Here is a 65,497-nt window from a genome sequence, read left to right on the forward strand (position 1 = left end):
AGATTCTCTAATCTGTTAGGTGTGCTATACAATGGCCAAGTTTCTATGACCACATTCCAGTGAACATCTGGTGTTTTCCAAGCCTGGCTTCAGCCTGTTCCTTTAAGGCCCCCCACATTAACTTTGAACTTTGACCTCTTGCTTCCTGGCACTGACCATCTCCACCTGGTCTTACTGAACTCAGATGACCTCAACTGCAGACGACATGAGATTTTGACTTCGAGTCCTTTGTTCCTGAACCCAGAACTTGCTTTTGATTGCATTTCATTTCTGACTAGTAAATATTTATCTAGATGCAACTATTTCTTTTTGGTGAAGTTCTGCCACTCTCTGGAATAGAGACTCTTCCAGAATTCTAAGCACTCCCTTGGCCCCATGACCTGTTGACTCCCACTCTAGGGGCCCAGAGGCTGAGATTCCTGTAGTCTGTGGACACGCCCAACTCCTCTCTGCCAGTGCCTGTCTTACACACGAAGTATCCTGCCTGGGGACTTGTGTGCCCTGTCGCACACACTCACATCTCACACTGGCAGCGTTCTGAGCTCTACTTTACCCCTGAAGCTCTGGGCTCAGAGATGAGGGAGTGAGCAAGAGCTGGTGCGCACTTGAGACAGCGAGCTCAGAGTTCCAGGTTCTTCCTGTGCAGTTAGGAACTCTAGCAGCAGGAGACACCTAGCCGGTTGAGTTGATGCACGCACGGCAAAGCTAATCCTGCGTCACACTGGCTATTCTTTTACTTTGATTTTGTGATACAGGAAGATGAACTTAAAGCCTCATACTGCTCTATCACTAGGCTGTGTCCCCAGCCCTCTATTTCAACCTTAGCTTATTATTAGTGTGCGTGTGTGTGTGTGTGTGTGTGTGTATGTGTGTGTGTGTGTGTGTGTGTGTGTGTGTGTGTGTGTGTGTAGGTGCCTTTCTGCATTAGCATTGGAACCTCTGGAGCTAGAAATACAGGCAGTAGTTACTACCTTATATGGATACTGGAAAACAAACCCCAGATCTCTAAAAGAGCACCTAACCTCTGGACTGTTTCTTCAGCCTCCATCTTAAGTATCTTGAAAAGACAAGGCTTTACCATGTGACCTTGGCCAGCTGGGAACTCCGTGTGTAGCTCAGGTTAGCCATGGAATTACCTTTCCTGCTCCACCTGACAAGTACTAGGATTATAGGCATGGGGCACCATTTTTCATTTTATTGTGAAATGGGGTCTTGCTGATTTGCCCAGGCTAGACTACACTTAGCTTGGCATCCATCTCAGTACCCCAGGTAGCTTGGATTACAGCTTGTGCCACTAGAATGGCTCAGTCTGACCCTTCTGCTTCCTATGTTATGAAAGGCTACCTACACTGTGGGACACAGCATCACACAGAGCTACACTAAGCTGCAGATGCTGGACCATGGCCCGCTGAACAGGGCTATATAATAATAATAATAAAAAAGGGATTTTTCTGCTTCCTGCTTCCTCCTCGATACCTGGCTCCCTGACTTTGCTAACATAGGCAGGTCCATTTGCTTCATGACTTTTTTCCTAATATTAATTTATTATGGGCAAAATTATATTATATTAAAATTCTAGTATATTTTAAAAGACTATTAATTTTCAACACTTTCTCAAATCTAATGCATATTATTTTATGTTCCTTACAATATTTGTGTGCATATGTTCTTGTATTCATATAATTGGACAGAGCAGTTACACATACTGGTTCTTTTCATTAAAAGCTCATTAAAATATTACATTACCCTTTTCCCTGAATTTCCATGACAGCATAAAATTAATGCACAGAAGTGACAAAAAAGACAAAATACACAGAGATATTCATAAGCACACACACACTTGCACATAACATCTAACTAAACGACCCTAAGAAAAACAGTTCATTGTTACTCAAGGGAATGTATATTAGTATAATTTTTCCCCAGTGTCTACAGTCTTATCAGATTAAAGGTTGCTGTGTAGGAAACATGGCTGCAAATAGGGGTTCCATGATTAACACTCAGTTCCTGACCACTTTAGTTCCCACAATAACCTTATAAAATGCATGTTACCATCTTCCCTCTCCACGGATAGGAAACCCATACCAGCAAGACAGCACAGAGCCAAACGCCAGTGCCGTGATCTCAGTTCAAGCAGTCTAAATGCAAAGGCACAGCTTATAAATAGTACACCCAGAAGGAGCTGTCGCCTGTCCCAGGTCTGTGTATGTCAGGAGAAACTTCCAGCGGGCAGTGACAAGTTCCCCGAGCATGAGTTAACCAGAAGCCGGAAGTGTTGCAAGAGAGAGCCAACACTACAGGGTTTTCATGCCTCTCAGAGGAGGGCGGGTGGGCAGAGGCTCTGATGGAGATCTGTCTAGAAGGAAGAGTGGCTGAGATGAGGAAGGCTTCGAATGACCGCTGGCCCACGCAGGCTTCACAAACAGCTGGGATTCACCCTGAAGGCAATAATGGCTCCCTGGAAGGTTTAATGGCACAGAGTTACAGAGCCTCTAAGGTAGAGTTCTGGATGCAGGATGCTGGCAAAATCTGTAGTACAAGAGGGCAGGCTGTGAGTAAAGCAACTGGCCAGAGAGCCCGAGGACAAAGCGGGGAGGTCTGTAAGGAGACTGGGTACTTTAACCATGGCAAGTTTCCAGCCTGGACATCAGCAGGCACCAAAACCATGGATCGTGTGTCTCTGAGACTGAAAACTTGATCTTGGCTTAAGATGTGGGTCACTGAGGAGGTGTCAGGTAGCACACCCAGAAAGCAGACGGACAGGGTCCAAGTATCCAGAACAAAAGTCTGATGTGTCTCAGAACCTGCTAAGTTGCTGAAATCACCAGCTCTTGTGGTCTGAGGGAGTTGGTGTGCTGCACTATTGGTGAGTTTTTTTCGAGACAGAGTTTCTCTGTGTAACCCTGGCTGTCCTGGTATTCCCTCTGTAGACCAGGCTGGCCTTGAACTCTCAAAGATCTACCTCCTCACCCTCACTAACTCCTTGACCTCAAAGATCCACACATACACACCCAACTCCAAAATTCACACCAGAAGAGGGAGTCAGATCTCGTTACATATGGTTGTGAGCCACCATGTGGTTGCTGGGATTTGAACTCTGGACCTTCAGAAGAGCAGTCGGGTGCTCTTACCCACTGAGCCATCTCACCAGCCCCCAAATGAAGTTCTTTATGAACTTAGGGGTGAAAATTCTGTGACCTTGGTGCAAAGTTACTGAAGCGCAAAAACATGCTGTCCTTGTGAGAGAATAGGAGGTCGTGAGGAAGCACACAGGTAAATTTAGAAAGGGGAAAAGGCCAGAAATCAATGACATTGCATGCCATAAAGAATAGGGCAGGCCAAACCAAATGGCTGGGAACACCACTGTGGTGAAAAGCGAGACACAGGGTTCTCTAAAGACACAACTCTTTGTGACCCTAGCTTATTGGACCTTGGTAAAATGTGTAACAGGAAATGGTGATTAATAAAAAGCAAACATGGGCTGGCAAGATGGCTCAGCAGGTAAAAGCACTGACTGCTCTTCCAAAGGTCCTGAGTTAAAATCCCAGCAACCACATGGTGGCTCACAACCACCTTTAATGAGATCTGACGCATCTGAAGACAGCTACAGTGTACTTATGTATAATAATAAATAAATCTTTGGGCTGGAGCAAGTAGAGGTCCTTAAAATTCAGTTCCCCACAACCACATGAAGGCTCACAACCATCTGTACAGCTACAGTGTACCCATATACATAATAAATAAATAAATAAATAAATCTTTAAAAAAATCTATAAACAAAAAGCAAACGGGTGCCAAAGTGGAAGACAAAGCTAACACCCAACATTATTGCAAACAAATACTTAACCCTCCATAAGGAGTTAGGGCAGACCAGAAGCCACTTCAAAACCCTCAGGAAGCAACATTCTAAACAGAGAATGGACAGTTTACAACAAAATAAACAAAACAACAACAATACTTGACAGACACCTCATTAGTCTGTTGCTCTAAGCACTAATAACAATCATATGTTTCTATGCCTACTGGGAGTGAAGACATGCATTTACACATATCAAGCTAGGTTTGTCACCCATTAGAGATAGGGTTGCATTAATAATTGATGAAATAGGTTAGATTTAAAAGCTAATATCAGTATGAACTTATCATTTTAAATCACTCAGGTACAAATAAATTAAGAGATGCAGGGAGAACTGCACACGTGTGTCTTAGTTACTCTTCTGTTGCTGTGATAAGACATCTTGACCAAGGCAACTTAAGACAAGTTTATTGAGGGCTTTCAGGTTCAAGCAGTAAGTTCATGAATGTCACAGTGACGAACAAGGCACTAGGGCTGGTAGGCATGGTGCTGGAACAGTAAGCTAAGAGCTCGCATCTGAATCAACAAACACACGGTAGAGAGCTAACTATGAATAGTGTGGACTTTTAAAACCTAAACCTACCCCCCAACACACACCCATGATGTACCTTCTCTAATAAGGTCACACCTCCTAATCCTTCCCAGACAGTTCTAAAATTGGGGACCATTTATTCAAGCATACGAGCCAATGGGAACCATTCTCACTCAAACCACCACAGCATGGTGGGTTAAGTACACCCTATACCATTGCCTGTAGATGTGCATGTATAGGTGGGTAAATCACACACACTAGGATCACTGCACATAGAACTGCATGTATATATGAGTAAAGCACACATGCTAGGATCATGTGTAAGTGGGTTAAATACATATTTGGTACATAGAATTATATATATATATATATATATATATATATATATATATATATGGCAAATCATACAGTCTAGGATCATTGCATATAGAACTTGGATGTAGGTGGGTTAGACACACTCCTTAGTATAGTACATGTGTATCTCATACACTTGTATGTATGAGTGGGTTAAACACACATGCTAGGATCATGGTACATAGAATAGTGTGTATGGTACAGATAAACACATACAATAGGGTTATTGCACATGTATCTGTATGTCTGGGTGGCTTAAACATACATATTAGGACCATGAGGGCCTCAGAAGCAATAAGTACACACAGAGACCAGTTCCTCATTTTGAATACTATTTCCAACAAATAACGCATGGCGAAATGGCTGGGTTCAGTGGAGCAGGAAGTGCTGACTAATAAAAAGCAAAGAGGGGACCAAGGTAGACAAGAGAAGATGATGATATCCCTATAGTCTACAGAGACTCACACCCTATGTAATGAACATGACAGTGTATGGAAGTCACACACAGAAAAGAGCATCAAGTATGTGATATTTTGCACAAAAATATCTAATACCCCTCAACATATCCAACTCATGAGGGAAGACAAAGAATGACATAGAGAAAGGTGACAACACAGAGGTGGCATCTAGAAAACAGTCACACACTTCTAGATGAACTGTCACACACTTCTAGATTAACAGGTACACAGAGATAGATTAATAGGCACATAGAGATAAACTGTCACATGCGTCTAGATTAACTGACTCCAACCTTCGAGCTTTTCCATGATAGGGCTCTGCCCCAGGCTCCTGGGAGCATGGCAGAGCAGGCTATACCACCAAGCTGCACTCTCAGTCCCGTGAAACTTTTCTGAAGCCCAAGTAATTTTAAAGAACACATTTGAAGGACACATCAAGTTTTTATTGCAGATGAAAGTTCAGGAGTTGCACCAAAGAGCTTGGACATTTGTTAGTCTGGTGGAGTAGCACATGACAAATCATCCAACTGTCCTTTGTACACCTGCACACAGGGACACATCTCCAACACTCAAGGGAAGTTGGTCACATGTCCATCGTGGCCTCTCTCTGTACACACACCTGGCCAGCCATGGGAACTTGGAACCAAGCCCTCTAGAATTCTTCACTCAGGGCTTCACTTCATCTAGAAAGGGACCTGGTGGAGGCAGTGCAGCCCAGAGGATGGAGAGGATGCAGAGGAAAAGGATGGAGAGGATGCAGAGAAGGAGGGCCAGCTGAAGAAACATGAGTGTGGAGTCTGGACTTCAGAGAAAGGCTAAAGTGCAGGCAGGCTTGAAGAACAGGGCCTCCACATGACCACAGGCAAATGGCACAGAACAGGCAGGCAGCTGAGTGCTTCCTTTCCAGGGAGGGACAATGCACTCAGCTCTAAGGCAAAGGCAGTCCTCAGCAGTACTCCTGAATCAGCCCTTGCTGTGCACTGTAGATCTCCCAGTTGTCTCTGCTGGGTCTTGGCATTGCTCTCCTGGGACATCTCCTTTCACCACGGGTTTCCTTCCCTCCTCTGCCATAGGCTCTCAGGCGGTGACAGGAACTTTCATGAGCAGTGTTCAAACACAACTCATCCCTGTGGCTGAGGCCCTGTGCTGGTGCCATGTGTGTACCATGAAATGCAAAATGGCTAGGTTGTCATCTGTTTTTAGCAAAGTGAAGGGCCCTTGAAGAACGAAATTCTATAGCTGAAGAGAAATTAGCAGTGGACATCAAGATAAAAAGAGGCCAGCCCTCCTCTCTGGTAGGGTATACAGCCTTAGGCATGTGACAGGCATCCCGGAGGCCAGCCAGATCATCAGGTAATGATTAATAACCAAGACCCATGAACCAAGGATTAACTAAAATCATGAATCAGCTTGTGGGTGTGTGAGTGAAGTCAGCGAGAATGACCTTGTTGTGGATAAGAGCCATGTCTGAACTTGGCAGGAAGGATCAGTAATTCTCATTAGCTTGGAAATGACATTGCTAATGGTGACAAAGCAACTTTCCCACAGGAGTAACTGCAGGGACTCACAGGCTGCACTGAGACCTAGAGCAGGCTGGACAGAATGTGTCTGGTCATCCAGATAAAGTTAAGTGTGAGCTGTGTCCCTCCTTTCTGCCCTCTGGCTCTTGAGTTTTTTAATCAAAGCAGGACAAAGATTAAGATAGATATCATGCTATGGCAGGATTTTAATATTAACATGCTTCACCAGAGAAAACAAGGAGGGAGCAGTGTGACCTGTTGTGTTTAACTTAGCCTTGAATTTGAGACAATGCATTAATTCTGCAATTTAGGGCTACTTAACAAGCCATCCCTGAAATCCAATAGTTCAATGTCACATTGTTACATAGCAGAGGGTTCTCAGGGTTGACTCTGTGGTATTATTTCTGCTCCTAGTGCAGTTTTCCCTCCTTCCTTTCTTCCCTTCTTAGCCAAGATGTCTCTTTCAGGTTACTCACAGGATCATGGAGAGGAGAGGTGACTTAGAGGCCCATAAGCATGACACCAAGAACTTCATGAATGGAGCCAGATCTTCAGGGAAAGGTGGTGGCTTGTCAGCCCCTCCCGATGATTTGGCACCTTTCTAGTCTATCATGAAACTCTGGAATCTTGGACTCTGTGTGTGTCTGTGGGAGGGGCTGTTCCCTATTTGTCCCCACACCCTGGGTAAGAATTGTCACCTTACTAAAGGAGCGTGCACACTCCTCTGGAGCTGGACTGTGAGCTGAGTGGAGAAGAAGCCAGGACTCTCACTAGGTCAGTGTTCTCTCTTATAACCTGTGGAACCTCTTCCCAGGTCTGCAGCACTGCAAACTAGTTTTTCAGCGTTTTATTTAGTTAGCATGCACTGATTGCATAAGATAATTAGATTTATTATGTAATCCTCACCCATGTATATAATAGGCTCTGCTCATATTCAATGTCCATTACGATTGATTTACCTGCATTTGGTTCTGGTTCATATGCATTTCTTTGAGACTGAACATCCAGTACCCACCTATTGCTCCCCCTCTATTCCTTCTTTCGGTTCTCCCTCCCTCCTCATCCCTTTTCCCTCCATCTTTCCCTCCTCCAGTCTCCCGTCCTCCTTTTCTATCCTTTCTTCTTTCCTTCTGTTCCTTCCTCCTCTCCTTCTCCTCTTTTTTCCCCTTCTACTTCTGTCTGTCCCCTCCTTCCTGCCCCTCCTTCAGTGTCACTGAGCCAAAGGGTGGGGTTTAACAGATTTGCAGGGGAATCTAAGGGCATGGGGTTTAGGATAGTGAGGTCTGGGCCTGGCCTGTCCTCTCAGGCAAAATGAAGATCAACAATGTTCTTCTGCATCCCCAAACCCACAGAGAACTTGCAGATTCCTCTCACTTAAGAAGTGAAATTCATGCTGGGCAGTGGTGGCTCACACTTGTAATCCCAGCACTTGGGAGGCAGAGGCAGGCGAATTTGAGAGTTCAAGGCCAGCCTGGTCTACAGAGTGAGTTCCAGGACAGCCAGGGCTAACCCTGTCTCAAAACAAACAAACAAACAAACAAACAGACAGACAGACAGACAGACAGACAAAGCGAAATTCACCACAGACCCTCCCGGGTCCCTCTCCCAAATCAAATTCCCAGCTCGGTTTTCTAGATCATTTGTGTCTGATATGCGGATTCCCATTGCTTTGATAATTCTGTTGAAAGAACGGGGTACTTAGATTTGTTACGTTATTGCTAGTTTATTATTTAAAAACTCAATACAACCTGTTTGTTTAAATGGTGAGCCTGAGAAAGCAAGAGGGAAAAGAGTGTGAATCTTGAACTATGGAGCCTTGGGATATCTGAGGACTGTGGCCTGAACTTGCCACCGTGTACCGTATTTTCTACATGACCATAGAGGTGCATACAAGGGTAGGAAACAGAACTGCAGAGAGAAGTGTGCAATGGCAGAGGCAGGGTGACATAAGGCCAATGGAAACTTTTGAACAGAGTAGACCAGGAATCAAAGAACCAGGGAGGATCTGTGCCTCATTCCCCTCCAGGATGGCTCTTCACCCCCAGGCTCAGCAGGCTCCCAGGTTTTTAGTAACTATAGGCTCTAGGCAACTCTGCTTCTGTCCTCAAGGGCAGCTGAATCTGGTTTGGTGCAACTGCAGGTGGGTGGCCACCCCCTGCAAGCCAGCCATGGAGGAGGCAGACTGCCCTCTCCAGTGTGTGTTACTAAACACATCCACCCCACAGGCTCCTGGGCTGACCTCTCTGCCTTTTCACCCCTAGACCGTGAACCACAGTTGCTGCAATGGCCGGGAAGCCCGTGCTTCACTACTTCAATGCCCGGGGCAGAATGGAGTGCATCAGGTGGCTCCTGGCTGCAGCAGGGGTGGAGGTAGGTTGTGCAGGGTTCCGCAGCTGGACCTCAGAGCCAGTTTAAAATACTTCTCTAAGCTGAGAGAGTCCATGCCAGGAGAAGCTCGTGAAGTTTGCCTTTAATGGTTAACTGTCTAGTACTAAAAAGGGGATGGATCGACTGGACATAGTGAAATTTTACTGTGCTTTCTAGGAAAAAATCATCCACAATTAAAATCAAATAATTAATCGCTTACTTGAGATTAATCAAATTACATAATGAAACATGGAAACAGAAACTTGAATACTGGTTACTAGGTGACACTAATTGATTATTACAGATTTATGGTATGATCTTGTGACGTTAGGAAAGCCACTATTCATTCAAAATGACTCCATATGTTTGGAGTATATAAGTTATGTGAGGTGTTTGTGCTGCGGACCTGTGACAGCACAGGACTGTGTGACATTACAGTCAGTCTCAGAGAAGATGGGCACAGAGATGAGCAGGGTGGCCTGCAGCTGGGGTATTGGAGCTGGGGACTGACATATGGAGATACTTGTAGTTTTATAGCAGAGAAACTGAAGTTTCTATGATAAAGATGGTTTAAAGGGGCAGGGACTGAAGTGATGGCTGAGCGGTTAAAATCCCACACTGTTCTTGCAGAGGACGGGTACAGGCTGCTCAGAAACACCTGTCACTCTAACCCCAGAGGGTTCCATGCCTTTGACCATCATGGGCAATTGAGCAGACATGTGCATGCTCACACACACAAACACACACACAAACACACACACACACCTTTCCACATATAGTATAAAAACATTAAAAGAGATAAACTATACCAGAAAACTAAGTAGAGTTAAATTTAAATCACCCACAACAAATGAGAGGCCTGACACAAAAGGTAACAAACAACCTGTTGAAACGGAACAACACTCAGTAATCAGTTTCCCACGACTATTAAACGGCAGGCACAGGGCTGTCGGGTGGGTATACGTGGTGAATAAGAGAGAGCTCACATCCTCAGGCAGCCTCCATGTCTCTGAGCTTCAGCTTTCAGTGTGAGTGGCCCAGGTGAGGAGAGGGCAGCAGCATTCAGCAGCTAAATGCTTTCCTTTCAAGCTTTTGAGCAAAAAATGCAGGTAGGCTTTAGTGCTGCCCTCTAGCGGCATCACTGGGGAAAACACCTCCCAGGTCACACCAGGGGTGCTCAGCAGTTAGGGATGCCTGGGGATGAAGTAGTAGACACTGCTAGTTGGAGATTAGGTCCTCAGATAGCAGCAGAATTGGAGGCTTAAAGGATGAAGTGGCATCCCAGGAGGACCGCTGGTGTCCTCCCGCAGTGTCATGGCCACGTTTTTAACCTAAGCTGTGCAATCGCCCCTTCTCCATTCCTAAAGGCTTCCACTGGATCCTTTCTGAATGAGGGAGAGCATAAGAACTCCAGAGCCGTCCCCGGGGAGAATGCTTTAAATAAACACATAATGGGCTCCAGAGTCCATATGACAGCGTTGTGGCTGGGGGATAAGTGCTAAGCCACTGGGGTGCTGAGTTCAGCACAAGAGCAAGGCAGGGATGGGGCCATCTGCACAGAAGCCTTCCTCTTCTGAGTCCCATAGTGACTGGGAAGGCAGTGGGTGGGGCTGTTAGAGAGCCAGACTCAAACCTTGCAGATGCCATGTGCCTGAAGGATGGCCATTGGCATCACTCTCACCATCGAACTCACCCCCACCAGCCCATCACAATTCAGCTCCCATCTGTGATGACTGCTGTGTGATCCCTGTACCTCTCTGAAGGCTGTGCAAGTTGCTGATGCTTCTATTTATGTTGCCTATCAACCTGATCCTGTCAGGTTGTGGAACCATCAGCAAACAATCTCACTAGGCAAGGTGGAAGCCAATTTTCAATCTTGTAAAACTAAAAGTTTCTTTACAATCTGAAGGGAAAAGAGTGGTTTAGATTACTTTAGAGGGCTGGAGAGATGGCTGGGCCTAAAGATTAAATATGGGTTCAGATCCCAGTAACATATGTAACTGCCATGGTGGGTTGTCACTGGGTATGTGCACACAAAAACATTTAATACTCATACATAAATGACATAAATATATGAAAACCACAACAATGGCCCTGACATGTAAGCAACTTTACCAAGGGGCTGGTGTAATGGTGTAGCTGTTTAGAGTTCTTACTGAACATGCAGGCAATCTTCTGTGGTTTGCAGCACTCAGATAAGACAGGTAATAACTGCCTGTTACTCCAGCCCCAAGGGCATTTCTACACCTGGCCTCCTTGATCTTGACCTCCAAGAGGAATGTATTCATATGGAGAAAACACACACATATGTTTGCACGCATGTACAACTAAAATTAGTAAAACTAAATCCTGAAGAAACAAAAGCCAAGTGGTCATAGGTCTATGCCATGCGCCAGGATGGAGATCTGGAAAGTTCTATCCTGTTCTCACTGGAATTAGCAGGCTTTCCTGAGAGCACAAAACCTCAACAAAGTCTCAGTGCTTGCCTGCCAGGGAGATCACGCTCTTCTTAGGACCTAAGCATGGCCATCATGTGTTCTAGAGGAGGAATGAGCCAAGAATGAGCAGCTTGGTTGTGCTCAATGCCCATTTGCTGAACAATCTATTCTGAATTTCCAAGTGGCCATGAATAGACTCCTTTGTATCTCCTGGAAGTTTTCAGTACTGCAGATGAAGTACCCAACAGGGACCACTGAAGTTCAAAGGTCTACAGTAACACAGAAGGAGCTAATGAGCATGCTTTTATTTTCCTGCTTTCAGTTTGAAGAGAAGTTTATACAGAGTCCGGAAGATTTGGAAAAGCTAAAAAAAGGTAACACAGAGTATCTGTGTGACATCAGTGAGGAACCGCGGGGAAGGCCTGTCTGAAGGTGATGTTGGTGGGCGGTGGGTGGGAATAGTCCGAAAGGCAGAGTGGTCTGATGTAGGTGGTGGGGCTCCCTGAGTGGCCTGAAATGGGAATAGTGGGAATGGGGGCGTGGTCAGAGGTCTCCAAGGATTTGTCTGGTGACTTGGGAAGGTTTTCTCATTAATTCTGCATCAGAGTGAGCTAGTTCTCTCAGGCTTCCTCGCTTCCTCTGTGTTTTACCCACGCTGCCCATCAACCACAAACGTGTCCAGGGATTAAATCATGGGTGGAGAAACAACTGGGATGTTTTCTCAAGCATTTTTATTATACCCTCTGATGAGTTACTATCCCTTGACAGATACAGGCTGGAGGATAACAAGGAGGCTCACTATATAAGAAACACCCTAATGCCATGAACATAATGAGACTTTCAGACTCTCTACTTAGCTCTGTTTGCATGGTGGTCATTGGCTGTCCCTCCTCACCTCCTTAATTCACCCAAGGATGGGAACATACAATCATACATGAGAGATATAATATATACGTGGATAGGAAATTAAGGTGAATGAGAGATGCTCAAAAGAGGATGAGATGGGTGAGACAGAGAGGAAACAGCCTAAAATAAACGAGATTCCACTTGAAAGACAGACAGCCGCTCCTTACAATTCCTCTGCATGTTGAGAAACTTCAATAGTTTTCTGTTCCCGAGAAGTGAGTCTGGGACACTCGGCAGATCTTTTCCCTTTTTCTTTTCACAGATGGGAATTTGATGTTTGACCAAGTGCCCATGGTGGAGATTGATGGGATGAAGCTGGCGCAGACCAGAGCCATTCTCAACTACATCGCCACCAAATATGACCTCTATGGGAAGGACATGAAGGAGAGAGCCCTGTATGATATATTTCTTGTTATTACCCCATGGGAAACAAGGGAAGCATTTGGGTCCTTCCTTAAGTGAGCAAGAGAGTGACAGGGTTTATGTCTATGGTGGTTCTGGGTATAAACACTTAGGCCAAGGATGGCAGAGGGTGGAGGGGAGGGAAGAGCAGATGGGGTGGGATCAGCAGAGTGAGACTACAGCAGGGGATGATGCTCAAAGCACAGCCCAGGGACTCAGCTGCAAACATGAGGGGCCACAGATCCTGAGCTTGGTGGAATCATGACTCAGGCACTCAAGCTTCAGGGACTGCACCTCAGCCAACAGCTCAGGACAAAGGACCTGGGAATGGAGATTAGAGGAGGGTCCTAGGGAAGGAGGGGCAGAAGGAACTGCTACCTACATCCAGGAAGGAATACTGCAGAGCAAGAACCTGAATGCCAGCCAGTTCTGCGGATTGGTCAACTCACTGAGCCTTAGAGAGGCTGGTTCCTGAAAACCAGGGTCACCTGAAGCTTTAACTCAGGGCTAAAGCAGCCAGGCTGGTGGCAGCATCCACACTGGAACCCACTCTACTGTGGCAGAATCCTTCACTCATAAACCACGTGTGGGAGTGTCACAGTTGCTCCCAGAACTAAAAGTGATATTAGCCAGCAACACTAATGGGGAAGACATGTCCACGGGAAATAGAGACTTGGCTTTAACAGTGCATGTATAGAAATATTCATATATAATTTTCTACTTGTGAATCAGTCAACATATTCAGTAATGGATGAAAGAGGAGGTTCCAATTTAGCCATGAAAATAGATGGTGCAGTGAGGGAAGCAGGAAAGGATAAAGAACAAGCATTGTATTCTGTAAAGGAAGCAGATACTAGGGCCACATGTTCTATGGTTTATTTCATGGGAAGTGTTCCTGTACTCAGCATGGATAAGAAGGAAGTGGAGGGGAGAGGGGATCAACCTCTTCTAACATTGCAGTATGCTGACGTTGTTAGACTGCCACAGACGTACTGAAATGCAGAATACCATCTTTCAAGGAGCCAAAAATGCTATAGTGTGAAAATGTGATGCCTCACCTCTCCATAAAGAACTGTACAACATACAGTTTAGAACAAGGGAAAACATATGTCTGGTGATATGCTCTGGATTGACAGAATAAAGAAATAGACAAATTGCCACGTGGCCGTGGAGTGCCCACTTTAATCCAAGCCAAGCACTCAGGAGGTAGAGGCAGGCAGAGCTCTATGAGTTCAAGGCCAGCTAAATCTCTAGAGTGATTTCCAGTACAGCCAGGGCTACAGAGTAAAACCCTGCCAAAATCAAAAACAAAAAACAAACAAACAAACAAAAAACCAAACGAAAACTTTTATAAGGATATTTATTTGGGGTTGGCTTATAGCTTCAGAGGTTAGTCCTTTATCATCAAGGCAGGAACATGGAGGCATCCAGGCAGGCAAGGTGCAGGAGGAGCTAAGAGTTCTACATCTTCATCTGAAGGCTGCTAGTCAATGACTGGCTTCTAGGCACCTAGAAATAGAGTTTGAAAGCCCATGGCACATGTACTCCAACCAAGGCAACACTTCCTAATTGCCACTCCCTGGACCAAGCATATACAAACCATCACATTCAACTCGGCCCCATAAATACATGAGTCTTTGGAGGAACATAACTTATATATAAGATAATAAAATGTACATTTAGTCCAACTTCCATACTGTATAGCAGTCTCAACAACGTCAAAAGTCCAAAGTTAAAAGTCTCTTCTGAGATTCAACCAATCACTTAATTGTAATCCCCAAAGTAAGACAGGAAACCTGCTGGGCAAACTCCAAACTCTGCATCTCCAAGGTGGTCTTTAGATCTCCAACTTCTTTTTCATCTTTGTTGTCTGCAACAAACTTCTTTCTCCTGGGCTGATTCCACTCCCTTTAGCAGCTTTCCTCAGCAGATATCCCATGGCTCTGGTATCTCAAACATCATGGGGTTTCTAAGGCAACTTAAACTTCACATGTTCGTGTTTCATAATCTGGGATCTACACTTGATCTTCTGGGCTCCTCCAAAGGGCTTGGGTCACTTCTCCAGCTCTGCCCTCTGTAGCACTCTAGGCTCTGGTTGATCCACTTCACTGCTGCTGCTGCTCTTGGTGATCATCCCATGGTACTGGCATCTCCAATACGCTGGAGTCTTCCACTGCAACTAGGCTTTACCAGTAGTTTCTCGTCGGCTCTCTTCCAGGTGCCAGGACCCCTTCATTTCTGGGCTGTCAACTGATATCTAGGCTGCACCTTCACCAGTGGCCTTTCAAGGCCTCTCACGGTGCCAAGCTTCAGCTGCTCTTCATGACCTCTTTATGCCTTCAAAACCAGTACCACCTGGGTGACTCTTACACATTAGGAAGTCCAGCTGCAGCATGAGGTACAACCCCGGCTAGCTCTAGAACACAGCTTCTTTGTGCTGTCAAAAAACACTTCCCAGAAGCTCTCACCTCAGTGATGCTGTCTCTTCTTAATCACCACTGACTTCTTAGCTCCAGCTAACCAGCATCAATTGGCCCAGTAGTCTCTTTCTATTGACTACCAAGCCAGATACATATAGCCGAAGCTGCCAAAGTTCTGCTGTTTGCTGGGGCTGGAACATGGCCCCTTGTTCTATACCTCATCACCAGCTTTCTGTTTCCTAACTACTTCACTGTCTAGCTTGGCTGTTCAGGAACTTTTCTGGAGATTGACGAAGATAAGTCTTGACAAATGTTAACAAGCCTAGGATCTGTCAGCAGCATGTGGAGGTCATACAGATGTGCTTCATGAGAAATGGATGGACAACTTCTAACACTGACCAAAAATGACTCCAGGCTGTGCAGCACAATGGGAGATGAACAGACAGGCTTCTGGTGGCTGATCCAGGGGCTCTGTTTGAGCTTACAGGGAATGCAGGTTGTTAGCTCTGAGAATCTCAGCATGCTTGTTGAACAGTGTCAGAGAGAGGTGGGTACATAGGTAGACAGGCAGACAGACAGACAGACAGGCATAGAACAAGCCTGTTGTAAGTTGATGGTTATCTTCTGAGATGCCATCAATTATGACTGCATCTTTAGATGGTCCTGTGATTAATTATTTTTTTGTGCTTGTGTTAGGGCATATGTGTGTAACAAAATTTAAATAAAACAAAAAAAAAACTGGGAGGAGTGCAGGGAGGAGGGGTAACAGTGGTCTGATTATAATGTGTACGAGAAGAATTTTTTTTAATTATAAAAGTGTATCAGAACCAGCAGGATGTTCACGGGGGAAGTTAATATATCTGTCCAATGGAAGAGATAATGACCCACTACAGACAAATAGCTTTGCCAGCATCGTTCATGGTAAATTTCTCAGCTTTTCACATTCAAATGTAAAATAGGAGATTCTTGACAATTTGGAAACTTTTGTCTTTTAGGATTGACATGTATTCAGAAGGTATTTTAGATCTGACTGAAATGATTGGGCAATTGGTATTATGTCCCCCAGACCAAAGAGAAGCCAAGACTGCCTTGGCAAAAGATAGGACCAAAAACCGTTACTTGCCTGCCTTTGAAAAGGTAAGTAGGCTCTTTGAAGTCTGGGGACACTGAGTTTCTGGGACAAGAGAAAGGCAGAGGCTGGGAGACAAAGGCTACTGCTACACTGGCCTTCACTTCCATGAGCCTGCACAGGGCACTGTGCAAAAATGGCCTGGAAAGAGCAATGGATGCTCATGCCAGTCTAGCATCCATCATTCAATAGGCTTCATGGCCACAAGCAACACTGGGTCTGTGGAAGACTGAGCCACCCAAGAGAAGGATCTGGGTCCTACAGAACACAATGGGCTTCCCTTCCACAGAGAACTGCAGTGAACAACAGATGGGAAAACATTCTGTTACACAGGGAGGCCTGAGAGCAGCTGCCCATCAGGAGGATATGATAGGGCAACAAAGACAGAGGGGAAATATCTGAACAGGGAGAGAGATGGAGGGTGGAGAGGAGGAGGGTGCTGAAGAGATGTTAAGGAAAACTAGCTTGCAGGACTTGGGGTCTCATCTTAAGAGAAATGCCTCGCCCACTCAGCAAATGAAGGTCAATGCCCATGCAGTACCTCTCATGATCAGGGCTTCTCTTTGAAGGCAAACCAAGAACACTTCAGAAGGTGTTATACTTCTGTCAAGTAAATGATAAGAGCTAAAACTATGGTCCTAGAGAAGGGCATCTTACAAATTCCCGAGGGACCTGGTTGTCTGCTCTAGAGGAGGTGGGACCTGCCTGTGGGGCTGACAGTCAAGGGCCTGTCTCATAGGACACACTGTCCAGTCATCACAGTTGAAATCGTCTCTGTGATATTCATGACCTCCATGTATACCATGAGCCATGTTCTGAAGGACACTTGATGCTTACTTTTGTAGTTTTGGTCTTAGGTTTTCTTTTCTTCTTTCTTTTCTTAACGCAGAATCTCTCTATAGACCGGCATCAAGCTCACAGAGATCCACCTGCCTATGCCTTTTGAGTGCTGGGATTAAATGTGCATGCCACACAACTGGCTTCTGTTTGTTTTTGAATGTGGGAGTTATAATTTTTTCCTGTGTGTGTGTGTATATCATACTGTATATATATATCATACTCTGTGTGTGTGTGTGTGTGTATACACACACACACATTATGATACGTTGTATCTCATGGTGTAGTATATTCTTTTCCTTTTGGTTATCTGTGATTTTCATATGTATGCAAATCACATATGTCTACAAACAGGACAGTGTTATTATTCAAACTTCATTCAACCAGAAATGTTGAAATAAATGTAAAATGCAAATATGCTAGCAGGATTGTAAGATTAGCACCCTATGGTGTTATCTTTATCATCCATGTTCACCTGTCCACTCATATCTCCATCGGTCCAACACTCATCAGGTCCAAGTTCCTGGCAGAGTCCTACTCTGTTCCCCTTGTGCAATTCAACATGTCAGTCATGACCAGTGAAGTTAGGAGTCAGAGCCAATGCTGGAGTTTAGATTCCAGAGAAATGAGGAAGGCAGACAAAGGAGAAAGGCAGACACTGGGTGTTCTCTGGGGTGGATGATGCTGGCCTGAAGGTGAAGCCTTTGCCTATGAAAGACTAAACAGAGAGGAGAGAGAGAGGAATGTCCTGAAATTTCAGTGCTCCATCATTTTATACAAGGAGGAGAACCATATTGTGTCAGGGGCTAAATGCTTATCACATGTAGAAAATATATGTAAGGGTGATGGTGTGAAGTGTCTGGAAATGTAGCAATAACAGAGAAAGGTCTCCAGGCTTTTAAAGAGGTCACACAGCTGACTTCTCATGTCCCCTCTTGCATCATATGCCTAGAAAATGTCTGTACTTCTATACCTGCCAAGCAAAGGCAGAGTGTCCCCTTGAGAGGCTTGGAGAGTGAGGGCCCCAGCCCAACTCTTTGCGTTCATAACCAGTCTCCTTTCATTTTGCAGGTGTTGAAGAGCCATGGACAAGACTACCTTGTGGGCAACAGGCTGACCAGGGTGGACATCCACCTACTGGAAGTTCTCCTCTATGTTGAAGAGTTTGATGCCAGCCTTCTGACCCCTTTCCCTCTGCTGAAGGTGAGACCACCTCAGAGAGGCAGCCACACACATGCCTCTGAAAATACATGGTGGGACTGAGGGCTGAGGTCCCTACTCTCTGGCCTCTAAACTGAGCTACTAGACCCTCAGATTGAGGCTTAAAAATAATCTTTTTACATGTGGAGATTTGAGGATGGTATCCCAGGAAGAATATGTTGCCCTTTGTAATGAGAAAGAGGCATGGCCCCAAAGCTCTCTCCTTGGACCCCTGTTCCTGGCAGGAGGCTTCTGGCCTCTCTTTTATCTAGACTTCTGTGTGTTTTTGTGTCCTGTCTTTGCTCACTCAATGTCTGATCAGGCCTCTGTCATGTGATCCCCTTCCCTCAGCTCTGTCTCCTGCTCTCTGTAGCCTGCTCTTTTCTCCAGTCCCTCTCATGCTGTTCCCAGTCCCACCCCCATCACCCCATCTCTGTCTCCCAGTGTGAAAACTGGCTGAGTTGCTTCTGGTTAGACTTGGACATTCCTGTCTCCATTTGCAAATCAGTTTTTCATGTCTTCCTTTCTCTTTCCTTCTCTCTCATTCACACCTGAGAGACATCGCCACAGAGGCAGATCTACAGGGCGTGTCTAGAGGAGATGGTAACTGGATGTCAAAGGAGCTCTGAAGACATATGATGCTGAGCTCTGCCTCTGGCTCATGGTTTTTCAAGCTTCTCATGCCAACACTGGAGCTGTTGCAAGGATGCAGTTGATGATGTTCTGGGAGGGGCTCAAATCCCTGGGTCCTGCACATGCCTACTACCAATGGTCAATTTGTGGTTTCTGAATCACAGGCCTTCAAGAGCAGAATCAGCAGCCTCCCCAATGTGAAGAAGTTCCTACAGCCTGGCAGCCAGAGAAAGCCTCCCATGGATGCAAAACAAATTCAAGAAGCAAGGAAGGCTTTCAAGATTCAGTGAAGCTGCATTGATGGAGCCACAGATACTGGCCTCTAATGGTTTGCAATTATAAAAAGCAATTGTTGATCCTGGCTATTTTGCAATAATAAAAAATTAACAACTGGTATATGCTCCTCATAAGTTCTAAGTATGAGCTCAGATTGCTAGCATAGCAAAGAGGAAGGCAAACAAGAATCACTTCACAGGAAACAAAGCTTATAAAGCATGAGGAGAAATTAAAAAACACACATGCGCGCACACACACACAAAACATAAGGTGTAACTAATTAACATCAATGTAGAACAAACCAATAAGATTAAAGCAAAATTTATTTACAAGATGAGGAAGTGAAAAGAAAAAGGGAAAAAATAAAATGGGAAAAACTTTAAGATAAAAAGGACTAAGTTGGAGGAAGCAGGCATTAAGCAGCTGTTGAAAGAAATTTTAAATGAGGAAAAACAATGAGGCAATGAGGAAACAAAATTAAATATTTAAAGGGAAGGAGGATCTGGAGGCCTGGCTCAGATGGAAAGAGCATTGGTTGCTCTTGCAGAGGACCCAGGTTAGTTCCCTAGCATCTACACCACGTCTCACAACTATGTCTAATTCCACCTCTGTAGGACCCAGTGTCCTTGTCTGACCTTTATGGGCACTGTACACCCATTACACACACACACACACACACACACACACACACACACACACAGGTACGCAAATCTTCTCAACACATAATGTAAAAAAAATTTAATGCAAAAATTAAAATATATAGGAAAAATATGCTTCCAGGAAAAATAACAATAACAGAAAGTATTTTTGAAATGTACCTCTCTACAGCTACATATGGTAGCACATGCTGTTCATCCCGGCTCTTGGGAAGGAGAGCTACATAGATCTCTGTGAATTTGAGGTTAGCCTGGTCTACATAGTGAGTTTCAGAACAACCAGAGCTACAGAATAGATTTGCCTTATATCAAAACAAGGAAAGAAAGAAAGAAAGAAAGAAAGAAAGAAAGAAAGAAAGAAAGAAAGAAAGAAAGAAAAAAAGCAAAACAAAATTCTGTCCTTGTCCCAGTGGAATTCTTTGACTTCGTCCCTTCTGTGCAACATTGAACTTCCAGACACAGGCCTGCCTTGCATATCTTGTGTTGAGGTCTAGCCTGGTGAGCATGCCTAATCCTACTCTCTAATACCCCCTTCCCTTCCTCAGGTCTAGCCTGGGCTCATCATCCTTGCCCTGGTATATTCTGATGAGTTCCACTTACATTGTTATCAACCTCCAGCTCAGAGCAGGGCCCATATCTTACACACAAGTCCAGCCCCTCCCCCACCTGGGGGAGGCAGAGAGGTCCTTGTGCTCACAGAAGGCACAAGGAATCAGGAGGGCTGTTCCTTCACAAAGACGGATGTGTCACCTGTTTTTTAACTAGGAGGCTGAGAGTGAATATAGTTAATAGCCAGGAGATTTTGAGCTATCTGTGTAGCCAAGACCACACTGGATGTTCCACCAAACCCATATTAGGAGCTTTTTATGCTATGGAGCTCATATTTGTTGAACGTGGCATATGGACCTTACAACGAGTTTGGGTGTCTTATCCTTTATGTGTCTTTTTTTTTAAAGATTTATTTATTATTTACATGAGTACACTGTAGCTGTCTTCAGACACACCAGAAGAGGGCATCAGATCCCATTACAGATGGTTGTGGGCCACCATGTGTACTCACATGTGTACACATGTACAGTCAAGTGGTTGCTGGGAATTGAACTCAGGACCTCTGGAAGAGCTGTCAGTGTTCTTAACTGCTGAACCAGCTATCTCTCCAGTCCCTTGTTTCCAAGTCTTATGTTTTATTGTGCACACGGGACTGTGCTAATGATCACTAGGAAAATTTTCACCAAATTCTGCTGTGCTCAAATATGACTAAAATGAACTTCTCGGGGTCAGATGACTTTTCTGCCTTTATGTTTGTTTCTTTCTATGTCTTATAATAAAGGTTAAAGAAACGGAGGCTGTGAATTTGGGAGAGATGTCAGGAGGGATGGACATTGAGGGTTAGGAAGGAGGAAGCAGAGTAGAGAATGGTGTATTAATATTATAATACAATTTTAAAGGAAAAAAAAACCACACCAAATACCAACGAAGTTATCACAAGATGACTCAGTGGGTAAAGTGAACTGTCTGCCATGACTAAGCAACAAAATTTAACTCCCTGACAACACACAGTGAAAGCAGAAACTAAAGTAAGTTGTCCTGTGACCTTTATACATACACTGTGACACACATACATATGTACACATTTATATTTAAATAAGTATAAAATACGGCCTGTGACGATGTGAGGGAAGAGGAACACTTAGTGACTGCTGGTGGTGTGTAAACTTGAACACTTGACACTGTGAAAAGCAGTGTAGCTGTTCCTCCAAACACAGAAAATAATAGGACCACGGAACCCAGCTCAACCATACCTGGGCGTCTACCCAAGGACTCCAGGTCCACAACCACAGAGATCGCTGCATCTCCGTGATTCACAGCGGCAGGGATGGAACCAGCCTGGATAACGATCTACGGTGTGCACGCACAGAGGGATTTTATGCAATAATAAAGAAAACAGGAAATTATGGCACCTTTGTGAAAATAGAAGGGACTGGAAATCATTACATTAGGTGAAATAAGCCAGACTCAGGGTCCCTTCGCTTTCCTCTCACATAAAGAAACTGTGCCCGTGTGTGTATGAGTGTGTGTATAGGTGTGAGTGTGTATACATGCATGTGAGAGTGTGTGTATGCATGTGAGTGTATATGTGAGTGAATGTGTAAGTCAAAGTATGTGTATGTCCATGCATGAAAGTGTGTGTGTGTGTGTGTGTGTGTGTGTGAGTGTGAGTGCCCCTGAATGTATCTGAGAGTTTGTTGAATGTGTAAGTGTGTCCGAGCTGTGGGCCATCGTGGATAAGCTTGATCTCGTCTTCCCTGAAGTCTGGTTCCTTGGTAGGATGATGGTAACCCTCGTGACCCGTAAAGACATCCCCCCGTGGGTGAAAGTTCCTGAAGACCTGACAGATCCAGAAGTATTCCAGGTCCAGTCGCTGGTGCTGAAATATCTGTTTGGTGAGTAGCTACTCTTGACCTCGCTGCCAAGGCCCAAAGCTCCGGGTCTTGGAACTATGCTCATTGCCTTTCCCTGGACAGGCCCACAGGGATCTCGAATGTCTCACATCGAGCAGGTGAGCCAGGCCATGTTTGAGCTGAAGAACCTGGAATCTCCCGAAGAACTTATCGAGGTCTTCATTTACGGCTATCAAAGCATCAAGGTTCGGGCTAAATGGTTGCTTCAGTCCATGGCTGAGAGGTACCACCTGCGCCAGCAAAAAAGGTGAGAGTCTCTAACAGGTGCCCTGAACCAAGGTGCGGTGGAGTAGCCTCCTGCCTCCACCGAGTTTACCTCCCTTTTCACATCTCCACTGCTTGCATCCCTCTGAGGATGCCTTACTTTTGGGCATCACCTGGGACTCCTCCTTGGTCTCTAGGCCGTCTCTGACAACCTTTTGGGAGTTCGGGGGCCCAGACGTAAGTCTTAAGGTGAGAAGGGGTAGGGACTTATCCCTCTGGGCAGGGTTATCTGAGGTAACCCTGCCCCCACCCCCCACTCCATCTCCAGGTTTCTAGGAGAACGTTAGAACTGGCCCAGTGGAGCCCTGGTTCTAATTAGAGGTCCACAAAAACATGCTTAAAGAGCTGGTGAATCATGCGGCCTTCCTCCTGTTCCATGACACTTAATCCTGTTTGGTGTTTCTCACGCAGGAGTGCTGAAGCTGGAGGAATCCATGAAGACCCTGGAGCTAGGCCAGTGTATCGAGTGAAGCCAGTTTCCAGTCCTTGTGTCTCCGACCTGGATGCAGGTTAAGCTGTGGCCAGTGTTTGGTTCTGGCGGGATTTTTAGCTTTGTTACATCCTAGCAAGATATTCCTGGATCCCTGCTGCGCATTCTGATGTGAATCCCAAGGTTACCACTCTAAATAAAAAATAAAATTGAAGTGATTAAAATGTGCGTCGTCATTAAAATATGAAAAGAGCCAGTACCCTTTTCCCGGTGTCCGTTTGAATCCTTGTAAATGCCTGAACAGATTATAGCCTGTGGAATCTTAAGCTTAGGCATCCACCCTGTTGTGAAACACTGTCTAGTTTGTAACATGGAATGTGAATTGCTGCCTTAGGGGAAGTGGGACTTGTGAGGGTTGAAGAGCCACCAAAGTAGGTTTTCAGTTTACCCTAATTGAGACCAGTTTGATAGTTAACGTGGAATAAATCCCATGTGGGGAGCTTTCTGGCTTTATGACCTAAGGCAAATTGTTTAATCCCTGTTCCTGGTCCATCTTCTTGGGAGGCAGGAGGATATCTGGAGTTCATGACCAGTCTTAACTACAAAGCAAGTTCTAGGCCAGTTTGGGCTAAGTGGGACCCTATCTCCAAACAAAGCTTTGTATGTGATTCTATACATTTAACACCTACGTGTAGGAGACTTAGGAACAAGTACATGTAACAAGTGCTATTGACAGCAGTGGGAGAAAACCCTCATCTGTGGAGAGAAGTCTGTGTTTCCAGCGCATAACTGCTCTCCCTTTTGTGAGCAGTAAGGAAACCGCGATACTGTGGTCTAGCTAAGGCTGACCTCCATCCACCTTACTATCCTCTTCCCACCACTTCCCAAGTGCTGGTGAAAGAACCTAGTGGGGAAACCCCCACTCAATTGTACCCCCCCCCCCAGCCTGAAATCTGGCTGATCAGTCTTGACTGTTATCACCAGGACATCATTGGGGGATCAACGAGCCTGCCACCCTATCATTCTGCCACTCCCACTGCCACTACCTGCTGCCCAGCTGTTCCGGAGTAATCACATGGTCACCTGCCACTGGACTCCAAAGATGATTTGGCGGGAATGGGCCCCTCCCCCTTCTTTATAACCCTGTGTTCCGAATATTAAAATTGAGCTTTGATCAGAATCTCTTGACTTAGCTCCATCCTTTCTCGTGCCGCCTAGGTTTCTTCTTTTCTTCCAGATTCCAAGATGCCTTCCAGGCTGGAACCCGGACATGTGAGCCACTGGCCGGCCTCAATTCCCGATTTGGCGTGCACCCAAAGAATCACAATGCAAACACACGAGGTAGTTTAATGGTGGAGCTCCGGGTCAAAACGTATCTCATGCAGGAGACAGTGGATTCGACCACGAGGCTTGAAAGCTAGGGGTTTTTATAGAAAAGGGTCTGGGGCTGGGGGAAGAATTGGTGCGGCTTCACATGATTGGTTCATTTAAACATCAGCAGACTGTACATGCAGATCGAGGTAACAGCAGAGCATCTGGTTAACATTTAACTTAGGTCAGAAGGGGGGGAGATAGTGAGGCACCGGGCCAGTCCGGACATTTTTTTTTTATTATTTATTTTCCTCAATTACATTTAGAATACTATCCCAAAAGTCCCCCATACCCCCCCCCCACTTCCCTAACCACCCATTCCTACTTTTTGGCCTTGGCGTTCCCCTGTACTGGGGCATATAAAGTTTGCCTGTCCAATGGGCCTCTCTTTCCAGTGATGGCCGACTAGGCCATCTTTTGATGCATATGCAGCTAGAGTGAAGAGCTCCGGGGTACTGGTTAGTTCATAATGTTGTTGCACCTACAGGGTTGCAGATCTCTTTAGCTCCTTGGATACTTTCTCTAGCTCCTCCATTGGGGGCCCTGTGCTCCATCCAATAGCTGACTGTGAGCATCCACTTATGTGTTTGCTAGGCCCCGGCCTAGTCTCACAAGAGACAGCTATATCAGGGTCCTTTCAGCCAACGCTTGCTAGTGTATGCAATGGTGTCATCGTTTGGAGGCTAATTATGGGATGGATCCCTGGATATGGCAGTCTCTAGATGGCCCATCCTTTTGTCTCAGCTCCAAACTCTGTTAGAAGTCCAATGCGCTATCCATTGCGCCACAGAGCCAGAAGTCCGGACATTCTTGTTTGTCTTCCCTATCTTTTGGCTAGTTGGTTCCTGGGATGACTTTACAGCCTTTGTTCTTTGCTCTAAGCCCAAAAAGCCCTCCTAACTAGCCAGCCGCATGAGTCATGGACCTTGAATTTTAATTTTCTTTCATTCCCCTCTTCTTCTACTAAGTAATTCTAATCTTAGAATTTTAGAAGTCTATATCTCTATGTGGAGAATAGAAATCATACTCTTTTTCTTTCTTTTCTTTCTTTCTTTTTTTTTTTTTTGATTTTTCGAGACAGGGTTTCTCTGTGTAGCTCTGGCTGTCCTGGACACTCTGTAGACCAGGCTGGCCTCGAACTCAGAAATCCACCTGCCTCTGCCTCCCAAGTGCTGGGATTAAATTTGTTTGCCACCATGCCTGGCCCTCTTTTTCTATAAGAACAAAAACAGAATAAGAAGGGATAGTAAACAGAACTAGGCAGGGACCCTTCTAGTGAGGCTTGAGGGTCTGGGCATGATGTAGGTATACGTAGATCAGATCTCTGGCTGGAACTGGTGAGATGTCTTTTGGGGTACCCGGCTCGTTAGCTGTAGCCAATTGTGACCAGACTTTTTTCTGCACCACCTGCAAGCCTTTTAACTTAGCATACAAATTATTATTACAACAACATGTAGGTTTAAACATATAATTTCAGACAAACCAGAAGAGGGCATCAGATCTCATTACAGGTGGTTATGAGCCACCATGTGGTTGCTGAGATTTGAACTCAGGCCCTTCAGAAGAACAGTCAGTGCTCTAGCCCACTGAGCCATCTCACCAGCCCCAAATATTTCTTATTGCATATGATCCTGAGAAATCACATGGTGAAGGAGAAACCACATTAATTTACCTTATTTTGCATATATACACATATTAACATATACATATATAAAACATATATATATATATATATATATATATATATATATATATATATATATATAACACACACACACACATCTTCAATCAAGTTATCTGAAAATAACAAGGAGGGCTTGAGTTGGTCCAGTTGGTCATTCTTCAGTGTTAGGTCACAGGGTCCTTTGAGAGCGATAAGAAAATCATAAGGTAAGGAGATACATATGTTTGAAATGGGGAAGTCTTACACAAGCTGTTTCTTATGCCAAAAAAGCTTACTAAATGACCCGTCCAGCAGATCCAGTTATTCGAGGGTCTCGAGGGGACCTTCTCCTAAGAACCAAATGGGGGGAGGGAGAGACGGAAACCAAGTGCAAGAACAACATGGAAACAGTCTGAGTAGCATCAAGGTCTCTCTGTATTCAGCAAGGCTCAAGGCTTAAATGCACAAGCAAAAGGGGAAGTACTTCTCAGCAGGAGGAATGGGGCAGCAGAGATTTTTCTTTTGGCAACTACACGGGGAAGCAGGAACTTGGTGGTATCAGGATACATCTTGTGGTCAGGACATCTGGTGCTGACTTAGGGCTGGAACATTCTGTGGTTGTTCTTGGAACAGTGCGTCGGTGGCCCGCTTTTGACCCCCTTTTCTTCTGGGGTGGGGGAGAGAGGCCCAATTCGGAGATCAAGACAATAGAGTTGTCTTAATAGCTCCCAACATCTCCCCTGTTTTAATATTTTTATAAAGGCATATTGTATAATAAATTTGTAGCCACGTTTTTAACAACTGCCTAAACGTCTGTTTGCTCACCAGGTGATTCTCTAAAACCATGAGGGACACAAGGACAAGTCATCTATGAGGCTTGAATTAATGGTTCCAGTCTGTTGGGTATAACCTGGGCTAGCCAAGGGATTTAGAAATGAAGCAAGCTCCATGGGTAGAGGTAGAGGTCTGATCCCCAGTGTGCAATGTTAGGGGCCATGTACAGGATTGACTCTCAGGCCCACAGATTTTTACCCAGAGTAACCCTGATCTCCTCCCGTGCCGTTTTTCCTGGGGGAAGGACCCTAGGGCACTCAACCTTCATGCAATCAGACATGCCTCTCAAAAACTGTCTAACAGCTTCCAGACTAATCTCTGTGCAGTGCTTAGCCTTACAACTCTCACGGGCGACGGCTTCAAGTTCCAAATTTTCGATGTATCTAGCCTGGGATGACCGTTTAGTTTCCAATGTGGCGAGAATGTATATTACCATGTCGGAAGCACGGACTACGGCAGTCTATAAATGATTCGTGGCATGAGACTGATGGCCGAATTTAGGGGGAGGGGAATGATCTTACTTAAGCATTTTATGGAAATTGAGTCTCTCTCCCCGAGACAAGGGTGATGAAGCAGTATCCACGTCTGACTCTTCTCCAGTAACCTGCTTGTTATCGCCAACATCCAGCCGATGGTAATGAACTGAAACAGATGTGCTTGAAACAGATGAATCAATTTGAGATTTATCAAATCGGGTCAATTTCTGAAATGCCCAAGGACCGAAGGAAATCAATAATAGGAGTCCCAATTGGGGCCCCAAAAGGGAGGGCAACAGGGTCGAAAGCCAGGAGGAGGTTGAAAACCAATTTTGGTACCATGACTCTTGTTCTCTCTCTCTTTTTCCTTTTTCTAAACTGGCAGTAACCTTGGCAATGCTATCTTTAACTAATCCAGTTTTATCAACATATACGCAGCATTCTTCCTTAAGTGCAGCACATAAGCCTCCTTGTTGTAGAAAGAGCAAATCTAATCCTCTTCTATTTTGAAGGGCAACTTCTGAAAGGGAGACCAAGGAATCAGTAAGATCATCTAGGCCCCTTTTTATATTCTCTATATCTTGGCTAATAGCCTCATTGAGCAGATGGTAATTACATACATTCTGTTGAGACAACACAAGGGCTGCCTGCGATTCCGGTCCTGGTTCCAGCAGCACTCAGGCCAAGAAGGACCACAAGGGTCACCGCCGAGATAGGCTCTCTTTTGTGGCAGGATGGCAAGGAGGCACCTCAATCCCAAAACTTCAGTAAGTCATCTGACTCATGAATACTAAAATTTGGAAAAAGCTGAACCAAGACACAATAATCTCTATTGTTTATAAAATCTTGTATAATAATGTACCGTGTAAGGCCCGTGGACATCTGCCCCAGTATCCAGGAGCCCTTGAAACTGTTTGCCCTCTAGAAACAAAGTCAGCATGGGCCGTGAATCGGTTATTTTCTTTGCCCAGTAGACTTCTGAGGATCCCGGGGAGGATGGTCCTCGCTCCTCTTTCATATAAGGGAAATGGCCGAATAGTGGGAGTGGTAGGGCTTGGGCTAAGCGCTCTCCAGCCCTAAGGATAAGTGGTCCCTGTGTGGCGGTGACTAAGATTTTTATCTCCCCATGGTAGTCGGTGTCAAGCACTGTAGGAGTCACTGTTAGGCCTTGTAAAAGTCTGGACACTCGGCCAATGATGAGTAAAAACGTCTTTTGGGGAGGGGGCCCAAATTCACCTGTTTCGATGACCACTGTTCTCTCCTCAGGAGTTATAATCCTGGTGGTGGAGGAACACAGGTCCAATCCTGCGCTCCCTGCCATGGTCCTGCACAATCTCCCGTGGGGGCTAGGGGGTTGTCTGCAGTTGTCATCAGGGGAGACAGGCCCCGCAGGGGGGCCCTCTGGCCATTTCCCTGGACCTCAGGGAGTGGGTAGCCATTGATGTCAGTCTTAGATCGGCAATCTTGTGCCCAATGGTGGCCTCTCTTGCACTTAGGCCAAAACCGGGGGGGAATTTTTTTTGGGTAACAGGCATGATTGAGACGAGGGTGCTCTGTCTTTGTGTAGGGCATCCTCTAGCAAAATGTCCAGGTTGGTTGCATCTATAGCAAGTTTTTTCTCCTTAATTTAGTTGTAAGGCAGCCCCAATAGCCAGGTTGATAGACTTAGAAACTTGTTGGGAAAACACATCTACCTCATTACAAAGCTTGATCATACCGTTTATATCTAAACTCTTGGTTTTACCTCTCAGGGCAGCCCTACCTGCCGAATTGGCATTTTCAAGAGCAAGTTGTCGGACTAACAGATCCTCACTTTCCTCAGGCCCGAAAATTCTCTCAGCTGCTTCCTGCAATCTGGCAACGAACTGCGCATAGGACTCTTGGGGCCCTTGTATAATCTTAGTTAGGGGCGTAGTCAGCGCCCTTGCAGCAGGGACAGCGCCAAGCTCCCAGGGCCGCCTGTGCTATCTGGGCGAGGACACCAGGGGAGAGCCCTAATTGTTTTTTGTCTGCAGCGAAATTGCCTTTACCGCAGATTTTATCAGCAGTCCAGGAGGCTGTCTTATTAGTAGGATTCTTTTTATTATTTGCAGCCAAATTTTCTCCTCTGTCCACAAACTCTGACTTCCAAGTTAAATATTGGCCTCTAGTGAGGACAGACTGAACAACTTTGTTCCATTCATTGGGTATCAAGTAGCCTTCTCCTGCTAAACCTTCTAATATAGATACTGTGAACGGGGCATTAACCCCATAATTTTTGACTGCTGAATGAAGATCTTTTACATGTCTCATTTTTAGCTTTTTGTAGACTGGTTGGCTGTTGGTGTCCAACCCTTCATCGGGGGACATGCCACCCTCATCGGAATCAGAGTTTGCTTGAGCCTCCTTCTCATCACTCTCTGGTTCCCCCTGATCTTTATTGGAGGAGCCAGTGGGGGGTGGGGTCCTCATGACCTGGAGCAGCCTGACGGGCTCGAGATCAGGTGAGGACAGGGAAGGTCAATTTTTCATTCCCTTGTTTCTGAGAGGGACCCTTGCAGCCAGTTTGAGGGTTTTTGGGATGGGACCTTGAAGGTCCCCCATGAGAGCCCTTTGTAGACTCTGAGTCTCTAGACTGAGGTATTGTAGCTCTTTTTGAAGTCCTAGAACATCTTTAAGATTGGTAATCTGAGTCTGAAGCTCTCTCTTAGTTTGAAGTAATCGCTGAATGGACGGAGAAGCCAGCGATATGGGATGCATGGTAGGGGGAATGGGGGACAAGTAAGGATGGGGGTGGTGTTTAAAGGGCTCCATGGTAATGTAGGCACCGGGTCCCAGACCATAGCTGTCCCGTTCATAATTGAAAGCCTCTTTATCAAGTTCCGCCTCGGAGGAGGGATCAAGGGGATCATTTGACAATTCTTTATATAAAATTGGATAAATTCTCTTGGGTTTTGTTGAGGGGTGAAGAGCACTCTTTTCTCTTGAGGCAGACCTAGCCTGGGGAGGGAGGGGAGTAGGGAGGGAATCTTTCGGAATAGGGTCATCAATTATCGATGACGGCTGAGATGCCGGAGGCATAGGCGGTTACTGGACGGCGAACTGGAGTTTTCTAAAAAATCTTCAGTAAGGGCTAAGAGGCGGATGCCTTCTCTGCCCTCTTCTGCCTGTTTAAGGAGATCTCTGACGATTCCCCAATAGCTAAAAAAGGACTCAGGGGCATCTTCTCCTTGTTTTATTAAACTATTGATTCCTTTGCCTACTTTATTCCAGGTTAAAGGGTGTATTTCAGGACCACTCAGTATCAGCCACGAACATCTTTCGTCCACAAAACAAAAAAAATTTTACTAAATTCTTTTTCTTAACTCTAATCCCTCTCTCCTTAAGAGACCCCTTCATCTCTTGAATAAAAACTGCCTCTTTGGACAGAATCTTCCCCATGGTAAATGGGACAACAACTGAATGCCCAGGCTTACCTCTCGACGTCCACGACACTCGAGAAAAGTGGCTGGGAACTGTCTCACTGTCTGCACGGTACCTCTCGAATCCATTGTCCGGAGGGTCGTCGTACCTCGTGCCCCAGATTGGGCACCACTTGACCTGTCCAGCAGGTCCAGTTATTCGAAGGTCTCGAGGGGACCTTCTCCTAAGAACCAAATGGGGAGAGGGAAAGACGGAAACCAAGTGCAAGAACGACATGGAAACAGTCTGAGTAGCATCAAGGTCTCTCTGTATTCAGCAAGGCTCAAGGCTTAAATGCACAAGCAAAAGGGGAAATACTTCTCAGCAGGAGGAATGGGGAAGTGGAAATGCACAAGCAAAGGAGGAAGTACTTCTCAGCAGGAGGGATGGGGCAGTGGAAATTTTTCTTTTGGCAACTACACGGGGAAGCAGGAACTTGGTGGTATCAGGGTACATCTTGTGGTCAGGACATCTGGTGCTGACTTAGGGCTGGAACATTCTGTGGTTGTTCTTGGGACAGTGCGTCGGTGGCCCGCTTTTGACCCCCTTTTCTTCTCGGGGGTGGGTGGGAGAGGCCCAATTCGGAGATCAAGAAAACAGAGTTGTCTTAAAAGCTCCCAACAACTAAAGAAGTGCAGCCAATGTGTTGGGGGGAACCCTCTCAAAGGCAAAAGGGGAGGGGTAATTGGGGACAACATTTGTGACGTAAATAATAAAAGAAAGCTAATTAAGAGACAAGAAGTGCATCTGAGATATTTATTATGTTTAGGAGAGAAAGTGGGCAAGGACAGTGGAAAAAAGCTATCTTACACAGGGACAAAGTCAGCAGGAGGCTAATCACACAATGTTGAACAAAGGAAACAGATGGGGTGACTTGAACATTTCAGATGGTGCACACTGTGGCCTTGGGGCTGATAATTTGAGTCTCCTCATGAGAAAAGCCAAGTTCCCAAGAACCAAAACTCTCATTCCTTCAAGGCCAAGTCTTCACCCCCAAACTGGCCTTGACAAGTCTACTCCTTAGCAAAGACACAGAACTAGGGTCTTTTTTGTCCTTTTACTGGAGTCTGTGGGGAAGCCTAAGATTGGTCTACTCTCAGCAAGTCCCAAGACACATTCCAAATCATGGCTAGCATTCTTCACGAACACACCTTTTTTTTTCCCCCATTAACTTTTAAGGGACAAAGAGAAACAGCCTCAGAGCGGTGTAACAAAGGGGACTTGGTGTCTACATTAACCTTCACACTGGGGAACAGTATTTGGGGAGTCTATACCTTTGAACTTCTCTTTTCCACAATGGGGCTCTGCTCCAGGCTCTTGGGAGCATGGCAGAGCAGGCTATACCACCAAGCTGCACTCTCAGCCCCGTGAAACTTTTCTGAAGCCCAAGTAATTTTAAAAAACACATTTGAAGGACACATTAAGTTTTTATTGCAGATTAAGTTCAGGAGTTGCAGCAAAGAACTTGGTCATTTGTTAGTTTGGTGGAGTAGCACATGACAAATCATTCAACTGTCCTTTGTACACCTGCACACAGGGACACATCTCCAACACTCAAGGGAAGTTGGTCACATGCCCATCATGGCTTCTCTCTGTGCGCACACATGGCCAGCCATGGAAACTTGGAACCAAGCCCCAGAGAACTCACTTCCTTTCCAGGCTGGGAAAACGCACTCAGCTCTTAGGCAAAGGCAGTCCTCAGCAGGAATCCTGACTCAGCCCTTGCTGTGCACTGTAGATCTCCCAGTTGTCTCTGCTGGGTCTTGGCATTGCTCTCCTGGGACATGTTTCACCACAGACTTCCTTCCCTCCTCTGCCATAGGCTGTCAGGCTGTGACAAGGACTCTTTCATGAGCAGTGCTCAAACACAACTCATCCCTGTGGCTGAGACCCTGTGCTGGTGCCATGTGTGTACCTTGAAATGCGGAATGGCTAGGTTGTCATCTGTTTTTAGCAAAGTGAAGGGCCCTTGAAGAATGAAATTCTATAGCTGAAGAGAAATTAGCAGTGGACATCAAGATAAAAAGAGGCCAGCCCTGCTCTCTGGTAGGGTATACAGCCTTAGGCATGTGACAGGCATCTCGGAGGCCAGCCAGATCATCAGGTAATGATTAATAACCAAGACCCATGAACCAAGGATTAACTAAAATCATGAATCAGCTTGTGGGTGTGTGAGTGAGGTCAGCAAGAATGACCATGTTGTGGATAAGAGCCATGTCTGAACTTGGCAGGAAGGATCAGTAATTCTCATTAGCTTGGAAATGACATTGCTAATGGTGACAAAGCAACTTTCCCACAGGAGTAACTGCAGGGACTCACAGGCTGCACTGAGACCTAGAGCAGGCTGGACAGAATGTGACTGGTCATCCAGATAAAGTTAAGTGTGAGCTGTGTCCCTCCTTTCTGCCCTCTGGCTCTTGAGTTTTTTAATCAAAGCAGGACAAAGATTAAGATAGATATCATGCTATGGCAGGATTTTAATATTAACATGCTTCACCAGAGAAAACAAGCAGGGAGCAGTGTGACCTGTTGTCCAACTTAGCCTTGAATTTGAGACAATGCGTTAATTCTGCAATTTAGGGCTACTTAACAAGCCATCCCTGAAATCCAATAGTTCAATGTCACATTGTTACATAGCAGAGGGTTCTCAGGGTTGACTCTGTGGTATTATTTCTGCTCCTAGTGCAGTTTCCCTCCTTCTTTTCTTCCCTTCTTAGCCAAGATGTCTCTTTCAGGTTACTCACAGGATCATGGAGAGGAGAGGTGACTTAGAGGCCCATAAACATGACACCAAGAACTTCATGAATGGAGCCAGATCTTCAGGGAAAGGTGGTGGCTTGTCAGCCCCTCCCGATGATTTGGCACCTTTCTAGTCTATCATGAAACTCTGGAATCTTGGACTCTGTGTGTGTCTGTGGGAGGGGCTGTTCCCTATTTGTCCCCACACCCTGGGTAAGAATTGTCACCTTACTAAAGTAGCGTGCACACTCCTCTGGAGCTGGACTGGGAGCTGAGTGGAGAAGAAGCCAGGACTCTCACTAGGTCAGTGTTCTCTCTTATAACCTGTGGAACCTCTTCCCAGGTCTGCAGCACTGCAAACTAGTTTTTCAGCGTTTTATTTAGTTAGCATGCACTGATTGCATAAGATAATTAGATTTATTATGTAATCCTCACCCATGTATATAATAGGCTCTGCTCATATTCAATGTCCATTACGATTGATTTACCTGCATTTGGTTCTGGTTCATATGCATTTCTTTGAGACTGAACATCCAGTACCCACCTATTGCTCCCCCTCTATTCCTTCTTTCGGTTCTCCCTCCCTCCTCATCCCTTTTCCCTCCATCTTTCCCTCCTCCAGTCTCCCGTCCTCCTTTTCTATCCTTTCTTCTTTCCTTCTGTTCCTTCCTCCTCTCCTTCTCCTCTTTTTTCCCCTTCTACTTCTGTCTGTCCCCTCCTTCCTGCCCCTCCTTCAGTGTCACTGAGCCAAAGGGTGGGGTTTAACAGATTTGCAGGGGAATCTAAGGGCATGGGGTTTAGGATAGTGAGGTCTGGGCCTGGCCTGTCCTCTCAGGCAAAATGAAGATCAACAATGTTCTTCTGCATCCCCAAACCCACAGAGAACTTGCAGATTCCTCTCACTTAAGAAGTGAAATTCATGCTGGGCAGTGGTGGCTCACACTTGTAATCCCAGCACTTGGGAGGCAGAGGCAGGCGAATTTGAGAGTTCAAGGCCAGCCTGGTCTACAGAGTGAGTTCCAGGACAGCCAGGGCTAACCCTGTCTCAAAACAAACAAACAAACAAACAAACAGACAGACAGACAGACAGACAGACAAAGCGAAATTCACCACAGACCCTCCCGGGTCCCTCTCCCAAATCAAATTCCCAGCTCGGTTTTCTAGATCATTTGTGTCTGATATGCGGATTCCCATTGCTTTGATAATTCTGTTGAAAGAACGGGGTACTTAGATTTGTTACGTTATTGCTAGTTTATTATTTAAAAACTCAATACAACCTGTTTGTTTAAATGGTGAGCCTGAGAAAGCAAGAGGGAAAAGAGTGTGAATCTTGAACTATGGAGCCTTGGGATATCTGAGGACTGTGGCCTGAACTTGCCACCGTGTACCGTATTTTCTACATGACCATAGAGGTGCATACAAGGGTAGGAAACAGAACTGCAGAGAGAAGTGTGCAATGGCAGAGGCAGGGTGACATAAGGCCAATGGAAACTTTTGAACAGAGTAGACCAGGAATCAAAGAACCAGGGAGGGTCTGTGCCTCATCCCCTCCAGGATGGCTCTTCACCCCCAGGCTCAGCAGGCTCCCAGGTTTTTAGTAACTATAGGCTCTAGGCAACTCTGCTTCTGTCCTCAAGGGCAGCTGAATCTGGTTTGGTGCAACTGCAGGTGGGTGGCCACCCCCTGCAAGCCAGCCATGGAGGAGGCAGACTGCCCTCTCCAGTGTGTGTTACTAAACACATCCACCCCACAGGCTCCTGGGCTGACCTCTCTGCCTTTTCACCCCTAGACCGTGAACCACAGTTGCTGCAATGGCCGGGAAGCCCGTGCTTCACCACTTCAATGCCCGGGGCAGAATGGAGTGCATCAGGTGGCTCCTGGCTGCAGCAGGGGTGGAGGTAGGTTGTGCAGGGTTCCGCAGCTGGACCTCAGAGCCAGTTTAAAATACTTCTCTAAGCTGAGAGAGTCCATGCCAGGAGAAGCTCGTGAAGTTTGCCTTTAATGGTTAACTGTCTAGTACTAAAAAGGGGATGGATCGACTGGACATAGTGAAATTTTACTGTGCTTTCTAGGAAAAAATCATCCACAATTAAAATCAAATAATTAATCGCTTACTTGAGATTAATCAAATTACATAATGAAACATGGAAACAGAAACTTGAATACTGGTTACTAGGTGACACTAATTGATTATTACAGATTTATGGTATGATCTTGTGACGTTAGGAAAGCCACTATTCATTCAAAATGACTCCATATGTTTGGAGTATATAAGTTATGTGAGGTGTTTGTGCTGCGGACCTGTGACAGCACAGGACTGTGTGACATTACAGTCAGTCTCAGAGAAGATGGGCACAGAGATGAGCAGGGTGGCCTGCAGCTGGGGTATTGGAGCTGGGGACTGACATATGGAGATACTTGTAGTTTTATAGCAGAGAAACTGAAGTTTCTATGATAAAGATGGTTTAAAGGGGCAGGGACTGAAGTGATGGCTGAGCGGTTAAAATCCCACACTGTTCTTGCAGAGGACGGGTACAGGCTGCTCAGAAACACCTGTCACTCTAACCCCAGAGGGTTCCATGCCTTTGACCATCATGGGCAATTGAGCAGACATGTGCATGCTCACACACACAAACACACACACAAACACACACACACACCTTTCCACATATAGTATAAAAACATTAAAAGAGATAAACTATACCAGAAAACTAAGTAGAGTTAAATTTAAATCACCCACAACAAATGAGAGGCCTGACACAAAAGGTAACAAACAACCTGTTGAAACGGAACAACACTCAGTAATCAGTTTCCCACGACTATTAAACGGCAGGCACAGGGCTGTCGGGTGGGTATACGTGGTGAATAAGAGAGAGCTCACATCCTCAGGCAGCCTCCATGTCTCTGAGCTTCAGCTTTCAGTGTGAGTGGCCCAGGTGAGGAGAGGGCAGCAGCATTCAGCAGCTAAATGCTTTCCTTTCAAGCTTTTGAGCAGAGAATGCAGGTAGGCTTTAGTGCTGCCCTCTAGCGGCATCACTGGGGAAAACACCTCCCAGGTCACACCAGGGGTGCTCAGCAGTTAGGGATGCCTGGGGATGAAGTAGTAGACACTGCTAGTTGGAGATTAGGTCCTCAGATAGCAGCAGAATTGGAGGCTTAAAGGATGAAGTGGCATCCCAGGAGGACCGCTGGTGTCCTCCCGCAGTGTCATGGCCACGTTTTTAACCTAAGCTGTGCAATCGCCCCTTCTCCATTCCTAAAGGCTTCCACTGGATCCTTTCTGAATGAGGGAGAGCATAAGAACTCCAGAGCCGTCCCCGGGGAGAATGCTTTAAATAAACACATAATGGGCTCCAGAGTCCATATGACAGCGTTGTGGCTGGGGGATACGTGCTAAGCCACTGGGGTGCTGAGTTCAGCACAAGAGTAAGGCAGGGATGGGGCCATCTGCACAGAAGCCTTCCTCTTCTGAGTCCCATAGTGACTGGGAAGGCAGTGGGTGGGGCTGTTAGAGAGCCAGGCTCAAACCTTGCAGATGCCATGTGCCTGAAGGATGGCCATTGGCATCACTCTCACCATCGAACTCACCCCCACCAGCCCATCACAATTCAGCCCCCATCTGTGATGACTGCTGTGTGATCCCTGTACCTCTCTGAAGGCTGTGCAAGTTGCTGATGCTTCTATTTATGTTGCCTATCAACCTGATCCTGTCAGGTTGTGGAACCATCAGCAAACAATCTCACTAGGCAAGGTGGAAGCCAATTTTCAATCTTGTAAAACTAAAAGTTTCTTTACAATCTGAAGGGAAAAGAGTGGTTTAGATTACTTTAGAGGGCTGGAGAGATGGCTGGGCCTAAAGATTAAATATGGGTTCAGATCCCAGTAACATATGTAACTGCCATGGTGGGTTGTCACTGGGTATGTGCACACAAAAACATTTAATACTCATACATAAATGACATAAATATATGAAAACCACAACAATGGCCCTGACATGTAAGCAACTTTACCAAGGGGCTGGTGTAATGGTGTAGCTGTTTAGAGTTCTTACTGAACATGCAGGCAATCTTCTGTGGTTTGCAGCACTCAGATAAGACAGGTAATAACTGCCTGTTACTCCAGCCCCAAGGGCATTTCTACACCTGGCCTCCTTGATCTTGACCTCCAAGAGGAATGTATTCATATGGAGAAAACACACACATATGTTTGCACGCATGCACAACTAAAATTAGTAAAACTAAATCCTGAAGAAACAAAAGCCAAGTGGTCATAGGTCTATGCCATGCGCCAGGATGGAGATCTGGAAAGTTCTATCCTGTTCTCACTGGAATTAGCAGGCTTTCCTGAGAGCACAAAACCTCAACAAAGTCTCAGTGCTTGCCTGCCAGGGAGATCACGCTCTTCTTAGGACCTAAGCATGGCCATCATGTGTTCTAGAGGAGGAATGAGCCAAGAATGAGCAGCTTGGTTGTGCTCAATGCCCATTTGCTGAACAATCTATTCTGAATTTCCAAGTGGCCATGAATAGACTCCTTTGTATCTCCTGGAAGTTTTCAGTACTGCAGATGAAGTACCCAACAGGGACCACTGAAGTTCAAAGGTCTACAGTAACACAGAAGGAGCTAATGAGCATGCTTTTATTTTCCTGCTTTCAGTTTGAAGAGAAGTTTATACAGAGTCCGGAAGATTTGGAAAAGCTAAAAAAAGGTAACACAGAGTATCTGTGTGACATCAGTGAGGTGCCTCGGGGAAGGCCTGTCTGAAGGTGATGTTGGTGGGCGGTGGGTGGGAATAGTCCGAAAGGCAGAGTGGTCTGATGTAGGTGGTGGGGCTCCCTGAGTGGCCTGAAATGGGAATAGTGGGAATGGGGGCGTGGTCAGAGGTCTCCAAGGATTTGTCTGGTGACTTGGGAAGGTTTTCTCATTAATTCTGCATCAGAGTGAGCTAGTTCTCTCAGGCTTCCTCGCTTCCTCTGTGTTTTACCCACGCTGCCCATCAACCACAAACGTGTCCAGGGATTAAATCATGGGTGGAGAAACAACTGGGATGTTTTCTCAAGCATTTTTATTATACCCTCTGATGAGTTACTATCCCTTGACAGATACAGGCTGGAGGATAACAAGGAGGCTCACTATATAAGAAACACCCTAATGCCATGAACATAATGAGACTTTCAGACTCTCTACTTAGCTCTGTTTGCATGGTGGTCATTGGCTGTCCCTCCTCACCTCCTTAATTCACCCAAGGATGGGAACATACAATCATACATGAGAGATATAATATATACGTGGATAGGAAATTAAGGTGAATGAGAGATGCTCAAAAGAGGATGAGATGGGTGAGACAGAGAGGAAACAGCCTAAAATAAACGAGATTCCACTTGAAAGACAGACAGCCGCTCCTTACAATTCCTCTGCATGTTGAGAAACTTCAATAGTTTTCTGTTCCCGAGAAGTGAGTCTGGGACACTCGGCAGATCTTTTCCCTTTTTCTTTTCACAGATGGGAATTTGATGTTTGACCAAGTGCCCATGGTGGAGATTGATGGGATGAAGCTGGCGCAGACCAGAGCCATTCTCAACTACATCGCCACCAAATATGACCTCTATGGGAAGGACATGAAGGAGAGAGCCCTGTATGATATATTTCTTGTTATTACCCCATGGGAAACAAGGGAAGCATTTGGGTCCTTCCTTAAGTGAGCAAGAGAGTGACAGGGTTTATGTCTATGGTGGTTCTGGGTATAAACACTTAGGCCAAGGATGGCAGAGGGTGGAGGGGAGGGAAGAGCAGATGGGGTGGGATCAGCAGAGTGAGACTACAGCAGGGGATGATGCTCAAAGCACAGCCCAGGGACTCAGCTGCAAACATGAGGGGCCACAGATCCTGAGCTTGGTGGAATCATGACTCAGGCACTCAAGCTTCAGGGACTGCACCTCAGCCAACAGCTCAGGACAAAGGACCTGGGAATGGAGATTAGAGGAGGGTCCTAGGGAAGGAGGGGCAGAAGGAACTGCTACCTACATCCAGGAAGGAATACTGCAGAGCAAGAACCTGAATGCCAGCCAGTTCTGCGGATTGGTCAACTCACTGAGCCTTAGAGAGGCTGGTTCCTGAAAACCAGGGTCACCTGAAGTTTTAACTCAGGGCTAAAGCAGCCAGGCTGGTGGCAGCATCCACACTGGAACCCACTCTACTGTGGCAGAATCCTTCACTCATAAACCACGTGTGGGAGTGTCACAGTTGCTCCCAGAACTAAAAGTGATATTAGCCAGCAACACTCATGGGGAAGACATGTCCACGGGAAATAGAGACTTGGCTTTAACAGTGCATGTATAGAAATATTCATAGCACTATTATTTATAATTTTCTACTTGTGAATCAGTCAACATATTCAGTAATGGATGAAAGAGGAGGTTCCAATTTAGCCATGAAAATAGATGGTGCAGTGAGGGAAGCAGGAAAGGATAAAGAACAAGCATTGTATTCTGTAAAGGAAGCAGATACTAGGGCCACATGTTCTATGGTTGATTTCATGGGAAGTGTTCCTGTACTCAGCATGGATAAGAAGGAAGTGGAGGGGAGAGGGGATCAACCTCTTCTAACATTGCAGTATGCTGACGTTGTTAGACTGCCACAGACGTACTGAAATGCAGAATACCATCTTTCAAGGAGCCAAAAATGCTATAGTGTGAAAATGTGATGCCTCACCTTTCCAAAAAGAAATGTACAAAATACAGTTTAGAACAAGGGAAAACATATGTCTGGTGATATGCTCTGGATTGACAGAATAAAGAAATAGACAAATTGCCACGTGGCCGTGGAGTGCCCACTTTAATCCAAGCCAAGCACTCAGGAGGTAGAGGCAGGCAGAGCTCTATGAGTTCAAGGCCAGCCTGATCTCTAGAGTGAGTTCCAGTACAGCCAGGGCTACAGAGTAAAACCCTGCCAAAATCAAAAACAAAAAACAAACAAACAAATAAAAAACCAAACGAAAACTTTTATAAGGATATTTATTTGGGGTTGGCTTATAGCTTCAGAGGTTAGTCCATTATCATCAAGGCAGGAACATGGAGGCATCCAGGCAGGCAAGGTGCAGGAGGAGCTAAGAGTTCTACATCTTCATCTGAAGGCTGCTAGTCAATGACTGGCTTCTAGGCACCTAGAAATAGAGTTTGAAAGCCCATGGCACATGTACTCCAACCAAGGCAACACTTCCTAATTGCCACTCCCTGGACCAAGCATATACAAACCATCACATTCAACTCGGCCCCATAAATACATGAGTCTTTGGAGGAACATAACTTATATATAAGATAATAAAATGTACATTTAGTCCAACTTCCATACTGTATAGCAGTCTCAACAACGTCAAAAGTCCAAAGTTAAAAGTCTCTTCTGAGATTCAACCAATCACTTAATTGTAATCCCCAAAGTAAGACAGGAAACCTGCTGGGCAAACTCCAAACTCTGCATCTCCAAGGTGGTCTTTAGATCTCCAACTTCTTTTTCATCTTTGTTGTCTGCAACAAACTTCTTTCTCCTGGGCTGATTCCACTCCCTTTAGCAGCTTTCCTCAGCAGATATCCCATGGCTCTGGTATCTCAAACATCATGGGGTTTCTAAGGCAACTTAAACTTCACATGTTCGAGTTTCATAATCTGGGATCTACACTTGATCTTCTGGGCTCCTCCAAAGGGCTTGGGTCACTTCTCCAGCTCTGCCCTCTGTAGCACTCTAGGCTCTGGTTGATCCACTTCACTGCTGCTGCTGCTCTTGGTGATCATCCCATGGTACTGGCATCTCCAATACGCTGGAGTCTTCCACTGCAACTAGGCTTTACCAGTAGTTTCTCGTTGGCTCTCTTCCAGGTGGCATAACCCCTTCATTTCTGGGCTGTCAACTGATATCTAGGCTGCACCTTCACCAGTGGCCTTTCAAGGCCTCTCACGGTGCCAAGCTTCAGCTGCTCTTCATGACCTCTTTATGCCTTCAAAACCAGTACCACCTGGGTGACTCTTACACATTAGGAAGTCCAGCTGCAGCATGAGGTACAACCCCGGCTAGCTCTAGAACACAGCTTCTTTGTGCTGTCAAAAAACACTTCCCAGAAGCTCTCACCTCAGTGATGCTGTCTCTTCTTAATCACCACTGACTTCTTAGCTCCAGCTAACCAGCATCAATTGGCCCAGTAATCTCTTTCTATTGACTACCAAGCCAGATACATATAGCCGAAGCTGCCAAAGTTCTGCTGTTTGCTGGGGCTGGAACATGGCCCCCTTGTTCAATGACATCATCACCAGCTTTCTGTTTCCTAATATTCACTGCCTAGCTTGGCTGTTCAGAAACTTGCTCTGGAGATTGACGAAGATAAGTCTTGACAAATGTTAACAAGCCTAGGATCTGTCAGCAGCATGTGGAGGTCATACAGATGTGCTTCGTGAGAAATAGATGGAGAACTTCTAACACTGACCAAAAATGACTCCAGGCTGTGCAGCACAATGGGAGATGAACAGACAGGCTTCTGGTGGCTGATCCAGGGGCTCTGTTTGAGCTTACAGGGAATGCAGGTTGTTAGCTCTGAGAATCTCAGCATGCTTGTTGAACAGTGTCAGAGAGAGGTGGGTACATAGGTAGACAGGCAGACAGACAGACAGACAGGCATAGAACAAGCCTGTTGTAAGTTGATGGTTATCTTCTGAGATGCCATCAATTATGACTGCATCTTTAGATGGTCCTGTGATTAATTATTTTTTTGTGCTTGTGTTAGGGCATATGTGTGTAACAAAATTTAAATAAAACAAAACAAAACTGGGAGGAGTGCAGGGAGGAGGGGTAACAGTGGTCTGGATATAATGTATAAGAGAAGAATTTTTTTTAATTATAAAAGTGTATCAGAACCAGCAGGATGTTCACGGGGGAAGTTAATATATCTGTCCAATGGAAGAGATAATGACCCACTACAGACAAATAGCTTTGCCAGCATCGTTCATGGTAAATTTCTCAGCTTTTCACATTCAAATGTAAAATAGGAGATTCTTGACAATTTGGAAACTTTTGTCTTTTAGGATTGACATGTATTCAGAAGGTATTTTAGATCTGACTGAAATGATTGGGCAATTGGTATTATGTCCCCCAGACCAAAGAGAAGCCAAGACTGCCTTGGCAAAAGATAGGACCAAAAACCGTTACTTGCCTGCCTTTGAAAAGGTAAGTAGGCTCTTTGAAGTCTGGGGACACTGAGTTTCTGGGACAAGAGAAAGGCAGAGGCTGGGAGACAAAGGCTACTGCTACACTGGCCTTCACTTCCATGAGCCTGCACAGGGCACTGTGCAAAAATGGCCTGGAAAGAGCAATGGATGCTCATGCCAGTCTAGCATCCATCATTCAATAGGCTTCATGGCCACAAGCAACACTGGGTCTGTGGAAGACTGAGCCACCCAAGAGAAGGATCTGGGTCCTACAGAACACAATGGGCTTCCCTTCCACAGAGAACTGCAGTGAACAACAGATGTGAAAACATTCTGTTACACAGGGAGGCCTGAGAGCAGCTGCCCATCAGGAGGATATGATAGGGCAACAAAGACAGAGGGGAAATATCTGAACAGGGAGAGAGATGGAGGGTGGAGAGGAGGAGGGTGCTGAAGAGATGTTAAGGAAAACTAGCTTGCAGGACTTGGGGTCTCATCTTAAGAGAAATGCCTCGCCCACTCAGCAAATGAAGGTCAATGCCCATGCAGTACCTCTCATGATCAGGGCTTCTCTTTGAAGGCAAACCAAGAACACTTCAGAAGGTGTTATACTTCTGTCAAGTAAATGATAAGAGCTAAAACTATGGTCCTAGAGAAGGGCATCTTACAAATTCCCGAGGGACCTGGTTGTCTGCTCTAGAGGAGGTGGGACCTGCCTGTGGGGCTGACAGTCAAGGGCCTGTCTCATAGGACACACTGTCCAGTCATCACAGTTGAAATCGTCTCTGTGAGATTCATGACCTCCATGTACAACATGAGCCATGTTCTGAAGGACACTTGATGCTTACTTTTGTAGTTTTGGTCTTAGGTTTTCTTTTCTTCTTTCTTTTCTTAACGCAGAATCTCTCTATAGACCGGCATCAAGCTCACAGAGATCCACCTGCCTATGCCTTTTGAGTGCTGGGATTAAATGTGCATGCCACACAACTGGCTTCTGTTTGTTTTTGAATGTGGGAGTTATAATTTTTTCCTGTGTGTGTGTGTATATCATACTGTATATATATATCATACTCTGTGTGTGTGTGTGTGTGTATACACACACACACATTATGATACGTTGTATCTCATGGTGTAGTATATTCTTTTCCTTTTGGTTATCTGTGATTTTCATATGTATGCAAATCACATATGTCTACAAACAGGACAGTGTTATTATTCAAACTTCATTCAACCAGAAATGTTGAAATAAATGTAAAATGCAAATATGCTAGCAGGATTGTAAGATTAGCACCCTATGGTGTTATCTTTATCATCCATGTTCACCTGTCCACTCATATCTCCATCGGTCCAACACTCATCAGGTCCAAGTTCCTGGCAGAGTCCTACTCTGTTCCCCTTGTGCAATTCAACATGTCAGTCATGACCAGTGAAGTTAGGAGTCAGAGCCAATGCTGGAGTTTAGATTCCAGAGAAATGAGGAAGGCAGACAAAGGAGAAAGGCAGACACTGGGTGTTCTCTGGGGTGGATGATGCTGGCCTGAAGGTGAAGCCTTTGCCTATGAAAGACTAAACAGAGAGGAGAGAGAGAGGAATGTCCTGAAATTTCAGTGCTCCATCATTTTATACAAGGAGGAGAACCATATTGTGTCAGGGGCTAAATGCTTATCACATGTAGAAAATATATGTAAGGGTGATGGTGTGAAGTGTCTGGAAATGTAGCAATAACAGAGAAAGGTCTCCAGGCTTTTAAAGAGGTCACACAGCTGACTTCTCATGTCCCCTCTTGCATCATATGCCTAGAAAATGTCTGTACTTCTATACCTGCCAAGCAAAGGCAGAGTGTCCCCTTGAGAGGCTTGGAGAGTGAGGGCCCCAGCCCAACTCTTTGCGTTCATAACCAGTCTCCTTTCATTTTGCAGGTGTTGAAGAGCCATGGACAAGACTACCTTGTGGGCAACAGGCTGACCAGGGTGGACATCCACCTACTGGAAGTTCTCCTCTATGTTGAAGAGTTTGATGCCAGCCTTCTGACCCCTTTCCCTCTGCTGAAGGTGAGACCACCTCAGAGAGGCAGCCACACACATGCCTCTGAAAATACATGGTGGGACTGAGGGCTGAGGTCCCTACTCTCTGGCCTCTAAACTGAGCTACTAGACCCTCAGATTGAGGCTTAAAAATAATCTTTTTACATGTGGAGATTTGAGGATGGTATCCCAGGAAGAATATGTTGCCCTTTGTAATGAGAAAGAGGCATGGCCCCAAAGCTCTCTCCTTGGACCCCTGTTCCTGGCAGGAGGCTTCTGGCCTCTCTTTTATCTAGACTTCTGTGTGTTTTTGTGTCCTGTCTTTGCTCACTCAATGTCTGATCAGGCCTCTGTCATGTGATCCCCTTCCCTCAGCTCTGTCTCCTGCTCTCTGTAGCCTGCTCTTTTCTCCAGTCCCTCTCATGCTGTCCCCAGTCCCACCCCCATCACCCCATCTCTGTCTCCCAGTGTGAAAACTGGCTGAGTTGCTTCTGGTTAGACTTGGACATTCCTGTCTCCATTTGCAAATCAGTTTTTCATGTCTTCCTTTCTCTTTCCTTCTCTCTCATTCACACCTGAGAGACATCGCCACAGAGGCAGATCTACAGGGCGTGTCTAGAGGAGATGGTAACTGGATGTCAAAGGAGCTCTGAAGACATATGATGCTGAGCTCTGCCTCTGGCTCATGGTTTTTCAAGCTTCTCATGCCAACACTGGAGCTGTTGCAAGGATGCAGTTGATGATGTTCTGGGAGGGGCTCAAATCCCTGGGTCCTGCACATGCCTACTACCAATGGTCAATTTGTGGTTTCTGAATCACAGGCCTTCAAGAGCAGAATCAGCAGCCTCCCCAATGTGAAGAAGTTTCTACAGCCTGGCAGCCAGAGAAAGCCTCCCATGGATGCAAAACAAATTCAAGAAGCAAGGAAGGCTTTCAAGATTCAGTGAAGCTGCATTGATGGAGCCACAGATACTGGCCTCTAATGGTTTGCAATTATAAAAAGCAATTGTTGATCCTGGCTATTTTGCAATAATAAAAAATTAACAACTGGTATATGCTCCTCATAAGTTCTAAGTATGAGCTCAGATTGCTAGCATAGCAAAGAGGAAGGCAAACAAGAATCACTTCACAGGAAACAAAGCTTATAAAGCATGAGGAGAAATTAAGAAACACACATGCGCGCACACACACACAAAACATAAGGTGTAACTAATTAACATCAATGTAGAACAAACCAATAAGATTAAAGCAAAATTTATTTACAAGATGAGGAAGTGAAAAGAAAAAGGGAAAAAATAAAATGGGAAAAACTTTAAGATAAAAAGGACTAAGTTGGAGGAAGCAGGCATTAAGCAGCTGTTGAAAGAAATTTTAAATGAGGAAAAACAATGAGGCAATGAGGAAACAAAATTAAATATTTAAAGGGAAGGAGGATCTGGAGGCCTGGCTCAGATGGAAAGAGCATTGGTTGCTCTTGCAGAGGACCCAGGTTAGTTCCCTAGCATCTACACCACGTCTCACAACTATGTCTAATTCCACCTCTGTAGGACCCAGTGTCCTTGTCTGACCTTTATGGGCACTGTACACCCATTACACACACACACACACACACACACACACACACACACACACAGGTACGCAAATCTTCTCAACACATAATGTAAAAAAAATTTAATGCAAAAATTAAAATATATAGGAAAAATATGCTTCCAGGAAAAATAACAATAACAGAAAGTATTTTTGAAATGTACCTCTCTACAGCTACATATGGTAGCACATGCTGTTCATCCCGGCTCTTGGGAAGGAGAGCTACATAGATCTCTGTGAATTTGAGGTTAGCCTGGTCTACATAGTGAGTTTCAGAACAACCAGAGCTACAGAATAGATTTGCCTTATATCAAAACAAGAAAAGAAAGAAAGAAAGAAAGAAAGAAAGAAAAAAGCAAAACAAAATTCTGTCCTTGTCCCAGTGGAATTCTTTGACTTCGTCCCTTCTGTGCAACATTGAACTTCCAGACACAGGCCTGCCTTGCATATCTTGTGTTGAGGTCTAGCTGGTGAGCATGCCTAATCCTACTCTCTAATACCCCCTTCCCTTCCTCAGGTCTAGCCTGGGCTCATCATCCTTGCCCTGGTATATTCTGACGAGTTCCACTTACATTGTTATCAACCTCCAGCTCAGAGCAGGGCCCATATCTTACACACAAGTCCAGCCCCTCCCCCACCTGGGGGAGGCAGAGAGGTCCTTGTGCTCACAGAAGGCACAAGGAATCAGGAGGGCTGTTCCTTCACAAAGACGGATGTGTCACCTGTTTTTTAACTAGGAGGCTGAGAGTGAATATAGTTAATAGCCAGGAGATTTTGAGCTATCTGTGTAGCCAAGACCACACTGGATGTTCCACCAAACCCATATTAGGAGCTTTTTATGCTATGGAGCTCATATTTGTTGAACGTGGCATATGGACCTTACAACGAGTTTGGGTGTCTTATCCTTTATGTGTCTTTTTTTTTTTAAAGATTTATTTATTATTTACATGAGTACACTGTAGCTGTCTTCAGACACACCAGAAGAGGGCATCAGATCCCATTACAGATGGTTGTGGGCCACCATGTGTACTCACACGTGTACACATGTACAGTCAAGTGGTTGCTGGGAATTGAACTCAGGACTTCTGGAAGAGCTGTCAGTGTTCTTAACTGCTGAACCAGCTATCTCTCCAGTCCCTTGTTTCCAAGTCTTATTTTTTATTGTGCACACGGGATGGTGCTAATTATCATTAGGAAAATTTTCACCAAATTCTGCTGTGCTCAAATATGACTAAAATGAACTTCTCGGGGTCAGATGACTTTTCTGCCTTTATGTTTGTTTCTTTTTATGTCTTATAATAAAGGTTAAAGAAACGGAGGCTGTGAATTTGGGAGAGATGTCAGGAGGGATGGACATTGAGGGTTAGGAAGGAGGAAGCAGAGTAGAAAATGGTGTAATAATAGTATAATACAATTTTAAAGGAAAAAAAAAAACCACACCAAATACCAACGAAGTTATCACAAGATGACTCAGTGGGTAAAGTGAACTGTCTGCCATGACTAAGCAACAAAATTTAACTCCCTGACTCCACACAGTGAAAGCAGAAACTAAAGTTATCCTGTGGCCTTTATACATGCACTGTGAAACACATACATATGTACACATTTATATTTAAATAAGTATAAAATATGACTTGTGACAATGTGAGGGAAGAGGAACACTTAGTGACTGCTGCTGGTGTGTAAACTTGAACAGACACTGTGAAAAGCAGTGTAGCTGTTCCTCCAAACACAGAAAATAATAGGACCACGGAACCCAGCTCAACCATACCTGGGCGTCTACCCAAGGACTCCAGGTCCACAACCACAGAGATCGCTGCATCTCCGTGATTCACAGCGGCAGGGATGGAACCAGCCTGGATAACGATCTACCGTGTGCACGCACAGAGGGATTTTATGCAATAATAAAGAAAACAGGAAATTATGGCACCTTTGTGAAAATAGAAGGGACTGGAAGTCGTTGCATTAGGTGAAATAAGCCAGACTCAGGGTGCCTTCGCTTTCCTCTCACATAAAGAAACTGTGCCCATGTGTGTGAGTGTGTGTATAGGTGTGAGTGTGTATACATGCATGTGAGAGTGTGTGTATGCATGTGAGTGTATATGTGAGTGAATGTGTAAGTCAAAGTATGTGTATGTCCATGCATGAAAGTGTGTGTGTGTGTGTGTGTGTGTGTGTGAGTGTGAGTGCCCCTGAATGTATCTGAGAGTTTGTTGAATGTGTAAGTGTGTCCGAGCTGTGGGCCATCGTGGATAAGCTTGATCTCGTCTTCCCTGAAGTCTGGTTCCTTGGTAGGATGATGGTAACCCTCGTGACCCGTAAAGACATCCCCCCGTGGGTGAAAGTTCCTGAAGACCTGACAGATCCAGAAGTATTCCAGGTCCAGTCGCTGGTGCTGAAATATCTGTTTGGTGAGTAGCTACTCTTGACCTCGCTGCCAAGGCCCAAAGCTCCGGGTCTTGGAACTATGCTCATTGCCTTTCCCTGGACAGGCCCACAGGGATCTCGAATGTCTCACATCGAGCAGGTGAGCCAGGCCATGTTTGAGCTGAAGAACCTGGAATCTCCCGAAGAACTTATCGAGGTCTTCATTTACGGCTATCAAAGCATCAAGGTTCGGGCTAAATGGTTGCTTCAGTCCATGGCTGAGAGGTACCACCTGCGCCAGCAAAAAAGGTGAGAGTCTCTAACAGGTGCCCTGAACCAAGGTGCGGTGGAGTAGCCTCCTGCCTCCACCGAGTTTACCTCCCTTTTCACATCTCCACTGCTTGCATCCCTCTGAGGATGCCTTACTTTTGGGCATCACCTGGGACTCCTCCTTGGTCTCTAGGCCGTCTCTGACAACCTTTTGGGAGTTCGGGGGCCCAGACGTAAGTCTTAAGGTGAGAAGGGGTAGGGACTTATCCCTCTGGGCAGGGTTATCTGAGGTAACCCTGCCCCACCCCACTCCCATCTCCAGGTTTCTAGGAGAACGTTAGAACTGGCCCAGTGGAGCCCTGGTTCTAATTAGAGGTCCACAAAAACATGCTTAAAGAGCTGGTGAATCATGCGGCCTTCCTCCTGTTCCATGACACTTAATCCTGTTTGGTGTTTCTCACGCAGGAGTGCTGAAGCTGGAGGAATCCATGAAGACCCTGGAGCTAGGCCAGTGTATCGAGTGAAGCCAGTTTCCAGTCCTTGTGTCTCCGACCTGGATGCAGGTTAAGCTGTGGCCAGTGTTTGGTTCTGGCGGGATTTTTAGCTTTGTTACATCCTAGCAAGATATTCCTGGATCCCTGCTGCGCATTCTGATGTGAATCCCAAGGTTACCACTCTAAATAAAAAATAAAATTGAAGTGATTAAAATGTGCGTCGTCATTAAAATATGAAAAGAGCCAGTACCCTTTTCCCGGTGTCCGTTTGAATCCTTGTAAATGCCTGAACAGATTATAGCCTGTGGAATCTTAAGCTTAGGCATCCACCCTGTTGTGAAACACTGTCTAGTTTGTAACATGGAATGTGAATTGCTGCCTTAGGGGAAGTGGGACTTGTGAGGGTTGAAGAGCCACCAAAGTAGGTTTTCAGTTTACCCTAATTGAGACCAGTTTGATAGTTAACGTGGAATAAATCCCATGTGGGGAGCTTTCTGGCTTTATGACCTAAGGCAAATTGTTTAATCCCTGTTCCTGGTCCATCTTCTTGGGAGGCAGGAGGATATCTGGAGTTCATGACCAGTCTTAACTACAAAGCAAGTTCTAGGCCAGTTTGGGCTAAGTGGGACCCTATCTCCAAACAAAGCTTTGTATGTGATTCTATACATTTAACACCTACGTGTAGGAGACTTAGGAACAAGTACATGTAACAAGTGCTATTGACAGCAGTGGGAGAAAACCCTCATCTGTGGAGAGAAGTCTGTGTTTCCAGCGCATAACTGCTCTCCCTTTTGTGAGCAGTAAGGAAACCGCGATACTGTGGTCTAGCTAAGGCTGACCTCCATCCACCTTACTATCCTCTTCCCACCACTTCCCAAGTGCTGGTGAAAGAACCTAGTGGGGAAACCCCCACTCAATTGTACCCCCCCCCCAGCCTGAAATCTGGCTGATCAGTCTTGACTGTTATCACCAGGACATCATTGGGGGATCAACGAGCCTGCCACCCTATCGTTCTGCCACTCCCACTGCCACTACCTGCTGCCCAGCTGTTCCGGAGTAATCACATGGTCACCTGCCACTGGACTCCAAAGATGATTTGGCGGGAATGGGCCCCTCCCCCTTCTTTATAACCCTGTGTTCCGAATATTAAAATTGAGCTTTGATCAGAATCTCTTGACTTAGCTCCATCCTTTCTCGTGCCGCCTAGGTTTCTTCTTTTCTTCCAGATTCCAAGATGCTTTCCAGGCTGGAACCCGGACATGTGAGCCACTGGCCGGCCTCAATTCCCGATTTGGCGTGCACCCAAAGAATCACGATGTAAACACATGAGGTAGTTTAATGGCGGAGCTCTGGGTCAAAACGTATCTCATGCAGGAGACAGTGGATTCGACCACGAGGCTTGAAAGCTAGGGGTTTTTTATAGAAAAGGGTCTGGGGCTGGGGGAAGAATTGGTGCGGCTTCACATGATTGGTTCATTTAAACATCAGCAGACTGTACATGCAGATCGAGGTAACAGCAGAGCATCTGGTTAACATTTAACTTAGGTCAGAAGGGGGGGAGATAGGGAGGCACCGGGCCAGTCCGGACATTTTTTTTATTACTTATTTTCCTCAATTACATTTAGAATGCTATCCCCAAAGTCCCCCATACCCCCCCCCACTTCCCTAACCACCCATTCCCACTCTTTGGCCTTGGCGTTCCCCTGTACTGGGGCATATAAAGTTTGCCTGTCCAATGGGCCTCTCTTTCCAGTGATGGCCGACTAGGCCATCTTTTGATGCATATGCAGCTAGAGTGAAGAGCTCTGGGGTACTGGTTAGTTCATAATGTTGTTGCACCTACAGGGTTGCAGATCTCTTTAGCTCCTTGGATACTTTCTCTAGCTCCTCCATTGGGGGCCCTGTGCTCCATTCAATAGCTGACTGTGAGCATCCACTTATGTGTTTGCTAGGCCCCGGCCTAGTCTCACAAGAGACAGCTATATCAGGGTCCTTTCAGCCAACGCTTGCTAGTGTATGCAATGGTGTCATCGTTTGGAGGCTAATTATGGGATGGATCCCTGGATATGGCAGTCTCTAGATGGCCCATCCTTTTGTCTCAGCTCCAAACTCTGTTAGAAGTCCAATGCACTATCCATTGTGCCACAGAGCCAGCAGTCCGGACATTCTTGTATGTCTTCCCTATCTTTTGGCTAGTTGGTTCCTGGGATGACTTTACAGCCTTTGTTCTTTGCTCTAAGCCCAAAAAGCCCTCCTAACTAGCCAGCCGCATGAGTCATGGACCTTGAATTTTAATTCTCTTTCATTCCCCTCTTCTTCTACTAAGTAATTCTAATCTTAGAATTTTAGAAGTCTATATCTCTATGTGGAGAATAGAAATCATACTTTTTCTTTCTTTTCTTTTTTTTTTTTTTTTTTTTGATTTTTCGAGACAGGGTTTCTCTGTGTAGCTCTGGCTGTCCTGGACACTCTGTAGACCAGGCTGGCCTCGAACTCAGAAATCCACCTGCCTCTACCTCCCAAGTGCTGGGATTAAAGGCGTTCGCCACCACGCCTGGCCCTCTTTTTCTATAAGAACAAAAACAGAATAAGAAGGGATAGTAAACAGAACTAGGCAGGGACCCTTCTAGTGAGGCTTGAGGGTCTGGGCATGATGTAGATATACGTAGATCAGATCTCTGGCTGGAACTGGTGAGATGTCTTTTGGGGTACCCGGCTCGTTAGCTGTAGCCAATTGTGACCAGACTTTTTTCTGCACCACCTGCAAGCCTTTTAACTTAGCATACAGATTATTATTACAACAACATGTAGGTTTAAACATATAATTTCAGACAAACCAGAAGAGGGCATCAGATCTCATTACAGGTGGTTATGAGCCACCATGTGGTTGCTGAGATTTGAACTCAGGCCCTTCAGAAGAACAGTCAGTGCTCTAGCCCACTGAGCCATCTCACCAGCCCCAAATATTTCTTATTGCATATGATCCTGAGAAATCACATGGTGAAGGAGAAACCACATTAATTTACCTTATTTTGCATATATACACATATTAACATATACATATATAAAACATATATATACATGTAACACACACACACATCTTCAATCAAGTTATCTGAAAATAACAAGGAGGGCTTGAGTTGGTCCAGTTGGTCATTCTTCAGTGTTAGGTCACAGGGTCCTTTGAGAGCGATAAGAAAATCATAAGGTAAGGAGACACATATGTTTGAAATGGGGAAGTCTTACACAAGCTGTTTCTTATGCCAAAAAAGCTTACTAAATGACCCGTCCAGCAGATCCAGTTATCCGAGGGTCTTGAGGGGACCTTCTCCTAAGAACCAAATGGGGGGAGAGACGGAAACCAAGTGCAAGAAGGACATGAAAACAGTCTGAGTAGCATCAAGGTCTCTCTGTATTCAGCAAGGCTCAAGGCTTAAATGCACAAGCAAAAGGGGAAGTACTTCTCAGCAGGAGGAATGGGGCAGCAGAGATTTTTCTTTTGGCAACTACTTGGGGAAGCAGGAACTTGGTATCAGGGTGCATCTTGTGGTCAGGACATCTGGCGCTGACTTAGGACTGGAACATTCTGTGGTTGTTCTTGGAATGGTGCATTGGTGGCCCACTTTTGACCCCCTTTTCTTCTCGGGGGGGGGGAGAGGCCCAATTCGGAGATCAAGACAATAGAGTTGTCTTAATAGCTCCCAACATCTCCCCTGTTTTAATATTTTTATAAAGGCATATTGTATAATAAATTTGTAGCCACGTTTTTAACGACTGCCTAAACATTTGTTTGCTCACCGGGTGATTCCCTAAAACCATGAAGGACACAAGGACAAGTCATCTATGAGGCTTGAATTAATGGTTCCAGTCTGTTGGGTATAACCTGGGCTAGCCAAGGGATTTAGAAATGAAGCAAGCTCCATGGGTAGAGGTAGAGGTCTGATCCCCAGTGTGCAATGTTAGGGGCCATGTACAGGATTGACTCAGGCCCACAGATTTTTACCCAGAGTAACCCTGATCTCCTCCCGTGCCGTTTTTCCTGGGGGAAGGACCCTAGGGCACTCAACCTTCATGCAATCAGACATGCCTCTCAGACACTGTCTAACAGCGTCCAGACTAATCTCTGTGCAGTGCTTAGCCTTACAACTCTCACGGGCGACGGCTTCAAGTTCCAAATTTTCGATGTATCTAGCCTGGGATGACTGTTTAGTTTCCAATGTGGCGAGAATGTATATTACCATGTCGGAAGCACGGACTACGGCAGTCTATAAATGATTCGTGGCATGAGACTGATGGCCGAATTTAGGGGGAGGGGAATGATCTTACTTAAGCATTTTATGGAAATTGAGTCTCTCTCCCCGAGACGAGGGTGATGAAGCAGTATCCACGTCTGACTCTTCTCCAGTAACCTGCTTGATATCGCCAACATCCAGCCGATGGTAATGAACTGAAACAGATGCGCTTGAAACAGATGAATCAATTTGAGATTTAACAAATCGGGTCAATTTCTGAAATGCCCAAGGACCGAAGGAAATCAATAATAGGAGTCCCAATAGGGGCCCCAAAAGGGAGGGCAACAAGGTCGAAAGCCAGGGGGAGGTTGAAAACCAATTGTGGTACCATGACTCTTGTTGTTCTCTCTCTCTTTTTCTTTTTTCTAAACTGGCAGTAACCTTGGCAATGCTATCTTTAACTAATCCAGTTTTATCAACATATACGCAGCATTCTTCCTTAAGTGCAGTACATAAGCCTCCTTTCTGTAGAAAGAGCAAATCTAATCCTCTTCTATTTTGAAGGGCAACTTCTGAAAGGGAGACCAAGGAATCAGTAAGATCATCTAGGCCCCTTTTTATATTCTCTATATCTTGGCTAATAGCCTCATTGAGCAGATGGTAATTACATACATTCTGTTGAGACGACACAAGGGCTGCCTGCGATTCCGGTCCTGGTTCCAGCAGCACTCAGGCCAAGAAGGACCACAAGGGTCACCGCCGAGATAGGCTCTCTTTTGTGGCAGGATGGCAAGGAGGCACCTCAATCCCAAAACTTTAGTAAGTCATCTGACTCATGAATACTAAAATTTGGAAAAAGCTGAACCAAGACACAATAATCTCTATTATTTATAAAATCTTGTGTAATAATGTACCGTGTAAGGCCCGTGGACATCTGCCCCAGTATCCAGGAGCCCTTGAAAGTGTTTGCCCTCTAGAAACAAAGTCAGCATGGACCGTGAATCGGTTATTTTCTTTGCCCAGTAGACTTCTGAGGATCCCGGGGAGGATGGTCCTCGCTCCTCTTTCATATAAGGGAAATGGCCGAATAGTGGGAGTGGTAGGGCTTGGGCTAAGCGCTCTCCAGCCCTAAGGGTAAGTGGTCCCTGTGTGGCGGTGACTAAGATTTTTATCTCCCCATGGTAGTCGGTGTCAAGCACTGTAGGAGTCACTGTTAGGCCTTGTAAAAGTCTGGACATTCGGCCAATGATGAGTAAAAACGTCTTTTGGGGAGGGGGCCCAAATTCACCTGTTTCGATGACCACTGTTCTCTCCTCAGGAGTTATAATCCTGGTGGTGGAGGAACACAGGTCCAATCCTGCGCTCCCTGCCATGGTCCTGCACAATCTCCCGTGGGGGCTAGGGGGTTGTCTGCAGTTGTCATCAGGGGAGACAGGCCCCGCAGGGGGGCCCTCTGGCCATTTCCCTGGACCTCAGGGAGTGGGTAGCCATTGATGTCAGTCTTAGATCGGCAATCTTGTGCCCAATGGTGGCCTCTCTTGCACTTAGGCCAAAACCGGGGGGGAATTTTTTTTGGGTAACAGGCATGATTGAGACGAGGGTGCTCTGTCTTTGTGTAGGGCATCCTCTAGCAAAATGTCCAGGTTGGTTGCATCTATAGCAAGTTTTTTCTCCTTAATTTAGTTGTAAGGCAGCCCCAATAGCCAGGTTGATAGACTTAGAAACTTGTTGGGAAAACACATCTACCTCATTACAAAGCTTGATCATACCGTTTATATCTAAACTCTTGGTTTTACCTCTCAGGGCAGCCCTACCTGCCGAATTGGCATTTTCAAGAGCAAGTTGTCGGACTAACAGATCCTCACTTTCCTCAGGCCCGAAAATTCTCTCAGCTGCTTCCTGCAATCTGGCAACGAACTGCGCATAGGACTCTTGGGGCCCTTGTATAATCTTAGTTAGGGGCGTAGTCAGCGCCCTTGCAGCAGGGACAGCGCCAAGCTCCCAGGGCCGCCTGTGCTATCTGGGCAAGGACACCAGGGGAGAGCCCTAATTGTTTTTTGTCTGCAGCGAAATTGCCTTTACCGCAGATTTTATCAGCAGTCCAGGAGGCTGTCTTACTAATAGGATTCTTTCTATTATTTGCAGCCAAATTTTCTCCTCTGTCCACAAACTCTGACTTCCAAGTTAAATATTGGCCTCTAGTGAGGACAGACTGAACAACTTTGTTCCATTCATTGGGTATCAAGTAGCCTTCTCCTGCTAAACCTTCTAATATAGATACTGTGAACGGGGCATTAACCCCATAATTTTTGACTGCTGAATGAAGATCTTTTACATGTCTCATTTTTAGCTTTTTGTAGACTGGTTGGCTGTTGGTGTCCAACCCTTCATCGGGGGACATGCCACCCTCATCGGAATCAGAGTTTGCTTGAGCCTCCTTCTCATCACTCTCTGGTTCCCCCTGATCTTTATTGGAGGAGCCAGTGGGGGGTGGGGTCCTCATGACCTGGAGCAGCCTGACGGGCTCGAGATCAGGTGAGGACAGGGAAGGTCAATTTTTCATTCCCTTGTTTCTGAGAGGGACCCTTGCAGCCAGTTTGAGGGTTTTTGGGATGGGACCTTGAAGGTCCCCCATGAGAGCCCTTTGTAGACTCTGAGTCTCTAGACTGAGGTATTGTAGCTCTTTTTGAAGTCCTAGAACATCTTTAAGATTGGTAATCTGAGTCTGAAGCTCTCTCTTAGTTTGAAGTAATCGCTGAATGGACGGAGAAGCCAGCGATATGGGATGCATGGTAGGGGGAATGGGGGACAAGTAAGGATGGGGGTGGTGTTTAAAGGGCTCCATGGTAATGTAGGCACCGGGTCCCGGGCCATAGCTGTCACGTTCATAATTGAAAGCCTCTTTATCAAGTTCCGCCTCGGAGGAGGGATCAAGGGGATCATTTGACAATTCTTTATATAAAATTGGATAAATTCTCTTGGGTTTTGTTGAGGGGTGAAGAGCACTCTTTTCTCCTGAGGCAGACCTAGCCTGGGGAGCAAGGGGAGTAGGGAGAGAATCTTTAGGAATAGGGTCATCAATTATCGATGACGGCTGAGATGCCGGAGGCATAGGCGGTTACTGGACGGCGAACTGGAGTTTTCTAAAAAATCTTCAGTAAGGGCTAAGAGGCGGATGCCTTCTCCGCCCTCTTCTGCCTGTTTAAGGAGATCTCTGACGATTCCCCAATAGCTAAAAAAGGACTCAGGGGCATCTTCTCCTTGTTTTATTAAACTATTGATTCCTTTGCCTACTTTATTCCAGGTTAAAGGGTGTATTTCAGGACCACTCAGTATCAGCCACGAACATCTTTCGTCCACAAAACAAAAAAAATTTTACTAAATTCTTTTTCTTAACTCTAATCCCTCTCTCCTTAAGAGACCCCTTCATCTCTTGAATAAAAACTGCCTCTTTGGACAGAATCTTCCCCATGGTAAATGGGACAACAACTGAATGCCCAGGCTTACCTCTCGATGTCCACGACACTCGAGCGAAGTGGCTGGGAACTGTCTCACTGTCTGCACGGTACCTCTCGAATCCATTGTCCGGAGGGTCGTCGTACCTCGTGCCCCAGATTGGGCACCACTTGACCTGTCCAGCAGGTCCAGTTATTCGAAGGTCTCGAGGGGACCTTCTCCTAAGAACCAAATGGGGAGAGGGAAAGACGGAAACCAAGTGCAAGAACGACATGGAAACAGTCTGAGTAGCATCAAGGTCTCTCTGTATTCAGCAAGGCTCAAGGCTTAAATGCACAAGCAAAAGGGGAAATACTTCTCAGCAGGAGGAATGGGGAAGTAGAAATGCACAAGCAAAGGAGGAAGTACTTCTCAGCAGGAGGGATGGGGCAGTGGAAATTTTTCTTTTGGCAACTACACGGGGAAGCAGGAACTTGGTGGTATCAGGGTACATCTTGTGGTCAGGACATCTGGTGCTGACTTAGGGCTGGAACATTCTGTGGTTGTTCTTGGGACAGTGCGTCGGTGGCCCGCTTTTGACCCCCTTTTCTTCTCGGGGGTGGGTGGGAGAGGCCCAATTCGGAGATCAAGAAAACAGAGTTGTCTTAAAAGCTCCCAACAACTAAAGAAGTGCAGCCAATGTGTTGGGGGGAACCCTCTCAAAGGCAAAAGGGGAGGGGTAATTGGGGACAACATTTGTGACGTAAATAATAAAAGAAAGCTAATTAAGAGACAAGAAGTGCATCTGAGATATTTATTATGTTTAGGAGAGAAAGTGGGCAAGGACAGTGGAAAAAAGCTATCTTACACAGGGACAAAGTCAGCAGGAGGCTAATCACACAATGTTGAACAAAGGAAACAGATGGGGTGACTTGAACATTTCAGATGGTGCACACTGTGGCCTTGGGGCTGATAATTTGAGTCTCCTCATGAGAAAAGCCAAGTTCCCAAGAACCAAAACTCTCATTCCTTCAAGGCCAAGTCTTCACCCCCAAACTGGCCTTGACAAGTCTACTCCTTAGCAAAGACACAGAACTAGGGTCTTTTTTGTCCTTTTACTGGAGTCTGTGGGGAAGCCTAAGATTGGTCTACTCTCAGCAAGTCCCAAGACACATTCCAAATCATGGCTAGCATTCTTCACGAACACACCTTTTTTTTTCCCCCATTAACTTTTAAGGGACAAAGAGAAACAGCCTCAGAGCGGTGTAACAAAGGGGACTTGGTGTCTACATTAACCTTCACACTGGGGAACAGTATTTGGGGAGTCTATACCTTTGAACTTGTCTTTTCCATGATAGGGCTCTGCCCCAGGCTCTTGGGAGCATGGCAGAGCAGGCTATACCACCAAGCTGCACTCTCAGCCCCGTGAAACTTTTCTGAAGCCCAAGTAATTTTAAAAAACACATTTGAAGGACACATTAAGTTTTTATTGCAGATAAAGTCCAAGAGTTGCACAAAAGAACTTGGTCATTTGTTAGTTTGGTGGAGTAGCACATGACAAATCATTCAACTGTCCTTTGTACACCTGCACACAGGGACACATCTCCAACACTCAAGGGAAGTTGGTCACATGCCCATCATGGCTTCTCTCTGTGCGCACACATGGCCAGCCATGGGAACTTGGAACCAAGCCCCAGAGAACTCACTTCCTTTCCAGGCTGGGAAAACGCACTCAGCTCTAAGGCAAAGGCAGTCCTCAGCAGGAATCCTGACTCAGCCCTTGCTGTGCACTGTAGATCTCCCAGTTGTCTCTGCTGGGTCTTGGCATTGCTCTCCTGGGACATGTTTCACCACAGACTTCCTTCCCTCCTCTGCCATAGGCTGTCAGGCTGTGACAGGGACTCTTTCATGAGCAGTGCTCAAACACAACTCATCCCTGTGGCTGAGGCCCTGTGCTGGTGCACATGCGTGTACCTTGAAATGCGGAATGGCTAGGTTGTCATCTGTTTTTAGAAAAGTGAAGGGCCCTTGAAGAATGAAATTCTATAGCTGAAGAGAAATTAGCAGTGGACATTAAGATAAAAAGAGGCCAGCCCTGCTCTCTGGTAGGGTATACAGCCTCAGGCATGTGACAGGCATCTTGGAGGCCAGCCAGATCATCAGGTAATGATTAATAACCAAGACCCATGAACCAAGGATTAACTAAAATCATGAATCAGCTTGTGGGTGTGTGAGTGAGGTCAGCAAGAATGACCTTGTTGTGGATGTATTAGTCAGGGTTCTCTAGAGTCACAGAACTTATGGATAATCTCTAAATAGTAAAGGAATTTATTGATGACTTACAGTCGGCAGCCGAATTCCCAACAATTGTTCAGTCGCAGCTGTGAATGGAAGTCCAAGGATCTAGCAGTTACTCAGTCTCACGCAGCAAGCAGGCAAAGGAGCAAGAGCAAGAGCTAGACTCCCTTCTTCCAATGTCCTTATATTGTCTCCAGCAAAAGGTGTAGCCCAGATTAAAGGTGTGTTCCACCACACCTTTAATCCCAGATGAAAGGCATAGCCCAGATTAAAGGTGTGTTCCTTAACTCGGAGATTCAATCTTCTGGAATCCATAGCCACTATGGCTCAAGATCTTCAAACCAGGATCCAGATAAGGATCTCCAAGCCTCCAGATAAGGGTCACTGGTGAGCCTTCCAATTCCGAATTGTAGTTCATTCCAAATATTGTCAAGTTGACAACCAGGAATAGCCACTACAATCCACCCCTTGTCAACTTGACACAAATAATATCTCATGTTCACATGAAACAATAACAAGGTTGTAAATACGCCTAACATGATATAACTATCCCTCGTACAATCGCAAACGCATTAGTAAATTTACAATGGGCATTCATATTACTTTATAATCCTCGTTTCTGCAACTGGTTACGTGGCCTTAATTGGTATTTATAACTACCTTCCTCTACTACCCATTCTGTATTTCCTTCACCTTCAGCCAGCACCTCAGCAGGTCTTGGCTCTTTTCCTGGAGGATTGACCCATACCTTCATTCCTGATGGGTCTGCGTCCTTTGTCATCCTGCTTGGATTAGGCTGTTGTAGTTTCCCATTGACTTTAATCACAGGACATGGTAGTACTAAGAGACGCCCTAAGGGATCTCCTGCACTCCAGACATAATCTTGCTTACCACCATTGTGAAGAGGTAATCCAATTTCCCCATGGTAATCTGGATCTATCACCCCTCCTAACACTGTTATTCCTTTTTTAGCCTGTTGGTTTAAGGGCATTAGAAGCCCAAAATGACCAGGGGGAAGTCTGAGCTTCCAGTTCAATGAAATGTTTGTTGTAGCTCCTGGTAGGAGCACTCCCCTCTCTGGAGCCAAAACTTCTAAGCCAGCAGAACCTAGAGTTATGGGGACAGGAAGCAAAAATTTTCCTAGAGGGTCACTAGGAGTGATAGTAAGTGGAACTATTCTGTTTTCCACCCCTTGATTCCTGGACCCATGAATCCTGGCTATGGGTGAAACTGTACCATATATCGAGCGCTGATTCAAAGCATATACTGCCTTCTGAAGAACTCTGCCCCAGCCTTCCAAGCTGTTACCACCTAATTGGCGCTGTAACTGCGTCTTCAAAAGGCCATTCCATCTTTCTATCAGCCCAGCTGCTTCAGGATGATGGGGAATGTGGTAAGACCAGTGAATTCCATGATCGTGAGCCCACTGTCGTACTTCTCTGGCTGTGAAATGAGTTCCTTGGTCAGAAGCAATACTGTGTGGAATACCATGACGATAGATGAGGCATTCTGTCAGTCCGTGAATGGTGGTTTTAGCAGAGGCATTACGTGCAGGAAAGGCAAATCCATAACCAGAATAAGTATCTACTCCAGTAAGAACAAAACGCTGTCCTTTCCACGAAGGAAGTGGTCCAATGTAGTCAACCTGCCACCAGGTTGCTGGCTGGTCACCTCGAGGAATGGTGCCATATCTGGGGCTCAGTGTTGGTTTCTGCTGTTGGCAGATCTGGCAATCAGCAGCAGCTGTAGCCAGGTCAGCCTTGGTGAGTGGAAGCCCATGTTGCTGAGCCCAAGCATAACCTCCATCTCGACCACCATGGCCACTTTGTTCATGTGCCCATTGAGCAATGACAGGGATGGCTGGGGAGAGAGGCTGATTGTCCACAGAACGGGTCATCTTATCCACTTGATTATTGAACTCCTCCTCAGCTGAAGTCACCTTTTGGTGAGCATTTACATGGGACACAAATATCTTCACATCCTTTGCCCATTTGGAGAGATCTATCCACATACTTCTTCCCCAGATGTCTTTCTCACCAATTTTCCAATTGTGATCTTTCCAAGTCCCTGACCATCCAGCCAATCCATTGGCTACAGCCCATGAGTCAGTGTATAATCGTACATCTGGCCATTTCTTCTTGCAAACAAACTGTAATACCATGTGTACTGCCCGAAGTTCTGCCCACTGTGAAGATTTCCCTTCACCTGTGTCTTTCAAGGTTGTCCCAGAAAGGGGTTGTAATGCTGCAGCTGTCCACTTCTGGGTGGTGCCTGCATAACGTGCAGAGCCATCAGTAAACCAGGCTCTAGTCTTCTCCTCTTCGGTCAGTTGATCATAGGGAACACCCCATGATGCTATAGGTGCATGCTTGGCAGCAGATGGCATTGTAACAGGAGTAGAAACCATAGGCATTTGAGCAACTTCTTCATGTAACTTGCTTGTGCCTTCAGGACCTGCTCTGGCCCGATCACGTATATACCACTTCCATTTGATAATAGACTGCTGCTGTGCACGTCCCACTTTATGACTTGCAGGGTCTGATAGTACCCAGCTCATGATGGGTAGTTCAGGTCGCATAGTGACTTGGTGTCCTATTGTCAGACGTTCAGTTTCCACTAAGGCCCAATAGCAGGCCAAGAGCTGTTTTTCAAAGGGAGAATAGTTGTCTGCAGATGATGGTAGAGCTTTGCTCCAAAATCCCAAAGGCCTTTTCTGTGATTCACCTACAGGGGCCTGCCAGAGGCTCCAAACAGCATCTCTATCAGCCACAGACACCTCAAGTACCATCGGATCTGCTGGGTCATATGGTCCAAGTGGTAGAGCAGCCTGCACAGCAGCCTGGACCTGTTGAAGGGCCTTCTCCTGTTCCAGGCCCCACACAAAGCTAGCAGCTTTCCGAGTCACTTGGTAAATAGGCCTAAGTAACACACCCAAGTGAGGGATGTGTTGTCTCCAGAATCCAAATAGACCCACTAAACGTTGTGCTTCTTTCTTGGTTGTAGGAGGGGCCAGGTGCAATAACTTATCTTTCACCTTAGAAGGAATATCTCTGCATGCCCCACACCACTGGACTCCTAAGAATTTCACTGAGGTAGATGGTCCTTGAATTTTGGTTGGATTTATTTCCCATCCTCTGATACGCATATGTGTTACCAATGAGTCCAAAGTGGTTGCTACTTCCTGCTCACTTGGTCCAATCAGCATAATGTCATCAATATAGTGCACCAATGTGATATTTTGTGGAAGATCCAAACGATCAAGATCCCTTCTAACTAAATTATGACACAGGGCAGGAGAGTTAATATATCCTTGAGGCAAAACTGTGAAGGTATACTGTTGGCCTTGCCAACTGAAAGCAAATTGCTTCTGGTGGTCCTTATGGACAGGTACTGAGAAGAAGGCATTTGCCAGATCAATAGCCGCATACCAGGTGCCAGGAGATGTGTTAATTTGCTCAAGTAAGGAAACTACATCTGGTACAGCAGCTGCAATTGGAGTTACTACCTGATTTAGTTTTCGGTAATCAACTGTCATTCTCCATGATCCATCTGTTTTCTGCACTGGCCAGATAGGAGAGTTAAATGGAGATGTGGTGGGAACCACCACCCCTGCATCTTTCAAGTCCTTGATAGTGGCAGTAATTTCTGCAATTCCTCCAGGAATACGATACTGTTTTTGATTCACTATTTTCTTTGGCAGAGGCAACTCTAAAGGCTTCCATTTGGCCTTTCCAACCATAATAGCCCTCACTCTACAGTTCAGGGAACCAATATGAGAATTCTGCCAATTTCTGAGTATATCTATCCCAATTATACATTCTGGAACTGGGGAAATCACCACAGGATGTGTCCGGGGACCTACTGGACCTACTGTGAGTCGGACATCAGTCAAAACTCCATTAATCACCTGCCCTCCATAAGCCCCTACTTTAACTGGAGGGCCACAATGTTTCTTGGGATCCCCTGGGATCAGTGTCAACTCAGAACCAGTATCCAGCAGACCCCGAAAAGTCTGATTATTTCCTTTTCCCCAGTGTACAGTTACCCTTGTAAAAGGCCGTAGGTCCCTCTGGGGAAGAACTGGAGAAAGGGTAACAGCAAAACCTTTGAGTGTCTTATCAAGATCCTTCCTCAGAGGAACCTGGCCACCCCTTCATTCAAGGGGTTCCGGATCTGCAAACTGTCTCAAGTCTGGAAATTGATTCACTGGCCGAGATTGCTGTTTACCACGATCTAATGTAGCCTTTCTTTCATTTGTTTGAGAATTTTTCTGCTTATACAGATCAAACAAATATGCAGTAGGCTTCCTATGTATTTCATTCCTGGAAACACCATGATTGATTAGCCAGTACCAAAGGTCCAAGCGAGTCATGCCATTATAAATTTCACCTCTCCTGTGCTGACCATTACTGGGTATGTTATTATAAACATTCTTTTGTCTACGCTGTCCATTATAATAACTAGGATCACCTTGTCTCCGGCGATTCAATGCTGCCACCTGGCCCTTGTTACCTCGGGATCCAACTAAACCCAGTGAATTTAATTCATCTAATTGAGCAGAAGCATCTCCAATGCTAAGATCTGGCACAAGGAAAAGGGAAAGAACAAAACCCTTCAAATGTGCTGGTGCCCCTCTCACCAATTTGCGTCTTATAGAGCTGGTGAAAGGCATATCTTCTGGACCTTCCCATTGTGGACAATTATGCTTTACACAATATATCCACTCTAGCATTGCAATTTCCCTAAGTCTTAAAATCCCTTCATCAACACTAAGCCACGGAATATCAGGCATCTCCAAGTCATTTCCAGTAGGCCATCTTTTGATAAACACCTCAGCCAACCATTCAAACAAACTTTTGACACCTTTTTTAACTATGCGAGCTTCCGTATTAAACCTAGAATCTCTACTCAGAGGACCCATGTCAATAAACTCAGCCTGCTCTAGTTTTATGTTCCTTCCACCCTTATCCCACACCCTTAAAATCCATTCCCACACATATTCACCAGGTTTCTGCTTGAATGAATTAGCAAACTCATTAAGCTCCTTAGTAGTGTAGCGAATTTCCTCATGGACTATACTTTCTACCTCCCCTCTAGGAGCCTGTTTTGCTTTGAGTCTGGTTACAGGTCTAGAAGAAACTATTGGTGGGCCGTGAGCAGACTCTGCAAAATTAATTTCCTCATGTGGGGAAGGCATTATTTCAAGAGGTGGGGCTGAGGGTACTACTTCCTCAGGTGGGGCAAACCCTTGAGAATCTGAGGATTCAAAATTCTCAGCTTCAACATGGTCTTCCCACACATCCCCGTCCCATGTTGTAGGATCCCATTCTTTGCCAATTAGAGCCCTTACTTTAACTGTCGACACACTCTGAGGCTGAGACTTGAATTTTCTCTGTAGTTCAGCCAACCTTACAATGAGAGTTTCTGTTTGATTTTCTGCAACTTGAGCTCTATTGCTACAAGAGAGAAGATTCTCCTCAAGGACACACTTAGCAACTTTTAGATCGTTTACTTGTGTCTGGAGCCTTTCGATTTTATCACACAACTCCTTCCTTTCATTCATCATTTTTTCCACAGATACTAAGAGCAGCCAGCCAGTAAAATCATTTTTCGATTTTTTCCCCATCTTGTAGAAAGCTTTGTGCACTGAATCACCTAATTCATTAAGAAAATCAAGGGCATTAGCTTCTTTAAGTTCGGAATATAGTTTCAACCATGGGTCTTCAAAATTCTCTGAGCTCCCAGGAGGGAGAGAATCTGGAGAGGTTTCAATATTTGAAAGTGCTGGTGGATCAACAAGCCAATTCCAGTATTTTAAAAGATTCATCCTTGTACTTCTGTTACTCTAGAACCACTCCTGGTACCAACTTCTGTATTAGTCAGGGTTCTCTAGAGTCACAGAACTTATGGATAATCTCTAAATAGTAAAGGAATTT

General features: G+C 45.6%; 2 protein-coding genes and 2 pseudogenes across 2 annotated transcripts; all 4 read left to right on the forward strand.

Moving 5' to 3' along the window:
• The first annotated feature begins 7,432 nt into the window (after window positions 1–7,432).
• Gsta1 (glutathione S-transferase, alpha 1 (Ya)) lies at window positions 7,433–19,447 on the forward strand. The gene is made up of 7 exons (NM_008181.3): window positions 7,433–7,494; window positions 8,982–9,090; window positions 11,848–11,899; window positions 12,694–12,826; window positions 16,249–16,390; window positions 18,291–18,422; window positions 19,217–19,447. The coding sequence occupies exons 2-7, from the start codon at window positions 9,004–9,006 to the stop codon at window positions 19,340–19,342; spliced, it is 672 nt and encodes a 223-aa protein (NP_032207.3). The 5' UTR covers window positions 7,433–7,494; window positions 8,982–9,003; the 3' UTR covers window positions 19,343–19,447.
• On the forward strand, window positions 22,251–23,364 carry Dppa5b (developmental pluripotency associated 5B; annotated as a pseudogene).
• Window positions 33,893–45,930, forward strand: Gm3776 (predicted gene 3776). The gene is made up of 7 exons (NM_001243092.1): window positions 33,893–33,967; window positions 35,454–35,562; window positions 38,320–38,371; window positions 39,166–39,298; window positions 42,732–42,873; window positions 44,774–44,905; window positions 45,700–45,930. The coding sequence occupies exons 2-7, from the start codon at window positions 35,476–35,478 to the stop codon at window positions 45,823–45,825; spliced, it is 672 nt and encodes a 223-aa protein (NP_001230021.1). The 5' UTR covers window positions 33,893–33,967; window positions 35,454–35,475; the 3' UTR covers window positions 45,826–45,930.
• On the forward strand, window positions 48,699–49,810 carry Dppa5c (developmental pluripotency associated 5C; annotated as a pseudogene).

Source organism: Mus musculus, chromosome 9 (genome assembly GCF_000001635.26).
Source record: "Mus musculus strain C57BL/6J chromosome 9, GRCm38.p6 C57BL/6J".
NCBI classification, from domain to species: domain Eukaryota; kingdom Metazoa; phylum Chordata; class Mammalia; order Rodentia; family Muridae; genus Mus; species Mus musculus.

Coding starts and splice junctions, on each gene's coding strand:
- Gsta1 (NM_008181.3), top strand. CDS start 9,004: ATGGCCGGGAAGCCCGTGCTTCACTACTTCAATGCCCGGGGCAGAATG. Junction 11,900..12,693: donor TTTGGAAAAGCTAAAAAAAG/GTAACACAGAGT, acceptor TTCTTTTCACAG/ATGGGAATTTGATGTTTGAC. Junction 18,423..19,216: donor CCCCTTTCCCTCTGCTGAAG/GTGAGACCACCT, acceptor TCTGAATCACAG/GCCTTCAAGAGCAGAATCAG.
- Gm3776 (NM_001243092.1), top strand. CDS start 35,476: ATGGCCGGGAAGCCCGTGCTTCACCACTTCAATGCCCGGGGCAGAATG. Junction 35,563..38,319: donor TGGCTGCAGCAGGGGTGGAG/GTAGGTTGTGCA, acceptor TCCTGCTTTCAG/TTTGAAGAGAAGTTTATACA. Junction 38,372..39,165: donor TTTGGAAAAGCTAAAAAAAG/GTAACACAGAGT, acceptor TTCTTTTCACAG/ATGGGAATTTGATGTTTGAC.